The sequence below is a fragment of the Spermophilus citellus genome (assembly GCF_964194105.1).
Source record: "Spermophilus citellus genome assembly, chromosome: 5".
Classification (NCBI taxonomy): Eukaryota; Metazoa; Chordata; class Mammalia; order Rodentia; family Sciuridae; genus Spermophilus; species Spermophilus citellus.
Window position 1 is genome coordinate 66,275,580 of NC_138186.1, and position 72,089 is coordinate 66,347,668.

Consider the following 72,089-nt stretch of genomic DNA (forward strand, 5'->3'; position numbering starts at 1 on the left):
TCTGAAAATTCACAAATATAGCATTGATTAATGTTATGATTAAAATATAAAATTTTTCTATTTGGTATTGGCCTCAATCTATATAATCATGAAGAATTAATCTAGAGATATTTTTACCTGTAATTGATTTATTAAATACTGTTATGCAAGTATTAATTGCTCCTATATTTGTTTTGAAAATCACTCAAACCTATTAGTATCAGAGCCCTATAGAGCTGAGGGCAAGGTGCTTGTCATTTCACCCACTCAACAGCAAGTTTTTTAAACTGATGTTAAAATACATAACAGGGCTGGAGATGTGGCTCAAGTGGTAGCACGCTCGCCTGACATGCGTGCGGCCCGGGTTCGATCCTCAGCACCACAAACCAAGATATTGTGACCGCCAAAAACTAAAAAATAATAAATATTAAAATTCTCTCTCTCTCTTAAATATATATATATCAGCCAGGCATGATGGCGCACACTTGTAAACCCAGTGGCCTGGGAGGCTGAGGCAGAAGGATCACAAGTTTGAGGCCAGCCTCAGCAACTTAGCAAGCCTTAAGCAACCTAGTAAGGCCCTGTCTCAAAATTAAAAAAATAAATTAAAAGGGCTGGAAATGTGGCTCAATGGTTAAGCACCTTTGAGTTCAACCTCTGATATATATATACCACATATACATATACATACACACATGCACACACACACATATATATTTGTTTTATATATATAAAATACTATATATATATAAACAAAGATTCTGTCACAATAAAAATTAGAGTAGTAACATCGTATTGACCAATCCTACAAACATTAATGCTTCTGATGGGTAAGGGCAGAACAATATTGGAGTTAAATTGGAATGAGTCAGTGCTTTTTTTCTTCCTTTTTTTTTTTTTCTTTTTGCCTATTTATAAGTCCAGGGCAAAAAATGACCCTGAAAAACCTTAATAATCTAAAATTACTGTTTTCCTAACTTCAGAAGGAAGGAACAAAGGCAGCATCATGATACTGTGGGAAAACTACTGAGTATCTATTTAGAAGACCTAAGTTGGGGCTCCTAACCTCCAGTTTCTAGCCAGAAACAAATGCAAGTTCCTAGCCTAGAAACCTCCACTTTCCTGAAACCCAACTCAGTGTTTTGATAAGATGTTGTTTATAAAGCTGTTTCTTTCACGAGTGTTATTTTAATCACAATCCTTCCTATTTCATAGATCAGTACACTGAGTTTCAGTCTATTAAATAAATTTTCCCATTATCTAGGATGAAAAGAGTCAGGGCCCAAGTTAGTACTTCTAAGTCGTAGCTTTTCTTACTTTGTTATCTTTGTGTTTGGGAAGATGGAAAAGGGAAACCTGGGGAGACTATGCAATAGAGAAAAAGAAAAAATGGTCCATCCGCATGTACAAAGGGAAATGGTCATAGATGCCAAGACAAGAAGAGTGAACGGAAATTAAAGAGATTCAAATAATTCATAATTATATTTTTAAAAGAAAAAAGGAATGAAAGTGCTAAAAGTTAACTGCGATTTAATGTAATCATATTTTTGCTAACCTTATAGAAAATCATAAGCCGACTCCGAAAGCTGCCAGCAGAGGGCTCCATGCTAGGTGGGTTTGCTTTCGCTTTTTGGTTCCTACATTTATTGGACAATATTCCGTCTGAGATTGAATTTTAAAAAAGGAGGGTATTATTAACTCTCTGCTGTTATAAACGAAAATAAATATGGATGAAAGGGGTAAATACAGTTATAACTATCTAAGATGTCTCAAGCGCTCTTCCGCCAGGAGAGCGAGCCTGTGCGTGCCCTGAAAAAGAAATTGGAGCGTAAGGCAAGGAGAAATCGTGGTAAAAATGCATATCGTCGTCTTTAACTTCCTTTCGAACTCCAGAGTTGCTTTGCCTTTGCGATTGCATTTACTGTGAACTTGCGGGAATCTTTTTCTACGTCACGTGAATGCATGTTAATAGCGAAATGTAATAGAATGGCACAGCAAGAGAGACCTGTCCAAGTTAGGAGAAATTATCTCAGTAGAGATTGAGCTTTTATTTGTAAATTTTTTAGATATTTGAATTTTTCACATGTTGAAACATGTGAAAATTAGTAGATGCAATAATAAATGAACGTTTGACATACTCGTGGTAATAACGGGTTTAAAAGCCGGAAAAAAAAAAAATCACCGAAAAAGAAATGAGCGACCTTTCAGAGTTTGCGTCTATAAAATCCCGACAGAGGGCGATGTTGCCCGTTCAATGACTTAGGGAACGCACCCGGGGAATGGTTTTCCTTGAAATTTCTAGGATTTTTCGAATAATGCCCACGTCCAAAAATTAACTAGGACTTTTATTATCGATATGTATTTCTTTGAGTGATTCTACATATATGTGCATGACTGCATATAATTTTAGGTTTGTGTTTCATTCTTAATAAAATCGGATTTATTCTTTTTAATTGCCTGAAGATTTAAAATAAATGTTAGTCAAATGTTTCAAGATTTTTTTACATTTTTAAAAACATACAAAAATTTAAAATTATACATACATAAGGTTATAAATAGTCATACTAACACAATACATTATATTTTAAATTTTTATATATAAAATTATCTCTAGAGGTTGTTTTGTTTTATTAAACTTTACCATTTATTTCAGATTAATCAATGACATAAAAAGTGATTAAAATGTGTTAAAGGTATTTAGAAAGATTTAAGATTTTTTCCAAATACTTTTTTTTTATTTGAGCTGAGATGATCTTTAGATAATATAAAGGATTTGTTGGTTTGAAAGGGAGAAGACATTTTTTTCCCCATTAATGAGTTTGTGACTGGTGGATTGGAATTTTCAAGTCTATAGCGTTTGTGTTTCAATATATTGATCTGGGACTGACTTCAGTTCTAGAAAGGTGTGTGGAACTCATTTTAAGTCCCATCACATAATGAAATTAGGAAGAATGTTTTTCCATCTCCTAACTAGCTCTCCAAGCAAAAAGGAAAGTCTTTGCTTGTGTTCCTAGTGGAAAACCTGTGCAGATTCTGTGTACTTTAACATGTTAATATTTAAAGAAGAAGGAAGGAAGGAGAAAAGAAAGAAGGCATGAAGGAAAGAAAAGAAGGGAGGCAGAAAGAAGGAGAGAGAGAAAAAAGAAAAAATGAAGAAAGGAAAGAAGGATGTATAGCAGGACAGAGGAAAGAAAGAAATAAGAGAGAAGAAGGAAGAAAAGATAAAACATAAAAATTAGAACTGGAAAAGTAGAAAAAGGTTTATTAAGTTCCCGTTGAAGCACCTTTATGTTTCTCTCCTTTGACTTATGGCAAAAATAATCAAAATCTGCAGAATTGTTCATTTTGTCCTACATGAAGCATCTCCTCCGTTTTTATTGAATCCGTATTCACTGTGGTTGTCAGGAGCCCTCTGTTTGAGAAGTGTCTGTCTGTGCTGGACCAAGGCAGCGCCCAGCAATTGCAGATTTAAAGACAATCACCCTTTGCAGATTCACTCTTATCAGGTTTAATAACTTCCACCTCAAATTGCCCCAACACTCCTTCCCTCCTGCCATTTATTTTCTGCCCCAGGGGCAAAGATCTTCCCCAGTGCCACCCTTCTGGCTGTAGGGAGTCTTCCTGCCGCACCCTGGAAGGCAGTAGAAAAACAGGGGGTGGGAAAAAAAGGGATAAGTGAGTATCTATTTCCTGATAAATTAGAAACCAAGTATCTGAAAGAGCACCAATTTATGAGGTTTGGTTAACTTTGTTCTTGTTGTTATTTATGCTTTCCTTTACAAAATATATGAGCCACTTTATTAAGAAAAATATCTTTAAAAAAAATATACCAAAACCTCTTGACAGCCTAAATTTTTTTTCATTATATCCTTGAAGAACATACAGCCTAAATCTTCTCAAAGATGTATATGACGATTTCTTGACTCTTCATGATTAAAACCACTTACAAAGTGATAGACAAGAGATGTAAATATAAAATGTCCTACGCTTCTGTGAAGAAGACTCAAAATTAACATTATATGAGCATGTGGATTTGTTGCTTCTAACATCTGAAAACAAAAAGTTCATAAAATGGAGACTCCAGCCAAAAAGAATGATGCATGAAATACGTTGAAAATACATACTACAAACTCTGAATCAACAAGCAGTATAGACTAAGGTATTCAGAAAATTGCTAAAGTTTCCAAATATGTTAAGCAAAATGACAAAAAATACTTGAAATGGTCCCTGTGTAGTTAGCTTTTTTGTTCCATAGTGACAAAGTTAAAAAAAAAAAAAAAGAAGTTGTATAATCATCAATACAGAGAACCTTTTTAAAAATCACCAAATCCAGTTTTCAAATACTCTCCTCCTGTACACACAAAGATAAGAGATTTGTGTTTAAAAAGCTCAGTAATGCCCCCCCTCCCTTAAAAATCTACATAGAAAATTAGAGGACTGATGGCCTCTGGTTTCTCATTATGAATTGTTGAAGATTTTAGTCAGTGGCTACAATGATTCATCATTTTTAATATAGAGGTTTTAAAATGTATTTATCAATCACTCTGAATAACTATTTCTCTTTTAAATGCACATTTAGTGTCTGTAGACTCTGTGTGACCCATAGGTGCTTATATAACTAAATGTGGGTATCTGAGTGTAAATGCGTGTTTATGATTTTTTATAATATATATGTCTGTGGGTTGCATCTAACTCCTGTGTGTGCAATAGTGTTTTTCTTTCTGCTGAGGCTTACTTCTTCAGCCTATTGTTTGAGACAACAGATATAAGTTGCGATGGGAGAGGAGCGTCGGATTTGGTGTGTATCCCCCATTTCCAATTATAGATGGATCATTACAGACAGCGGAGTCCTGAGAAGCCAGACATCTGCTCCTCACATGAATGCACTCACCTCCTAGAGACCAGGCTGCCATCATGCTCTGGAAGCTCGTGGAGAATGTCAAGTACGAGGATATCTATGAGGTGAGCCGACACCCCCAGATGCATTTTAGAGCTTTGCAGACAGAGAATTTGAGCTTCTTGACACCCCAACTGATATATATTTTTAAGCGATTTACTCGTAGATTTCCGGTTGCTTTTCTCAGCGTTCTTTAACTTTTAGAAAGACTGACTCTGGGAGACTTCGCTATTCTGAAAAAGAACTTTTAAGTTTGAAATCTGGCAACTTTAATTTAGGAGCTATATTTTTTTCTTTTCTTTTTCTCTCTTCTCCTCCTCCCCCTAGGTTATGATGGGGAATGTGGTGCTACTTGATGTGGGTAAACTGTCAGAGAAAAACAGATTCAGGTGAAGGCAGGCGCTCTTCTCGTTTTGAGTATGGGAGAGAATTGGGTTTTCAAGCCTCTTTCATAACAGACTCAGGCTTTTAATTTTTATTTTCAATAAAATTTCTGAAATTGTAACAAGCAGATGCAAGTGCAGGACTGAAAATTAGAGGGGCAGAGATAAAACAGACGGATACATGGATGGATAGATCACAGTATAAGGAGCCGTAGCCGACAATTTATTATTATTATGTTTTGTTTTGTTTTCTTGTGTTTTGCTTATTTGCTGGTCAGTGGATCCAAAGAGAGATCGCAGATTCACTATGTTTGGGCACTTTTAATGAAATCTTCTGGCCAGGTTCTGTGCACTCGATTATCTCCTCCGAGGCTAGCGCAACGCCTCTCGGGCTGGAGAAGTTGCGCGCCGCAGAGCCGGAGCCTGATGCCTCCGCGGGGCCCGACCGCGCTCACCCATGCCCTTTTCCATCTCGGGCTAGGATTGACGCGGTGACCGCGAAGCTCCAAGGCTAACGGGAGAGGCGGGCGTCCGGGCGGGACGCAGGGCGCGAGGCGGGACGGGGAGGGACGGCAGGCCGGGCCCGCGGAACCTTGTTCGGGGGAGGAATAGCCTGGGAGACCTCCAGTTGGGAGCGAGGGAAAAGGCCGAAGCGAAAGCTCGGAGGAGACGTCGAATGAGGGAAGAAGCAAGGCAGTAAAGCCTCCAAAAGGGCGTTTAGGAAACGGCCAACCGGAGTTAGGGAAGGGTGGGGGAGGTCGAAGCGGACGAGCGAGGCAGTGGAGATTTTAAAGAGGAAAAAGTTGGAGAGAAGAGGGCAGAAGAGAAGCACATTCCCAGGCAACAGGAACTGGGCAAAGCTCGGTTGGACCAAGCGTTTGTGTCAGGACGCAGAGGCTCCTAAAGGGCCGGGCAAGAAACCTGCAGCTCCAGCTTGACTCTTGAAAGACCGGCCGGGAATCGCCTTGCGGATGTTAAAAGTGGGCGACTCGTCCAAGCCGTCGGCCGGCTTCTTTCCGAAGCCCCTTGCCCAGGGCTAACAAGAAGACTGGGGCTCCGACGAGCGTCCCGTGAGCAGAGCCCAGCGCCCGCGCCCAGTGTCCCTCAGTTCCTGCCATCCCTAAATCCTAATTTGGGTTGTGTTGTGAGAGACAGAGCGAGGGAGAAGAGAGAGAAAGAAAGAGATTCTTCTTTCTGTTGAATGATGATTGGGTTTTCCCTTTCCTCGTTATGATTGTGTATTGACTGTAGCGAAGAGACGCGCCTCTGCGCCTGGTGGGGTTTGTTTCGGTTCTGCCTCCTTTTCTTTCCTTAACAGGCGGGATAATAGTAAAGTCGAGGGCATTAGAACCATGAACACCCAAAGTAGACGTGATATTGGCAGGGCTGGGGCCACCGTGTAAATAGCTCTGGGTATAGGCAGAGGGATTAAAGTAATCAGAGTAACACTCGTTCTTTGATTATGAAAAATAAAAGGCTAAATGGGAAAGGAGGGAGGGAGAGAAGAAAAAGGGAGGGAGAGAGGAAGAGGGAGGGGTGACATGAAGGGGGGAAAGAGAAGAGAGAAAGGGGGAGGGAGAAAAGAGAGGAGGAGAGAAAGAATATCGAAGGTGTTCCTGGGTGCCTAAATTTTATACTCAAAAACCAGGAGAACCCTCCGTTTGTTGGAAGGAGCCTATTTAAGTCTGGACTAGGGTTGAACTTTAACAGAAATGGCAGTCAGGCCAGTTGAACGGGTTCTTGAAACATCCAAAAAGGTTTTCTGTTGCCCCTGGCTTTGCCTGGAAAGGATAAGTTTAGTATACTTGAAGATTGATCGTGTATATTTTAAATGGAGGTAAAAATTGCAGGCTATCCGAACACTAAAGAGGAAAAGTCTGCCCAAGGATTAAAAGCCTCCATCCTTACCTCTGTTAAAAAAAAAAAAAAAAAAAAAAAAAAAAAACTCAGCATAATCTTTCACATTCAGTGAAAGTCTGCAAATGTCACCGTAAATAACTGTGCCCACCAATTTACTTTTATCTTCCCTCCAAATGAGGATTCGATGCTTTTTTATTTTGGTTTTTAATCTGCTTCACACAAAGCATCCAGGGCGATCACTTCTTCCCATTAGGAAAGTCTCTCTCCTTATACAAGGATACCTACATTCTGAACAAGCCCTCAGTGCTGCTTTCCCTCACTGGCTTGTCCAAAGGAGCAGAGGCTGCCTTACGCGTGTCCCGGCTCAGTTAATTGAAGTTCTGCCTCTTTCCTGCTAAACTTTTTCCCCAGTCTGCCTTTGCCAGCCCCCTCGTCTGATTACATCTAGTAATTCTCCACTGAATGAACGTCATTTACAATAGTAGGGGAGCTCTGCGCTCGCTGCTGCTTCACGCTCCATTTGTCCTCCATTCTCCCTTTAAAGTACTCGTGTAATATTAATAGTCATGAATATCAATTATTATGAGGCGGTGTAGGCAAGCGGAGGGAGGAAGGGGCGCCGGAGCAGTCTGAGCCCAGCTTCGGGTGGAAGAGGACTGAATCCCAAGCCCCGAAGAACCGCAGAAGAAAAGAGGCCAAAAACACAGCAAGACTCAGATGAACGATTCTATCTGTGTGTGACAGGCATCGCGAATCTTGTTGGAGGGGGGTATTTTTTTTTTTTTTTTTTTGATGGCTTGTCCTGGAAACACCTCAAGCTCCGCTCTTGTGTCCAGTTTACTTCTCTACCGGACTCCTTGATTTAAAAAAAAAAAAAAATCATTGTTTGATTTTGAGCAGTAACCAGGCTTTTTTTTCCAGATGTTAGTCCACACCTATTCATCCATGGTGAGTTTGGATTCACGTTGTACCAGAATTGCATGCTCTTTCCTCTCACTGTCTCTCTGTCTCTGCATCTCTCTGTGTGTGTGTGTGTGTGTGTGTGTGTGTGTGTGTGTATCACTTTCTATCCCTCTGTCTTCCTTTGAGCGCCTTTGGCTTGGTAATTTAGCACCATAATTGGACGAGGCTGCAGCTGCTTCTCTCTGCATTGTGTGTTCTCGGTCTGAGCTCCATGAGTCAGCTGGGAGGGGGGGAGGCTGAACCAAAAACTTTTTATTTGCCATTGCAGTTTGGAAATTTAGGTGGCCCTTTCTGCAAAAAGAATCATGGGGACTTTACCATGATATTAACACAAAGAAGAGGGAGAATCTTAAAGTGCCCCCAATACGCCTCCCCCTTCTCCTTCACTTGGTTTACACTCCAAAAAAAAAAAAAAAAAAAAACCAAAAAACAAGAATAAGTTGTCTGGGTTTTTCCCCCCTCCCAACTTCAGGTTCTTCATTTTAACACCCTGAAGTATAATAATATTCAATATAGAAAAGCAAGCTAAGAAATAACTCCTGCAAACCACAACTCAACTTAATTTAGCATGGGCTTAGGATATGATTTCAAATGAGATCCGTTTCAATCAAACAGTATTTAAGTTATTTAATTCCTCCTGGGGAGGGAGGGGTGATTGAGAACTCAGATCAGGCAGATTCTTCAGAGGTCTTGGAATCACCAGGTTGGGAAAGGGATTCCTGATCAGCCAGCTGCATTGCCAGTGATGGCAGAAGTTGGTTTTTAAACAGGGGAGCAGCACAGACATTTGAATTTCTATTTTGTTATGTTTGGATCTCTGGGAGAGTTAGGAAAAAATAGCTTAAAACATGCAGAAGAGCAAACACTATATATGTAAGTCTCCTACTTTTTAAATTAAGACATTTAACTAATGTTCACACAGTTCCTTTACTCTCACCCCTCTGCCTGCTTTGCACTCCCAAAAGAAGGCTCAAATGTTGGTTAGTGGGTGATCCTCCTTTTCTTTCCTCCCCAAAGCCTCCCATTTGGAATTGCTGAAATCATGTGGCCCAGAGTCAACTTAGGGTCCAAATTTCAGACTCCTGCTTCCCCTGTCCCTGGAAGGCTTACAGGAGTAGCCAGGCTTCTCCATTTGTCCCTTGTATTTTTTTTTTTCTTTCTTTCTCTTTCTCTCTCTCTTCCTCTCTTCGCTCCCAGGACCGGCACGATGGCGTCCCGAGCCACAGCTCGAGGCTCTCTCAGCTGGGCTCGGTGTCCCAAGGACCTTACTCAAGCGCCCCGCCGCTGTCCCACACCCCGTCATCGGACTTCCAGCCGCCCTACTTCCCGCCTCCCTACCAGCCGCTCCCCTACCACCAGAGCCAGGATCCTTACTCCCACGTCAACGACCCCTACTCCCTGAACCCACTGCATCAACCCCAGCAGCACCCCTGGGGGCAACGGCAGCGGCAAGAAGTGGGTTCGGAAGCCGGCTCTCTCCTGCCTCAGCCTCGGGCCGCCTTGCCCCAACTCTCGGGCCTTGATCCTCGGAGGGACTACCACTCGGTCCGCCGGCCGGACGTGCTGCTTCATTCGGCTCACCACGGCCTGGATGCGGGCATGGGTGACAGCCTCTCCTTGCACGGCCTCGGCCATCCGGGTATGGAAGACGTCCAGGTAATTACAAACAAACAAGACAATAATAAATAACGAATGCCTCGGGACGGGGGTAAGAGCAGGGGAGGGGCAGCTTTGTCTCCTTTGAAGGAAGTTGTTTTCATCTTTAGAACAGGACAAGCTGGACAGGACATATATAACCATGCACGTGTATATGTATATACACAGACAGCAGCAGTTTCTGGAGGTCTATTTGTGAAAGCCAGAATCACTTGGAACTTAAATCAGGAAACAGACAAAATATATGAGTTTTTATAGTTTAGGATCATTAAAATAAAAACTAATGTTCTTCTCTTGCCTCAGCTGCCCAACTCCTGCAAATTCTCTTCTTGCTTTGTGTGAGCAAGCTTGGCACACTACTTACCCCACCCCCACTATCACACCACTATGCACACCCCATAGTGGGCCTGTCCACTGACTTAGCAGTGAAGGTGAAGACCTGGCTGCCTAGCATGAAAGTGCAAGGAATCCTTCTCTGTAGGGTCCAGAAGTTCCTGCTGGATTTGCAAAGATTTAACTAAGCATGACAATTCACATTGGAAGAAAGTCAGGAGCTGTTCGGTTAAGCCAGGTCTTGCTTTGAATTTCCCACAAAGTGCAGAGTCCTTTCCCAAGATAAGATTTCAGAGTCCTTATCCAAGGATTGAATATTTGTAGGGGACAGACACAGAAAGCCACAAATTGGTTTGGGAGTCTATGAGGACAGATACCATTTTGGAGATTCTTTTCACTTCTTGGTCCATTAAATGACTGTGACACAATATAATCCACCTTCCTCTTGGGTCCTGTTCTCCCATTAATACTCTTCTCTCCCGAATGCCAATATCCCAGTTGAAAGGGTATCACGTGTTTATTTCTTAAAACAAAAGACTCAAAACACTCCCCCACTCACCATTCCATATGCAACCTACACAATGGAAACTGATTTGCAAATACTTGTTAAACTAAACAAAGAAACATCAAAGAACTGATTCCTAAAAACTGGGTGATTCTGAGAAGGTTCCCCTCCCCCATTTAAATAATCTACAGAAAAGATAAATATAGCTGAAGGGTATTTAATTGACACTTGGATCTCATTGGCATAGTTGTATATATTATACATCATTTTATACTTACATCTGAAGCAGAGCAAAATGAAAAGGGAAAAAGAATAGGGTATACCATTAGTTCTTTGCCTCGTTGAAAACAATACAAAATGTGACAGCAACAAATGCTGTCTCTGTATGGTCTATGATGGCTTATTGTTTTAAAAGAAACTCGGTTATTTATTATTTAAGAAAAAAATTACCTGATTTATGGCTGGATTTACCCACTGTAATAAGAGTGATAGTTTGTTAATTTAACCAAGCTTGACTATCCCTGTTTGGAGATATTGCTCATTTTGGAATATCACATGAGAAAGGAAATATATCATAGTTTTTTTTTTTTTTAATGCATTGGGGTAACGTGTGTCTCAGGGGGAAAAGTTTTTAAATTAACCTTTCTGAGTATGGTTCAAAGTGCTGAATAATGAAAGTGGATCAACTCATCACCATTACTCTTGGTGGTGCTAACACCAGCCATGTTACTTCCACCCTGCTGGCCAAGGGGATTGGGCTCAGGCAACTGAATTTTTTTCCTCTAAAGAGGGAGCAGATTTCTTTGGAGTTACTTTTTTAGGGCCAGAATTGGGAGGTGTTTTGAGTATTTTTCAGAATATAAAGAGTGAGTGCAAAACAGAGTCAGATACATGAGCATTTCAGAAAATATCCTTATCAAAGCATGGGAAAGGATTTAGAGTGTTTGTGTGAACAGATCATTGTTGCTGTCTAGAATGGAGACTGCAGAGGTGGAGAAAGCTTAGAAAAGAGTCCTCTTATGCTCTCTGCTCCACCTGATTCCCTACCTGTTCCTTCTCCAGCTTCATCCCAGTCCATGGCCTGCAAGGTGTCCTGCAGGACCTTCTCAGGACAGCTCTCATTGCAGAGAAATTGCAGGGAATACACCCAGTGCTTGTCCTAAGGAATAAACAATCTGTGCAGGGATGGTCCCTATCTCATTCTCCATGACAGACCTCCTGTCTGAGATTGGCACAACACAGGGAAGGTGAAAAAGACAGAAGAGGCTGGGTACATAGGATCAGACACCCAAATCGAGACTGCAATTTGTCTGCTCCACTTCCAAGTTAGGGATCTGGAGTTTGGGAGCTTAAGTTCCACAGGCCTATTTGGATTTCAATATTCCTTGAAGCTACCTTCAGAATGGGTTGACTGCACCAGTCTGGTCTGTATTCCTCTAGTACTTAAAAGGGACAAGAGAGTTCCTTGGCCTGCACCTCAGAGTCACTTGTTCTATCTCAAAAGCCTGATGTTTATGTGTGTGCATGCCTCTGTGTGTGTGTGTGGGTGGGGGGGAGGGGGTATGGATACTTCCAGCCAAAGACCAGACAGACCTGGAGGGTATTGCCCAGGCCTGTGGGTCCAGGGTTGGGGGATGTTGTGTGACCCAAAGTCACACACGCAGGGCCACCGCCCTGTGAGAGAAGAGAAGGAGAGCTAATTAACCAAATGCTTCTAATATTTTTTTAAATGAAACTATAAAACCCTGTCAATTTCTATTTCAATTTACTCACTGGGGCTATTAAACTAGCAAATCGCTGTTTGGGTTCTGGGTATGCTACATTTCACCCATTGTGTGTGGGGAGGGTAGTGTTAAAAAAAAAACTCAAGAAAAATGGCTACAGAAAGAAAAGGAGCAAGATGACACTTAGTTTTGGATTTGTTCAGTTGCCATGTACGCTCCTTCATCTTCACTTCTTTGCTCTCTACCCTTCAATCACCTCTACCACCCATGAACATAAACATAAAAAGATGTTACGTCAACCCCCAACACACACACACACACACACACACACACACACACACACACCCTTGTGTCTTAAAGCAACCCCTGGTATCACTTTTAACTAAAGAAGTCTAGTAATTACGAGTCTGAGTTGTTTTTCTGCGCTTCCGCATGCAGTCCTAATTAAATCTTTACGATCCTCCCAGTGACGATTAAGCGCCAGCATGCTGCGTGAATATCCTGTACAAAAACCCAGCAGGCGGCCGTAATTAGATAGAAAATCAGACAAGAGCCTTCTCATTAACTACCACAACTACCCCACGTCGCTGATGAGGCGTATATACATATTTACGTACTAACGTGAGGGTGAGGTGTGGGGCTCACAGGTCTAGGCCCGTGTAAACGAGGGTCTGCTCACACACAGAACAGGCGAGCGTTTCTGTCGTGTATGAACCCATCGATAGTGTAGACACTGTGCACATAGTAAGCGGGGAAACGGGTATGGATGCGAGTCAGAGTGGCCAGGTCGCCTGAAGAGCTATGAACAAGTTATGCGAATTTTTTTTTTTTTTTTAACAGCATACTATTTCTTAAGTTGCACATGGTATGTTGCAACACGGAAAACAGTTCTTACAGAAAAATAACAATTTTCCTCACCTTTCTAAAAGCAGAAAGGTGACCATTAAAAATGAAAAGAAATAAATGACCCCCGATGATCAGTCTTTCTTATGGTGAATACACACCCTGTCTGGAGATGCAGGTGGGTGGGAGGTGCTATGAAAAAAAAAAAAAAAAAAAACCACCTCACTCCCAAGCCCTTTTCTTTATACTTCTCTATGAGTGGGTGACAAATTGGTCCAAACTTAGTTGAACATTTCAGAACGATCAAGCATTTATTTTCACTGGTATGCGGTTTGGGAGGAAACCTACTTTTGGACACTGGGATGTACAGCCAGACTCAGTTGCTGTACATCCTGACAGTAAGAAACTTGCTCCAACAACTATTTTTCCTCAGAAGTGCTGCCAATCCTCAGAGTTGGAACTTTCCTTTTCTGGGATAATACTGTGGCACAGAAGATGAATGCTCCTTGTGATTACCTAGGTGCTAACTGGGAGGATCCTGCACTTTATGTGTGTCTGTAGTTACTGTCTTCCTACCAGGTGTGCTACATGCTGGGAAGCAGCATCAGCAGAGTTGGGAGGGGGGAGTACATGGTGCAGGCTCCTTCAGGGATTGTCATTGTGCAGCAAGAATCTTACAGCTCACAGGAACATGTATAGACTGCCGTGGGTGTGCGGTCCTGGAGGCTTCCAAACATGTTCTTATGTGTTACTGTTTGCATTCCATTTCAAATTGCTCAGACTTTAATTAAAATCCCATAATGTAAACTATTATGTATTTGTAAAATACCTCGGGGTTAAGATGCACTGGGATAGAATGGAAAACAGAAATTGCTTTTAACTAATATTGGTGAAAATCTTTCAGCTGTTGCCAAACTTTCACACTTCATAAGAGCAAATAATATAAAGGTTTACATGTCTATGTAATATCTATGTTTTATATAATAACCAATGTTGCATCCCAGATGTCTCTCATAGTCTCCTTTTTCCTTTTCTTCCATTGGAAGAATTTATAATTTGGTGAATTTCATTTCTATGTCGATATGGAGGTAATAATGATAATAATAAAACCTCCCTTTGTGTATTAATATAAATGGAAATATAAAAATTCCAGTTTAGAGTGACATGATTTATGTGTGCAATTCTTTAATATCCAGTCAATTTGAATAGTGATGTTTTTATATTCACAGTCAGTTGAAGATGCCAATAACAGCGGCATGAATCTATTGGACCAGTCTGTCATTAAAAAAGGTATGGAATATTCCTCCCAAAAGTAAGCAAAGTTTTCCTATGCTTTAATGTCTTTATGATGAGCTTTCACTTTGGAGGAACTCAATATTTTATAAAATACAAATGTTTGTTCAGAATTATAGTACAATTTCAGGGAGTCTTCTTCCTTGAAATGTGGCCAGGAGGAGTGAAAACCACAGACACAAACCCCAATGAGAGAAACAGAGGGACATACAATTGCTATTTTTCTCATAATACATACAGTAGCCTTTCTAGATTTATCTTAAATAATTGAACTATCATAGTTTGTGGAATTGGCTAGGAAACACTGGTTTCAAGAATATACTATAATTATTTCATCGAAAACTGGAGTTTGCTGAGCTAAACTCTGCATCATTGAGGCAGCTTCTTTTCTCCTTGTTTTTGTTTTGATTTTTTTTTTTTGTGGTAATTTTGTTCCCAGTTCTCTGTATTTTATTAGTTGTTTCTTCTTATTATTCTTAATTGTGCCAAATGCGTTGCTAAATATGCGCATCCTGAAAAGCTGAGACAGCCTATGCACGTATCTAAATCTTCCTACATATGCACTCATGATTTAGTGTGACTGTGGAATCACCCCATACTGTTAAAGGGCATGTGATATTAACAAATGTTTGCAGTCTCTTGTACAGCTGTAAGCAAAATAATTAACTAATTAAACTAATTAAATGTAATTACAATAACTCATTTCAGGCGTATTGCAGCTGCTTAATTTTTTCCCCTCTTCTCTGACAGTCACTGAGAGAATGCTTGGCGATTAGTGTGGCTGCCGAAAGGCCTGAATGTCACTCACATGCCACAAATTTAGGTTTGAATGTGTAAACAGTGCAATCTTTAATTATCACAGGAACTGGTATTTGGAAACAGTTTTAACTACTGTAACCCTTTCTTATCGATGCTCCAGAAAGCCTGCCTTATGCTTCATGTTAACAGTCCCCAGTTTCAAGTCATTCATGATTTACTTGGAGTCATCTGACATTCACAAAAATAGTTAAAAGGAGAGATGCTCTAGAAAGTAATCAATCCATCCAGTCAAATTGGGAAAATAGAAGGATTGCAGGATAAGGGGGAGGTATTCTATTTTCTTTTACAAAGGTAATAACTATATAGCTCTGAGAGGAAGGCAAAGGAAGCAATATTTGATATGATGCCATTTGGCTTGGGAATGGATATCCTGAAGAATAGTAATATGTGTGTGTGTGTGTGTGTTTTTTTTTTTGGGGGGGGGTAGTGGTGGCTATTTCAGTGTTGCTCCAAGCATCTCTTTATTTGTTGTTTAGATAATATCATTTCAGTTTTTAATGCCAGCTTTTGGGTTCACTACGGTATTCAGCTTTGGTGCTTACACTTGCAACTGTGCTGACAGCTCACTTTTACCATTTCCTCTTGGGTCCTCTCTTTTGGTTAATTGCTGGTTGATTGGGGTGGGTTAAAGGAGGAGTTTTTCCATTGCCTTTTTTTTTAAATTTTCCATTTTGTTTTCTTTTATTTCCCCCCTCCCTTTTCATGGAAAGTTAGAACCACTGAGTTCAGGGTTCTGTATCCTAGCAACATCATTTGGCTGGCAGTGGGACATGCCCAGCATATGACCAATCAGAAATGTTATTAATAATCAGGCCAATAAAAATATTTGAAACATAGCTGCCTAACAAAATGAAGCTGAAAATATTCTAAAATGTATGATGCTTTGGTTGCACACTTGTATATGTTTTTTAGGGAAATGTGAATATTTATGTAGAAGATTATCTACAAAAGAATAAGAAAAGAAAATATTGACTAAAGTTGCTGGTTATGTTTTTGGAAACACTGGAGTACTTTTTATATCCCCCAAAAGATTAAAAAAAGGTACAACTTAAAACATTGAAGTAGCACCCAGTTGTTTTAATTGATTCAGGGGAAATGTTATGAATGTGAATGTTAGGTCAATTCCATTATTTGATATTTGAGATATTTGCTTTATTACTTGAAGAAAATATCCTAATAACTTTTTATCTTTGAAGAGCCATAGGCAAAATAGGAATAAGTGGTTTGTTTATTTTTCTAACTCACCAGAGCCACTTAAAATAAACTTGTGGATTCATTAGCCCCTTCCCTGCCCTCTGGTCTTCTAATATTGCCTACCCTCCTCCTCATACTCACCTGAGTAAGGGATGTCTCTACAAGATTAATTGTATAAAAAAAAGGTGAGGAAGTTTTCTGAACTGAATATTCTAAATTTCAACAACTGGCAGGGGACTTAGTTGTTTAATTTATTTTCTAATGGGCTTTTAGATTTTAAAAAAAAATCTACCTCATTAATAAAAGGGCAGCAACTGGTCTGGGTTTGAGTGTTTCTGCCTGTTTATGAAGCCATAAGACTTGGGCATAAAGGATGTATTTCTCTATTTTTATGTCTCTCTCTCTCATTCCAATTATGGCAAAACACCTACTAAAATTTAAGCAGTCTTTTTTTTTTTTAACCTGTGTTGATATCACCCGGTAGATTATAGGCTCCCTCTCTTGTTATGTTTGCTATCTGGGCTTAGCTGACATTTCTGAAGTAATTTAGTTAAGAGGAAATGAGTTGTTCCCAGTAGAGAGAGCAAACGAGTGGAGTGAAGGTAGCCAGCGTGATAAATGGCTCTTTCATTTGAAGATCTCCAGAGCTCGTTTACGGCTAATTTTCTGTATTGGCCCCCTTTGAGCTATTAATGCAATCGGCAGGGACCGTGGCCCCTCTCCTCTTAGCTGCCCCATTAGAGCTCCCATTAAGCTGCCTAGTCTCAACTCCATGGCAGGAGTTGGGGGGGGGGGGGGAGTAATGAAAGGTGCTTTTTAAACTCTCCTAATCTAAACCGGCAGAGGGTGGTTAATACGATTTGAAGGGGGCTGGTCAATGAGCAATCAATAAAGTAATAATGAGAAGGATTCGCTACATTAACAGTCTAAAAATCCAACGAGACATTAAAAAATCATTCTTAACTCTCAGTTCCATTAAGATTAGGAATGGGTGGGGTACCCAGCTAATATAAATGATCATTGCCACCATAATATAACTTAACTAAAAAAAGACTTACTTACATTTTAAGAAAAAGTTTTAGTAGAGAAACAGAATTTTTTTGACACCTTACACAGCAGAAAATATGCTGGAGATTTCTTGGAAAGGCTAGTGTGGCTGGAGTCCAAGGTTCAAATGCTGTGACTGTGGGGCATTTTTATTGGTCTTAGGGATATCCTGTTTGGTTAGTTTCAGTTCAACCTCCATTCTATCCCATTTTTCCCGTTAGTTCTGGCCCCTTCCCCACATAAACACTTTGATTCCTGTGGATTTTCTTAGGGAGGAGGGACAAGGGAAATTGCCAAATCTGAATTCCAATGGAGTTTTTAGAGATTATTCCTTCTTGCCTAGAAGGTAAAAAATCACAAAAGTCTGTCAGAGTCCCTTAAAGATTTGAATTTTCCCTCAAATAAAGAGGTTTGCATTTCCGGGGCTGACTTTGGATCCCCATAATAGCTGTGTATCAAACAGAGACAATGAGATACATTTCAGTCGCCCAGGGAGGAACAGAGTTCCTAGAATTTCAAAACTGAAAAGGTAAGACACTCTTGTGCTCTCCCTCCAAGTGTGGAAACCCCACAAATACAGAGACAGAAAGAAGAAAAATTACTGTCTAAAGGTTCTACACATCAAGTAAGTGAAGAGACCCAACTCAGTTTTCAGCTTCATAGATTCTGTCCCAAAATGTTGCCAGCACTGGATGTTTGTAGGTTTTTATATTACAGCTTTTTTGGCAGGAGAATTCTTTTCTTTTTCTTTCCATGATTTCAGTGCTCACATTTATACAAGTGCTATACATGTGGAGTAAAATTTAGTGCTCAGGTGATGGGTAGTGATGTAAATGTGAAGAAAGGATTCTCTGCTGGCATGAAGTAATTATTTCACTTTTAGGGGCCATGATAAACCAATGCTAAGCCTCTTGGTTGCTTTCCAATGTAGTTTACATACCTAAGTCAGAGCCCTTTTCAAAGCAAATCAACCCTTCAATCTGTAAAATAGGTTAATTTCTTCTCTTCTTCCCACCAGTGGATCTTGAGAAACAAAGTTCTCAAAGCTATAATTTCATACTTGTTTAAAAACTTGAGATTAAGAGCTAACCCATTGACACTTTAGCTCTGTATAGTCCACTAATGAAGATTATTTCCTCTATAATCATTTTACTTTCCGCTATCTTAAAACTCTGTAGTCACTCTAAGGAAGCACTGAGCTGTTTTTAACCTTATTTTTTTCTTCTTCCCAGCATAATGCAGAGGAAGAAGGAGGGGAATGACTTTTGTGTGTGTAAAATCCAGAAGTTGGCCTTGCCATCCAACTGAGAACTGAAGAGGGAAAAACCCTACTTTTAATGTATGCACAGAAAATTGTAAACATGTAAAGAACCTAAAGCTTCATGCTGAGTTTTGCTATGCTCCATTTCCTTACCATTTCCTGCTGTCGCTTTAAACCTATCTCAGTCATCACTAGGTTCTGTGAGCAGGAACAGTGTGCTCATAATTACTAACAAATCAACCGGGCCCTGTTGCTCTCTGGGTTTATTGATAAGCTGGAGAAAAGCAGAAGAAAAAGAGCAAAAATAATAGAATACTGGGTTAATCAGCTGAGGTACACAGGTGTGAGAGTGGAGAAGAAAGTAGAAAATTGTGGCACTATGGACGTAGATGAAAATTGTGACAAGGAATGTATAGAATCTAGCCCAGAGGAGCAATAGTATGCCAGGATAGGAGAGAGGTTTAGAACCTGAGGATACAGAGTAGAGTGTAGGAATATAATTTGTAAACTTAAATCAGAAAATGGAAATATAATCTAATCATATTTGCTCACATTTTAATTTGTGTGGAGGGGGGCAGGGAGAAGCTCCTCCAAGACTGCAGTATGGTGATAGAAACTGGCTGGATTAGGGGTATTTACCTGATAATATATATGCAGAGAGGTATAGCTCAAGGGAGGGAGTAATATACATTCCCCAAAGGAAATTGGTCTTGTCAGGTTAGTCAGGCAATTAACAATAGTGAAATTAGAGGGCAGGTTATAAAGTGTCTCTAAAGTCTTGGTTTTTCAAGAAATCTGTCATCTGGGGCTTCAAGAAGTAGGTACAGTTCCAGTGTTCAGGAGATATTTGGTTATCCAATGCAGAAGCAGAAATTGCACTGCGTGTTTTCAGTTTAGTGAAGATTTCTTTGTTGTTAAAATATCCTAAGTAATATTTAGGGATGAAAATGTTGCTGAATATCAAAGGTGAGCTTTTTATAAAATTTATTTTTAAAGTTCTCATCATGTTAAAACTACAAAGAATCATATATATTGGGGGGTCAATTTTTTCCAGCTTTAACTTATGTTAATTCCCATAATTGCAATTTTTTCTAGTACCTTTAAATATGAATCCAAAATATAGGAATCATCAATGCTATGAAAAATAAGATTAAAACAGATGTGGATATTGTGTAGAAGAATTAATGGCAGGGTGTTTCCAGCTCAAACATCCATCTATGTTAAACGACTTTAATTTCAGATTTTATTCAAATCTGATAAATACACTTTGACTTTTTGTTGCTTCACTCTCAACCAAGAAGCAGATTCACTAATGAGAACATATGGGAACTCACAAAGAAGAAAGTCCCCTTTGTAGTGTTTCCACTACTCCGTGACAGGGCAGAAGATGCACCCTGGTACCTAACATCATTCATCCATCTGGAACAAGGTTTTGGGCACTGTGGACAGACCAAGAGATCTTATATGTCTGCCAAGAAGTAGCAATTCAGAGCTTTCATCTACCCACCATAGGAAAACTCTTTTCCACAAGGTATTTGTAAAAGGCCAAATGCAATTCATAGTATATAACAGAAATGGAACCTGCCTATTTCTAGGAGTCTCTAAACAATCATGAAGGTCTGAATAGTGGAATCTGTGGTAGAAAGAATACACTGTTACAAAAACACTGTCTTCATTAGTGTATTTCATACAAGGGAAGTTATACATTTTGTTTGATATATGGAGTTCTAGACTGTAGCTGGTATAAAAAATGTATATTTTTACCCTGTCAGAGTTACAGGGTGAGCTTTATCAAAAAGGTAGAGTGGAAACAACTTTTTTTTTTCATACTAGATGCATGTTTCAATACCTTCCCTAAACTAGTGAACCAAAAATATTATGAAGATTTGTATTGTATCTTCCTTTAGGGTTTCACATCCCAATGGAAGAAGCTAAGGTGTAGGGCAGATCAGAAAACCCTTTCCCAGTGGCTCCTGGGGTTCCTAAAAGAAAATGGGCTGGAGTAGTGTAGAAGTCCAAAGGGCAAGACTTTCAGGCAACTGGGAGGTTGGCTATTCACTGCTCCTCATTCCCCACTTTGTAATCCCACTGAGCTCAGCCTCTTCCTGACGTGCAGATGACAATGAAACACAATTAAACAGAAATACAGGCTGGAGAGGCTGAATGCACCAGCGTAGCAGTGGCAACCAGCTGTCAGCTCTTATTAACTTCTGCATAAAACATACCTTGAGTGCGGTTTGTTATCAATTACTTGCCGAAATGAAACAACTGGGGCAAGGCAAGACCGCTGCTCATATGAATTACAGTGATTGGTTGATTGATCAGGGCACCTGTTGTAAATCATAAGTGCCTCAAACAATCACCAGCAGTGCTTTAATTTGTAAACAAAATTCATGTCACTTTGGAATTGCTTTCACTGGAGATGAGCATTTGGGTTCATTTCTAAATGAATCTGTGGCTGTTATTATATAGGAAAAAATGGGGCCCACTTTTGAGATGAGCAGCTCTTTGGGGCCTAACTTCTCAGCTCAGTGGAATTGCCTGTCTTTTCTTGGGGATAGCATCTGACAGATCCATTCTCCTGATTCTACTTGGTTATGACCATTGATTTAGGACCTATAAGAGAGGAGGAAGGAGTTTCCATAAAGACCATTGGTATTACCATTTTATATCATTGAATTGTCATAATACCTTCAGCTTTAGCGCCAAATGAATTAGGCATTATTATTCTCAGGTGACAGATGAGGAAACAGAAGTTTAGTGAGGTGTCCACAGTCACACCACTAGCACTGGACAGAACAGGTTCTGCTTCGTTTCACACCAAATCCAAGCACTGAGTTGAGTATTTTCCCTGACACACGTGGTAAGCGGGGCTATGGTAAGCGAGTCAGGTGTCTACACACTTGGGGGTAAGTTTACAAGGAGAGACGGGCTTTTCTGTTTGTTCCTAGCACACTGAATGCACCGCAGCCCCACTGGAACAAACATTTCCTCCCCCAGAGTTTCACCTGTGTTCTCATGCAGTGTGTTCTCATGCAATGACACATTCTATCAACCGGTCACCAGGATTGAAACCCGGTCACCTTTATGGCATTTTTTTTTCTTTCTTTCTTTCTAGTTCCGGTTCCTCCCAAATCTGTGACTTCTCTAATGATGAATAAAGATGGCTTCTTGGGAGGCATGTCTGTCAACACCGGCGAGGTGTTTTGCTCTGTCCCGGGTCGCTTGTCTCTCCTCAGTTCAACTTCAAAGTACAAAGTAACTGTGGGAGAAGTTCAGAGGCGGCTCTCCCCCCCTGAATGCCTCAATGCATCTCTCCTGGGCGGCGTCCTCAGAAGGTAAAAAAAAAAAAAAAAAAAAATACCAGTGTCTATTGGGGTGTGGGAGAGAAGGCTCATGTGAAACCGCGGGGCAGGCCAACGCGGTTGCCTAGCAACTGGGCGGTCGGAGTGTAGTCCCTGCGTGGAGCGTGCGGAGAGCTCTGGCCGCCACGTGCTCCTAGTTGCGCGCATTCACGCCGCCGCCCTCCCCACCACGCTGCCCCCACCTTCGGGGCGCACCGCGCACGCGCAGCGTCGCTCTCCCGCCGAGTTTTCCGCCCAGGGAACCTTCCACTTTCCCTGCTGGAGCCTGGCTCCGCCCCCTCCTGTCCTAGCCGCTAGGACCTCCAGAGTGCTCTCTATTAGGAGAATGACCCCCCCACACACACACACAGACACAACCTACACAAACACACTGATGTAAAACGGAAGTTTCATAAAGAAACTCTCTTCATACCTTCCCTATACTCTTGATATTTCTGTTTTGTTGTAAAATACAGTTAGCTACCAGCTACGTTTCGTTTTACAGCCCACTAATGCGTTGTGCTCCGCAGATTGAAAAAAAAAAAAAACTCTGAGATTCTTGACTCCTTACTTTAATAACTCCACCGTCAATAATAACCACTTTAGACGTATTCATACTGTAACTTGCGCCATTTAGGGGCTTCCCAATATTCCAACCCATAAACTGAATCCTTCTTGTAGAAATAGAAGAGATAGATGGCTTAAAGATTTAAAGTCTTCCCTAAAGGCCTTGCTAGTGCCTAAACTCTTTGGCACTGTCACCCACTTGAAAGTGACTTTGTATGACACAAAACTTTCGCTATATTGGGGATTGACCCCAGGGGCGCTTATCTGAGCTAGATCCCCACCCTTTTTTATTATTTTATTTTATTTATTTATTGAGACAGGAGCCTGCTAAATTGTTAAGGCCTCACTAAGTTGCTGAAACTGGCCTTTAATTTACCATTTTCCCGCTTCAGCCTCCTGAGTTGCTGGGATTACAGGTATGGGCCACCAAGCCTGCTTAATGAGACAAAACCTTCCTAGTGAGCCCATTTTAGGGGTTGACAGTTCCTTTCTTTTGTAAAGTGACTGTGTGAGTAGTACATCAAGGGGCAGTCCGTGGTGACTGGGGTTTTTCTTTTATTTTTGCCCAGTCTTTAGCACATACAAGCCTCGGGAGACATTAAGGAAGGCCAGAGACCCAAGAACTTTCTTATTTCTTGCTCTGGTTCGATTTTCAAAAATGAGTCCTTTGACCTTCAGACTGGGGAAGTTTTCATCACCCCCAAATGTGTGTATGAAACAGATGCTCAAAGAGACAATATAAAGTGCTTGTCATACAACAAACTCTGAAAAGTGTTACTTTTTCTGTTATAATGATCATCATCATTATTTACATCAGTCTTCCTCCTAAAACAACTTTGTTTTACTGAAACTTTTGACTCTTCCTCAGAGAGCTCACTGTGCCTTCGCCTTCCTGAACCACCTGGCACTTCTCAGGAAGGTTGCTCTTGCTCCTGAACTGCTCTCCTCACTGACTCCTTGACAATAAATGAACCTGTGTGTGTGTGTGTGTGTGCCCCCACGCGCGCGCATGTGCAATTTTTACCTTCTCTGGACCCACAACCTACATCTTAATTATTCCCATCTGGTATCATTTTTTCCTCACAAGATAAAAAAGAGAGAAAAGGGAGTCTTTTTTTTTAATGCTCTGTATTGCAGAAATTAAGCAAACCTCAGCAAACTATCAGCAAATAAGCAAAAGGAAGGGGGTGGGTGCTAACCTCAAGTTAAAACCTCTTCAAGCTCCACTGGGCTTTAGATTGCTAAGTCTAAACTTTGTTTCAGGAACACTCTGAGGTTAATCAGAATGTTAATTCTTGCAATTTCAGAGCCAAATCGAAAAATGGGGGGAGATCTTTGCGAGAAAGGCTAGAAAAAATCGGTTTGAATTTACCCGCGGGCAGGCGCAAAGCAGCAAATGTCACGTTACTCACCTCCCTGGTGGAAGGTAAGCAAGATGTGTGGCCATTTCAAGAAGTGACTGAGCTTAACTGTCGACTGGAGGTTGACATTTTACATGTTTCATGATTAACTGGAAATCATTGCGATCGTTGTGCCCTTATGAGTTGGATGTCAAGCGGCTGCTTGAGAGAAGTTCAAAGGTCCTTTTATTTAGAGGGCACCAGCAGTTGCAGAGAGGCCAAGGGACATATATATATAAAGGTCCCTGTGCTCTTAAGAGTGATCAGATCCAGCCTCCAAGACACCGCAGGAATCTCCTTGGTTGCCACAGGGTCTGAAACACCTTCTGTATGAACTCTTGCAAGAGTAACTCTGAATGCAGCAATCCATAGCCCTTCTTCTTTCCAGATATACCTCTAAATTGTCACTGCTAGAAAACACATTGCATACATGATCCCTAAAGGTTATTTGAAACTTCATGTCACTCCCAAGACTCCATCTCTTGCTTACCACCTGGGACTTACTGAAATATTGATAGCTTAATAAAGCCAATGATGCCCAAGATAAAATTAGGAAGGGGCATTGAGAAAACACAGAGGAGAGTCAGTGTGATCTTCCATGTAGATTTGGTAATTGAGAAGTAAATAGCCAAAAGTGTAGAAGACAACTCTAATTTGCTCATAGGTTTACTTTGGGGATGATATTTATGGTATGATATTATGGTATATGATCATCTACATAGTCTAGAACAAGAATATCTGCATTTGAATTTATGAGATGGAAAACAGGAAATATAGCCAGATGATCTTAACAGAGGAAGAAGTAGACTTTTCTCTAGAATCTAGCTTTTTGGTCATTTTTTCCTCCATTTTTTTATTGATAAAATCTTATGACACTCCTGTAGTGAGTTGATTTTTGGAGGAGAGAATCTTAGAATATTTAAACAGCAACCATAAAGTCATCAAGGCTGTAGGCCTTGCACTTTGCCATCTTTAAGGCAAAGTAGCTTGGCCCAGACTAACCCTCCAGAAGCAGTAGTCACCAAATTTCCAAGCCACACTTATTAGCAGTTGACTCTTAGCCTGGGGGTTTCACATTTTGCCCTTCAGGGAATTGCTAGTATCACTATCTTCATTTTGAAAAACAGTCAAATACCCTTTGTCCAAGACAGAGATTTTCAAGAAGGGAGGAAACTGGAAATCCCATTGAAATTTCAGTACTTGGTTGGCAGTTTTCAGTTTGAATCCTGGTAAGCACCATGCCTGAAGTCCTTTGTTGTTATTATGATAATGATGATTAAAAGTAAGTCGTGCTCCTTAAAAATAATGTAGCTATGGGATCATGTTTGTGATCTTTCCTGCTTAAACCCCTAAGGCTATGATTTAAAGGGTAATAATGCCTTATTCGAAAGGGACTTTCTTACAAGCTCTGGAATACTTTAGATATCCTGGTTTTCTCTATTTGTATCCGTGTGCAATAGAAAGTCTTTAAGCTGGAATATATGATGACGGAAACCTCTGAAGGCAAGAAACCTGAAGGCTATATTCTTTAATATTTGCGAACATTTACACACGTGGATTTGTTTATACATATTAGTTTTTAATAAGGAATTTTCCTAATACAATTATAGGAGATGGTGGTAACTTTAATTTTATTTAAAGTAGGTGTGACTGATGCTTTAGAAAGAAGGCAGGGGAGGGGGATCTGGCTTGTATATTCAACCAATTGTCTATAGATTGAGTTGGAAGGTGGCTCTTGAATTTATTGACATACCTTTCTTTTAAGACTAAATGAGTAGGAGACCCCATAGCTATTCAGGGAATGTCTACCTAGGATTTGGCTCAGGAAAAGCAGGAAAGATTGCCAAGTGTAAAGTTTGTACTCTCAACTTTCATTACAACTGGAGAATCCTCTTTGCTTTGGGCATCTGTCTCTTGATTGCCTTTGCTCCTAACACTTGGCCTCTACTGGCCATACTAACAGTTGACTAGGGTGTGGCTTCTGCCCTTGAGATGTTTAGGAACTGGCTGCTGATTCTCTGCTACTATCTTTTCAGGAGAAGCTGTTCATTTAGCTCGGGATTTTGGGTACATTTGCGAAACAGAGTTTCCTGCTAAAGCTGTCTCTGAGTATTTGAATCGGCAGCACACGGACCCCAGTGACCTGCACTCCCGAAAGAACATGCTGCTGGCCACCAAGTGAGTGTCCCAAAAGCTTTCCATCCTGTTGACTTCTACCCTGCTGGGCCACCGGCTTGGGAAGAGGCAGTAGGAAGCTGCGCAGACCTTTCTCTATGGGGCCATAAAGGAGCTCCTTGGAGGCTGTGGTGAGCTGTAGCTGGCTAGGAAGCTGTCCCAGCCTCCACCAGGTGGACAGAGTTGATGAGTTCTCTCTCCTCAGTCCTCTTCTTTATATCCAAGTCTGGCTTTTAACAGTTCTCTTCTACAAGCCTGGGGATGTCAGGCAGACCTTTGTCAGCTGGGTCTTTTTTCAGTTCTTCCCTGCATCCCTGGGTGCATATTTCTCCCTGGGTTTCACATCTATCTCCCTGTCATACCCGTACAGCCATGTGTGCTTGCTCAGGGTGTCTATGTGTCACCCACGTGTAACCATCTCTACCCACAGCTCTAATTACTACGTTTCCAACGTTGCTGTTTGTCATCTTCCAGACTTGTAAAATTTACTACAACTCCAGAGGGGAAAATAGTAAATCTCTGGCTAAATTTAGGTCTAGAGCTCATTTGAACTTTTACAGTGGGTTTTCTATTTATTTGATTTACTCCTGTCTTTGGCTTCGGTGTCATATTGTCGGTGTTTTATGGCCAGCTCAGGCCTGCAGTGGGCGGCGCTGCGTGCGCCCGAACGTTTCTCTAGCAGGCGCGGCCTAAACAGCGGCGCTCATTTATTTAGTGCTCGAGGACGCGGTTTGTTCCGTTGACAGCGTAATTTAAAGAAATATATGGAAGGCTGAAAAATCATTTGCTCAAATTTGTCCAGATGTTTTTGAGACGTGATTGGAATTTGATTGCCCCTTTCCGCAGGGTCAAAAAATATTAATGTCCCAGAACTTTAATTGCTTACAGACCCTGGTTTGGGGCTTTGAAGATTTAAAATGTTTGACTCTAAGCATTTGTTCTTCCCAGTACAGAATTTCCTTTTTGGCACTTTGGTAATGAGTACAAACTTAAGGAAAGACTTTAACCATCTCTCCCGATGATCAAAACTTGGCACCCACCCTTTTTTTATAAGGTTTTTCTCTGATGTACCAACCAACAGTGTATAGATATTTGCCAGTAGATTGCCCTGCTACCCCTTGCCTGGTGTCTGGTTGTGTGTGTGTGTTTGGGGGGGTGGGGGGAGTTGTTCTTGATTTTTTTTTTTTTTTAAGGAAGGGCACTTTTAGGGGAAAATAAAACTCAAACCAAAATATACAAGTCAGAAAATGGGATTCCACAAAAGACTCTTATTTCCCTAAGGGATGTTTGTGACTCTTCCTCTCTTGAAATCTTGTGGCTTTCTTAGGCCTAGGGTGCTTTTTAACCTGGGGCATCATGGACTCACCTAGGGATCTTTTCCAAGCTATGTATGCATGGACCTATTTCCACCCCCTCCCCCAATTGGAATCACTGGATGGGGACTAGGAGCCTGTAGTTGAACCCCACACGTGATTCCAAGGAATCTCAGGCTTAAGAACTGCTCCACTCCGGAGGGAGGAGTTACCTATTTCTTCCTAGTTATAAGGAGTTATGGGTACATTTCCCATGGAGGCATCAGAGGGTGTTCTCTATCCACCAGCCTAAAACCAGTGTTTTAGCTACTTCCAGTGGATGAGATAGGAGGTCACCTGCAAAAGTGACAACACTCTGGGAAAATGATACCTCAGGATCCTTCAAACCCAATAGCCTGCCCTGTTTACCTACTGTCTAGGTCAGGTGTATCTCTCAGGTCATCCTAGTGGGGGTCTAGGAGTAGATTTGCTGTAGATTTGTTTCTCTTGAGACCCCCACAGACCCATAGGCTGGGTGGAGGCAAGTTGCCAAGAGAAGTCAAGCAATCTGTGAAAGGCTGTGGCCTGTGGGATGCTGTGCTTCTGCCTGCCAGCAGAGCCAAGCCATTTGACTTCAGGGCTAATACCCTCCCTTCCACCTCTTATATTAAAAATTTCTCAAATAAGCTCAATCTATAGTTAGGCACGCAGGATTTCTAAGACTAGGAGACTTTTCAAAATTGTAGGTGCCTTAAGGAAATAAAAACCTTCAACAAATAAAAATCTATTCTCCCTAGTGTCTTAGTCTACCTTTAGGTTTTATTTAAACTATGTGTGAATCCTTTTATATTGACAACAATCCTGTTATACAGAGATTTTTAGTAGCCCACACTTGCAGAAAAGAAAAGGGAACAAACAATTTTTAAAAAGAGGGAAGAAAATATTCTGTTCCTTAAATACTGCAGGTAAACAAGTTTGTGCTTTGAATGAAATCAGCATTCTCTCCTAGAATAAACAGTTTCTTGCCCTGGGCCATGCAAGGCTCTAGCAATCTGCTTCAGTGCCAGGGACAGGCTTGTGGCCAGGGGCCTAAATCTTTCAGGGCTTTTTGTGCCTGATCACCAAGAGGTTGGAGAGGCAGGAGAGAGGAGGGGGAAATGGCTTAAAAGAAATACCAGGTAAAAGCTCAAAAGTATTGAATATTCAAAATCCAAAGCTAAAGCACACAGAATTTCCCACAGCAGAATCTGTGCGGTCCTGGAGTGGAGAAAGACTGAAAAAGTGTGTGTGTGGAGTGGGGGAGGCAAAGCTTGGTGGTGGAAGGGGTGCATTACCTCCTCACCCCCGCTTTCCTTTCAGTCCCAGCTGCTCAACAAGGGAGTGCACTGGAACAGGAAACAGAGCGGAATCGCACACATTAGCCTCGCTCTTTGGTGACTGGACGCCTCTGGGCTTGTGTGAGCGTCTCCTTTCTAATGCCAATGACAACGACACTGAGGGTGATTTTCTGTTCCTCCCCCACCCCTCTGCAGGCAACTTTGTAAAGAATTTACGGATCTGCTGGCACAAGACCGGACGCCGATAGGGAACAGCCGGCCCAGTCCCATCCTGGAACCGGGCATCCAGAGCTGCCTCACGCACTTCAGCCTCATCACGCACGGTTTCGGCGCCCCGGCCATTTGCGCGGCGCTCACCGCCCTTCAGAACTATCTCACCGAGGCGCTCAAAGGCATGGACAAGATGTTCTTGAACAACACCACAACTAACAGGCACACGTCTGGGGAAGGCCCAGGTAGTAAAACTGGCGACAAGGAGGAGAAACACAGGAAATGAAAAAAAAAAAAAATTAAAAAAGAAGGAAAAAATGTTTTAAATACAAAAGGAAAACAAAAAAATTAATTTTAGCTTTAAAATATTGGATTGGCTATGGAAGAATTATATTAGGTAGAATACACATACAATCAAAATTAAAAAAAAGAAAGCTAAATAACTAAAAAAAAAAACTGAGGCGTACAACGGAGCAACAATATCGGTTCTCAGTGTCAATTTCAAGATATACACTTGGAGACAACCGTCCGGATTTTCCACTTCGGTTCTTTCGAGCTTAGTAATACTGATAATAAAACTATGATTTTACACCCCCTCCCTTTGGAAAATAAACATAAGACTAAACACGAGAAACGCTAACTTATTGGAAGAAAATCGGAGAAACGTTGGTGTCAGAGCTTTGAGAGCTGGTTGACTGGGACGCACGAACTTTTTAATTTTTAATTTTTTTTTTTTAAGGAAACTTGCAGTCCCCGCCCTCCATCTCACCTGATCCTTCTCCCAGTCACCCTTTTCTACGTTGCCCTCCCTTCCTCACACTGTTACGGGAATTTTCTGGGATGGAAATGAGTGTGATTAACCCTTTTGCGTTGTTTCAGTCCCTTTAATACCCCAGCCCCACCCCGCGTTCTTAACTCTCGGGTGCCCAACTCCCTGTCGGTTTGCATAACTAGGGAGGGCATGGGCGGGAGGGGCGGGCAGCCTGCCCAGATGCAGGCGGAGGCTGCAGCTTTTGGTACCGGCCGGCAGAGTAGATTTTCCGCGCCTGAGGAAAATCCGGACCAAAAAGTTGATTCAGACTCATCATCAGTTCCTTTCAGAAATGTTACTAGTTCCCAGCCTTGCCAGCATCTGCATACAGAGAGTCTTGCATTTGTTATAATATTTGTGTCATCTACCAATTTTAAGAACTATAGTAAAAAATATGAATACTTTGATTAGTATGTATTTCCTTCGGAGGGGTATGTACCATTTCATTCTCTTCTGTTTTCCAAAGCTTTGCCCGCATGGTTTATGAGCTTCTTCAAAGAGGACTTGGGCTTCCTACACAATCTATAAGGTACTGAGAAAAAAAAAATCCGATCCCTTTTTAATCAAAGCCTGTATGTCAGAATTCTGCACTTCTTTAAAGAAGCTCAAAGGGAATACTTTAGAAAGTGGCCAATATGATGGAAGCAGCTTTGAATCTACTTGTTAACATACCTCAACACTAGAATTCCTGCGCGGGGAGGGGGGTGCAAAACGAATTTTAAGGGAAAAGAGTAAGGGTTCTTGCAAAACCTTATATTCTAACATATTGACCTCACTTAAAATGGATTCGATCTCCCTGGGCTCTTTGGTGATTGCTGTTTTAGTGGGGAAAAGAAATAGCTTTGCACGCAGAGGTGAGAAAGAGGGTGGTACAAGCTCCCGTGTTACTGCAACAATTGCTTTCTTACAAGATGCTTTATGAATGAGGCATTTTCCCTCCCAGACGTGCACTTGTTTTGGCATATGATGATAAAATAATGCAGAATGAAAGGAGATGTATTTCAGCTTCGAATTTTACCGTCTGGATACACTGTGAATATTCCCAGTGGATAAAGTTTCATGCATTTACTGTTTCTCAATTCTAGCAGCCCAGCTCCTTTCTCCAGCTCTATTTTAGTATTATCATGAAATAAAATCTGGAATCCATTGTTGCATCTTCCTAAAAGCAGTGAAAAATCCCCTGGGGATAGTAGTGGATGAGATAGGTCTCTAAATTTAGTGAAGGTACAAGCTCCTCGTTTAAACAAAGTAGTTAGGACCTTTGCAACAGCCCTGGAAGATAAAGATACAGATGTTATTCCGAGGGACTTACAAATAGGATCCATTCAAATCTCTTGGACTCTTCAGTTTTGCAACTCTCTACCCTGCCGTGGGGCCAATGGGAAGGGTTGGGATCTTAGGAACCTGCGGAAAGCTTAGTTCAGAGTGAGGTGGAGATTTAGGGAGCTGGTTTCAGATCTCCAGGAGGGCCCAAGCAACGGGTAAGAACACACCCCAGCTCCTACCCCTTGCTCCTTTTCGGGCCTGTGGGTCTGCAGTGCCCAGTCCTAGACAAAGTTGAAAGGAGCACAAAGGCCGGGAACAAGACCATATGGAAAGTGTAGACACTCATCTTTGCCCTGTTCAGAAGCCCGTGCCTTTGACTGAGAGCCTGGACACTTGCATTAGATGTGTTCTGATTGCACAAGGCCGGGAGAAATCACACTGAAAACCATCGTCTCCTTTCCTTGCAGGGCAACGCGCCCCACGCGTGTGACGTTCGAGAGACGCGATGGATGCGCCTTGCTCTTACTGTGCAGGTCCTGAGAGCATGTGGGCCACTCGCGCCCAGTCGTTTTGAGGACATAGAAATCAGCCGCTGCAGGGGCCGCCGGCAGCAACGGCCCATCTCGCTCTCGGTCTCACCCTAAGGGCTAAGGCGACCGAGAAAGCCCCCGTTCTCCAGTAGGTAAAGAGGCGGCGCCCCGCGGCCTGCAGGGGGAGTGGGGGCCCGGCGCTGCGTAAGCCCTTTGCTACCAGCAGCCACCCTGGGCGCCCACACCCAGAGGGAAGTGGCTTAGAAATGTCCAGGGAATGGAAGCTTCCCTCTCTTCTCCTCTTCCAGGAAGGAAACTCTCCCCACCTCATGCTCCTAAAGGGGGCGGGGGTTGGAATGAGCCCACTACCCCCTCTCCTTCCCTCACTTCTTTCATGTAGGACCCCAGCTCCCGTGCTTTCGTTAGGCAGGCCTGCTACGTTTATCTGATAATTGAGTTATTAAAAGATTTGGTTTCCTTGGGCTTATAAATCAATAAACAGTAGGATTAACGCAAGAGTTTGCCTTTTAAGTCAAGGAAAACGTTTAAGGCAAGACCCTTTGAGCTTTGTTTTTAAAAAAAACAGGTGAGTTGCAGCTCTCTGCCCCACCCCGGCACTCCTTGAACATTTTAGCTCTGCCCGCATGCCCCCTTCTAAATGCTTGGTCCCAAATCAAAATAGGTCAAGATAGAAAGGAGTCAGGATGTGTCAGCGGAGCTCTCTCACTTCCACTCTGCAAGTTCTTTTAGAGGTTCTTAACATCTCCAGATCATTGTCTGCCCAACCCTACCTCCTTCCTATATGTAGTTGGTCTCTGGGGGTCAAGGAAAAGGCTGTTTTGGGTGAGGATTTAATCATGAAAGGTCTCCTTTTTAACTTCTACCCCTAAATGGGAAGTACATCTGTCTCCTTCTCTCCCCACCCCCAAATTAACTTGCCTTTTCTTTCCTTCTTTCTGGCCTCCCCATCCTTAGCTTTCTCCACCCCCACATAAAGAACCGAAGAGGCTTTCAAAGGCCTGATTTGTTTTCTTTGGCCAAGGAAAGCACTTTCTCTCAAGCAATTATATCATATCCTATGAAAACTTGGGTAGAATGGAAAACCCGAAACCCCGAACTCATCAACACACTGTTCTACTGGTACAACGCGTTCCTAGTTAGAGTGTTTATAGAAAATTTGTCATCACATCTGATACCCTGTACGTGTAATACATTATGTGGAAAGGAAATAATAATCTTAAACCATCTGATGTTGCCTCAAGAGCCCAGTGTTCTCCCTCCTTTGCTGATGTATATTAAATTATTGGCATAGAGAAATACTGAAATTTGTTTTTTTTTTTAAACGGAGTGAATACTATCCTTTAAATGCCCAAATCAACTCCTCTTTTGAGTTGGTCTTAATTCGCTATCACTGTTTTTTGCCACACAATCAAGAAATATCAATCTATTGACTCTTCATGAGAAGAGCTCTGGAGGGTATCCATGTTAAGTTTGTATATATTTATTTATGCTTAATTTAATGGGAATGTGTAAATATGGCGAGCAAGTAGTTTGGGATTATTTATCTGTGAATCTATACCTCTGTGAATGGGTGGTTAAAAAAAAAAACCGCTTGATCCTAGGTAGAATCTTATCTGACTTTTTCTGTTCTTTATAGACAAGCTGTTATGGTACTGGGTAGAAATTGATTTATTGTCCAGTGTTGACCTGATTTACATAAATAAAAAGATTGTTGTGTTTTTGTTGTGTTCTCATCTTCAGTTTCTTAAATATAGATATTGTTTAATTCTACAGACTGAAAAGACATATATAGAAAGAAGCTTTCTTTTTGCTCCCCCCTTAATGAAGCACATACAGCATTTTTGCTATAACAGAAATACAATAAATAAATTTTGCTAATCAGAAAAACAAACACTTTTGTTTTCACTAGGTGTTTTTTATTTTTAAAAATTCTAAATTGATACTTCTCTCTCATTATCAACCCCAGATTTGTAATAAAAGCTCACGTTAACTGCATCTTTTGGTTTGTTTTGCCCTCTGATAAATGAAAAGTCAAATTTACTTCCCAGGTAACTGAATAATTCTGGGTTCAAGTTAAAGATGACCTGCCTTCTTCCCTTGGTAGTGGGGTGGCAGATTGGTATAATATTCTTAGAAGATGGTGCAGGAAAGTAATCTCCTAGGTGTGGTGTGGGCTTCTATACCCCACTACCTGGGATCTAGAAGAGTCAGCTGTGCCATTTCAGGACTCAATCTAACCCTGACTTCATCAGCAAAACAAGGCCCTCCAAAAATAAACAAAAAGACTCCCTTCACCAGGAAAAGAGTTGTATATGTCTTAGGAGGTTGTCTCTTACCTTAGGCCCAGAGGCTGCCTAGGGAAGTCAACTTTTCTCATTTGACTTAATGGGCTTCAGTCCAGTTCTGATAAGCCACATGACTAAATATCTCAATCTGTATTTTATCCTAAGGCTGGGATATCTTTCCGGAGGCCAGGAAAGGAGACTCATCCGAGATGTTATGCTGTTTGGGCAAGTCCCTGCTGCTATTAGGGTCTAGTGGTCTTTACCTGTAAAATTTGGGCCTTTTAAGGTTCTTTCCTTCAACATTGCATACTTAATTATAAAAAGCAGAAAGAGCAACATGTATATACACTTAAGGAGAATCGGAAACATTAGATCATGATCTCAAACTATATGACAGTGCTTAGTATATAGCTGGCACTCAATAGTGTATATCCCATACAAATGTTCTGTTTTTCAAGTTGATCTTTTTCATTTGGACTCCCCTATAACAAATCCAGAAGCACAATGGGATCTGTTATGTGAGATTTTCCTCTTCTTAGTAATTTAAAAGGGGGCATTATTATGGCTAGAATTATAAACAATGAAATAAAAGAAAACATGAAAAAGGAAGGAAAATGGAAAGTAGCAAGGAAGCAAAGAAAACCAAGGGAAGTGCAATTATAAGAGTGCATGCAGTTCATTTAGCTTAATAGAAAATATGTATATGCCTTAGTCTATGCTCAATTGTGTTACACTGAGTTTCCTTTTCATTTGCTTTGCAGAGTGTGGGGTTGGATACCACTGGGATTATACAAAGGAAATTGTGGGTAATTTTCATATCCTATGACAGAAGACTAGCAGTAGTCCTAAATAAACAGACAAGTAGTTTATTATCCCACAAGTAAACTCCAGACCACCACTCCACTCCCACCACCACTTAGCACTGAGAATGTTCAAGACATTCCTTTAGTAGGTAAAACCCAAGGTCCTGAGGAGGTCGAACTCTAGGAAAAGAACTGGAGGAAAAAAACCTAGAAGGAAAAATTGGAAAAGGGAATAATAAGGGGTTGGAAGTTGGAGACATCCTTGTCCAACAAAAGGGCCCTGGGCTGCATGTCACAGATCTCCAGTCACTCTCTTATGAGGTTATGGAAACAACAAGGAAAGAGATATAGGTAGAAAAGCCAGGCGGCTGACTAGTCCTGCAAGGGGTCTCTAGGTGATCCTTTGGAGCTGTCACGTCACTGCGGCCCCTGTCGGCCAGGAACGTGCCTTCCCAGGTGAGCGGCCTACAGTGCCCCAGAAGAACCACCTGACGCCCAATATTAACAGTTTAAGAGCTTGATTAAAAATAATGCTAAGAAGAAGATTCATTTTTTTATGAGACCACATTATTTTTCCTCATTTGTGAACAGCTCCATGGGTTCTTCCCCCAGAGACCCAGGCGCGAGAGGTAGGAATCACCAGCGAGTTGCTGGCCTGGGGACAGGCTCCTTCTAGAGGACGCTTTTGGCTCCCCAGCGCAAGCTGTCTTCCATGCTTGGACTTTAAGGCGCGGTTGCCTGTCATGTTGAAACCTCAGAAATTAAACGTGCAGCTCACAAGTCCATTAATTTTAGCTTCCCATTAATCTATTTATAAGTGAGCCAGCGCTGGCTCTATAAATACAGTCCTGTAAAACTCAACTCTTTCTCATAAATCTTCCATGTTGTTTATTTATATGTATTCCCCGGTCCTCTAAAGATCCTCGTGCAAACTTAAGGAAGACTCGGGCAAACTCGACCTGTGGCGGGGTGCGCTTATCCCTTCTCTCCCTTCCCACTAAAATTGTGGCCTTCTGAGGAAAGGAAAGAACTGCGCGCAAATGGGAGGATGGGATAGAAAAGGGAAAGTGAAAACTATCTTTTCTTCTTGAGTCTCTGTCTTGTTTTTATTCCAAACCTGCACTCTCCATATTCCCCATCACAAGTTTCACGTTGATTTATACCATCATAAACAGCATTCTTGCGATTGTAGCTTCTCTCATAGCTTGGGGTGAGTTCCCTGGCAGTCCGTACTTTAAAATCAGACCTCATAAATAATCTCATGGGCTTCTTCAAGATGAGATCAAATGTCTTTCCCTGTTCACTTTCCTAGTTTGGGACCCTCCACGTCTTTCCCCGAGGTCCTAGGTTGGCTTTCTCCCAGATTTACAGAAACACCGCCAACGGCAACTTGGGCGCTCCGCAGGAGAGTAGTGACATACCCCGAGGAGCTTCTGTGGGTGCGCGTACCACGTGTGCACCGCCTCAACCTCGGTGGAGCCCACGCACACCACGCTGGCTGCGGCATCTTTGCAGGCTCTGGGGCTTGTCCATCAGGGTGTAGACAATAGCGCACGCGCGGACGCCCACGCACGCGCACACACGCACGCGCCACGGCGCCTCGGGGCGTAACCCCAGCTACCGGGACTGCTCTGGGCGCTGTCGGAGTTTCCAGGGTTTCTGTTGTGCGACCCCGGGGATCAAGGTTAGGGGTCTGCAAATCGCAGTGGCGTGGGCAGCCTCCCCACCCCCCTTTTCCAAAGCTTCTTATGCTCAGCTTGAGGGAGCAGTTTTGTCACAGAAGTTCAACGTTTCATGCTGGGCACAATCCATTAAGGTCAGGTGGCGATTTTTCGCCCACTTGTTGAAAACCTATCGGTTTTTCGCTTTTTATCTTTTCTCTGAGGGGCTGCAGCTTTCTGGAGCAGACTCAGACGAAAGGCATCCAGGCCCAACTAGGGATCACACCTGCTGCCGAGAGAAGCCTTTGCATAAAAATGCTCTTTAAATTTTAAAAAAAGCAGCATAATGGCCGGTGGACTTACCAAAGCATGACTAGCCCACACCGCAAGGAAGGCAGCTATGACAGTCATCTGTAACTCGACCAGTCAACGTTAACATGTCTGTTCGCAAAGATATTAGCAAACGTTTCGAGAAGGTGTCCAATGTCATTAGCCAAAGCATGTTCACCGAACCATTTGCTTTTTTTGTAAGGAGCACATTGTCATGGGATGTATGCATGGACTATTTTGGGGTGCATGTGTCAGGGTTTGTCTCCTTTCACGGCCAAATGTTCCAAGTTGTACAGACACTTATAAAAGGGCTAGCAAAAATAAGCTGACGCATGAGCAGTGGCATACGGAGACGTGGGAAGAGGAGGTTTCCTGGGACTGAGAGTGTACATGCAAGTCAAGTTAGTCTTCTATAGGGTGGAAATTTCCCAATTCTTAGGGTTCTATTATGGTGACTGGTATGACGATCTAGCCCACCCAAGGAGCCCTTGCGCTCACTGAGTGAACCCTGGGGTCCTGAGGTCTGGAATTCAGAGCCTCAATTAGAGGCCAGACACACCTGATTGAGCAGAAGAGCTGGTGGCTGTTGGTTGGGGCAAAGAAAGAGGGATGTGTAAGTCGAGTTTCTGAGGAAATGGGATTTTAGTTAGTTTCTGCACAGTGATAGATTTCACTTCTAAGCTGTCGACTGCTTATTCTAGATTTGGAAAGGGGCAAGAAGAGTAGAATGAAGTAGATGGAAAAATCCAAGCCTAAGCCAAGAAAACAAGCATAAAACCAAACCAAACCCATTTCTCCATTGGATAGTTCTCATTGAACAAACAAAGAATAAACACATACAAAAAAATGTCAGTGTTTTGACATTTTGAGATGAAAGCATCTTTGTTTTGGACCCAGATGAGTTTTGTGTGAATGTAACCATCTTTGATTTTGTCAAGTAATTAGGTGAAAGACCTTTTTGGGTGATTGTAGTTAGGATAGCTTACTGCCCAAGCAACACACATACACAACACACACACATACACACACACACACAATGGAACTCACCACTATTCAGACTAAACAAAAAACAGCCACAGTAAAGCAGTGTTTACCAATATGAATTTTCTTTGGCTGGGGAGTCCCATGTGTTAAGAAGGAATTTTTTCTTCATTTCTTCATTTCTTAGATGTTAAGGGTCTTTCCTTCTATATAGAATTCTTTTGGCTAGATATTCTTAAAAATAGGAATTACCAAGATTTGAGGCAACACTTATTCTTTCTTGTAGGTTGTTACACACTATCTCTTATCCTGATTTTAGGAACTCAGTAGAAGGGGCCTGCATTAAACCTGTCAACCAAATGGGTCCCGTAAATGATACATTCACTTTTACATTCAATATGAATATTCTTTTCTTCTTCAATGATAAGGCCCAGTCAAGACAATGGGGCCAAATAATCCAGAGAAGGATCAAACTGATCTGGGTACTTGTGACCTTTTACCCTTCCTTTAATTCCTTTTACCCTTCCAGTGAACATCTGTGTTTGGTGGCCAATGTCTGAAAGTAATAAAGACAATTAGAGCATTTTATTTTTTCTTGAAGGGGGTTGGGTGTGAGTGCAGAGAGGTTAAATCTCTGTTGATGACACTGCTTTGCAAGATGAAACTGAGGAATAACTTCCACTAAGCCTTGCATTTCACAAGGAGTAGAGTGTAGTAAGTGTGTACACTGAAGCTCCAGATAATCCATATTGCTCCTTTCTTCCTCATCTTTATTTGTCTGTGGGCATTTTTTTTTCATTTGTTACCTTTATACTAGGAAAAGAGGGTGAAGTCCACTTCTCTCTAGAATATTCTGGGTTTTCTTCTAGCTATAAAGACTGCTGAGTTAGGTTCTTCAATATTTTATCACTCTCCCATCAATTTTGTGAAGACCCTCTCTCTCTCTCCCATCGGAAACAAACCTCAAATCAAACAAAATCCAAACAACTGAATAAAACACAAACACCCACAACATATTAATTTATTGAAAAGTACTTCAGCCTTCAGTGTGTAAAACTGCAAAATCAACTATCTTGAGTCCAGTTGAAAGGGTCAAAGATCTGAAAGAATAAGATATTCCAGAGATAACCAACTAGAGAAATTTATGTCCAAAACAAATGTCAGAAGAGGAGTGAAATGACACTTTTTCTCAGTACGTGTTGTCCCTGTGGCCTCTGCTGAGGGGTTTTGATGATCCAGGGATTGCTTCTTATAAAGGACACACCTCTAATTCTAAGTGAGCAAAGTTATCACATATGCATGCATGAAACTATATAATGATTTGAAACTCTTGGGTGAAATTAAAGGTTGAAAAGTGACAAAATATCTCAAGCACTGTATCTCTATTGTCACCTCCTAGAATCTCACTCCTAGTGAGTGTTTTTTTTTTTTTTTTCCTAATGAAGATTATTTGGGAAAGCCATCTTATTTTTAATGTTCTAGAACTTGTAGATAGGGCCGTATCTAAGAAGCAGAGCATGAAAACAGAGCATGAAACCTTAAGTAGAGTTTTCCTGTCACTTGGATACCGGATGGCTTCCCTGTATGTCATCACTTTAATGTGTACACAGAAACATGAGTTTGCAGCTGAATGGTTCTACATTTAATCACATATGTGCACAAGCACATGCAGATGACTGTTTTCACTCATCATTTCTCCCTGATGTTAAACATGTGTTGGGAATTTTGGAACTCTGACTTCTCCAGATCATATTTGTGACTTTGTTCTTACACATGCAGTTTAGAAACCTACAAGGTGATAACTAGGTTATTCTTCCCCCCCCCTTTTGCTGTTAATAACTCTGTCCTTCTTTCCTCTTCCCCACTGACTCCCCCCTCCCCAGCATTCTGTCAAGCAATAGGCTGTAAAATAGTTATCCAGACCAGCAGCCAGGCAAGTGCCATTTGAGAGTAATTTCTGCCCCAAGCATTTAGCCCAGGGCAAAGCAAGCGTGCTCTCTAACTGATCAACCTGGATATTTCATTATTCATTAATTTACTGTTTAACCAAATCCCACTCATTATCAGAGGCAACGCTTGGCAGAGCCCAGCGAACAGTAGCAGTTGGTGTCAGGCGTGGAGAATTGGCCCATTTGATCCTGGGCTGTTTTATTATTCAACACCACTGACTGAGAAAAAGGTCCATGAATAATAAAGAGCCAAAGCGTGTTTGAACTGAGAAGCATGACACAGCCTTACAAAACAGCAGTTAGAAAATTAAAGGCAAGGTGGCCCAGACTTTGCATTTTTTATCTTGGCTGTGGGCACAGACATTTATATCCCTACATTGTTTTCAATGATTTTTTTTTTTTAAGTCCTTAAGACAGAGGCATTTGTTTCAGTGGCACTCTTTCAAAAACAGGCCATTGAAGAACTCAGGAGCAAACTTACACAGCAAGAAACAAACATGCCTCCAGATGGGAACTTGAAAACATAATTTCTAACCTTATAATCAGTTAGGTCCTTTGTGGCCCTTCTCAGCTAAGGAGAAGATGTGGGTGATTTTAATTCTTTGGACCTGCCATCATCTATACCCTATTTTGTTTAATAATATAATTTAGGATGCCAATCAAACACATGTTATATTTCTTTTCTGTTTCTTGACAAATCTTTGGATCCAAAAGCACCTGGCCACAAAGGGCATAAACAAGAGTTTATGGGCCATGTAGATAATATTTAAAATCTTATTAACTTCAGAGAAGGAATTATGAAATACATATGGATGGAGGGACAATTTACACTACTTCAGTAGCAACTTTTCTGAGTTTACACAGGTAATAATGGTCATAAATTCTCTCATGCTTCCTTTAAGTTTATAAGTAGGCAATTGAATTGAATATACCTGTTAGATTCCTTGATGGTGGGCTTCAAAGTACCCTGTCTTTAGAACCAAACTGTTTTGTCAATTTACCCATGCATTTTTTTAATCCTCTGATTTATAGTACTTGAATAAGTATGATGGGACCTACAACAGCAATAATATGGTATCTTTTGTATGTTGCTTTCTACTGCCTAGTAGCCTATCTATTTTATGCACATGCAGCTTTATTTAGGCAGAGGTATAGCATGAGCTGTGGCCTTTTCATTCAAATAAAAAATAGTTATAGAGGAAAGAAGTTTAGGGATCAATAAAATCTATGTTGACTGCCTATACTCATCAAAATTTTGTATATATATATATATATATATATATATATATATACAAATATATATATATATACATATGTGTGTGTATAACTCTTATATATATGTATATATAAATAATTTTTGTATATATACATATGCATATATATACATATATATACATATGTGTGTGTGTGTGTGTGTGTGTGTGTGTGTATGAAACTTTTTTTTCAGGATTATTTGTAACTTATCCAGGTAGAACTTCCTCATTGCTAATATATTTAGAGTGACATGTGAAAAGGTGGTATAGGAAGATTGAACTTGAAATGATTTTTATATATTAATTTTTTGTGGCACTGAGGATCAAACCCAGGGCCTTGTACATACTAGGCATTAACTATATCACTGATCTACATACCCAGTCTCACCTCAAGTGATTTTTAATGTTAGCATTGGTAAACGTAGTTTGGAAATACCAGGTAGATGCTTAGTGTTGTCTTACCTCATGACATTCTCTGGCTTGCTTTGGATGCATTGGGAAACTATTGCTAATATGCTGAATTTATTGTTAGCGTGGAAAGCATTTTTTTTAACATTACCATTCCAACCTCTTCATCTTAAAGTAACTTAGAGAATTTCATATCCAACTTCATGTCTGTACCTCCTGACAGAACTGCAATTAGAACTCTGAATCTGAAGTGCCCTTTCCCCTTAGAGCTTCAGTTTTTATTTTAGATAACAGTGTCAATTTTTCTACATATGTTTCTGTAGTTTTGAAGAAAGAAAGCTTAAAAGTATTCAGATCTCATAGGACTGAAATTCAGTATTTTAAAAACAGATATTGGTATCACAATTTTTGGCGTACTAAGGAGAGGATGAAAATAGTTTTTCTAATTTGGTTGGGATTGTAAGGTCAGGGTAATAAGATAATAACCCCATGGTTTCCCTTTCCAATATGGTAGACCAGGATGTCCACTTATTATTATAAATTAAAGTAAACATAAGTTACTGTAACTGTGAATGTGGTTGAAAATTACGACCAATAAATATAATGTTTTTACTTTTAGGATCATGCTATCCTTCATAGAATCATGAGAACTCCACTTTTAAGTATGGCCATATATGAACAATTCCCAAAGTGAATATTATTGAATAATATCAAGCAATCCATTCACTTGAGAACCACATGGTCCCCGTTCTTTCTCTCCTAGCCTTGTTTCAGATTGAGATATTAATTTTTTCTCCAAGTGCGGTGAGATATGGGACTCTCAAATTCTTTGATACCATTTTCAGTTCTTGGGATTTAGAACTTCAAATGGTTGGGAAGAGCAGTGCATGAGAAGAACTCATCTTCATAGACACTGAAAAACAGACACACTTGGAAAGTTGGATGGGGGAAAAAAATAGCGTTTTTCTAGGGACAAACAGGCCCAGTGTAAATGTCATATCACCCGAGAAAACTTTCCTTTCTAACTTCTTTACCTCCTATTATTATTATTTATTTTTAATTTCCTGCCCATGGTTTTTGATCCTGACTATGTATTAGAATAATCTAGGGAGAGTTTATAAAAACATCAGTGTTGAGGTCCCATCCACTGATTTATTTGATCTGAGACATGGATATTGCTTCAAAAGAATCCCAGGTGATTCTGATGTGCAACTGAGATAGTTTTCATGTTCTCAGAGCTTATTGCATAACGTGGCACTTGTTCATTTGTTCTATAGTGTTATAATGTCTCTGGCCACTTTGTATTATAAATTTCAAATTTAAAAACTACATCTTAACCAACTTACATAAAACATGACATATAGTAGTTGCTTATTCATTCAACAGATTCTTCTCTCTCCCCAACATAGTTTTACCTAGCAGTCTCTAAATTCTAGAATCTAAAGATATATCTATAAACAGGATGGACCTGGTTTTTACCTTGTAAAATTTACAGTATTTTTGTCCTTAAGGACAAGGATGTTGTTTGTGCATTTGCAAGTCTACCTAAGGTTAGCTGATTGTTCACCAAGAGGCATAATAGCACAACAAATAATTCTTGGGTACCACCTCTGTGTCATTCAACAGACTAGGCTTTGGCTACATTTAGGGAGATGAACCAGGTAGCAGGGGTGTTGGTTTGGGAATATTGTTTCTGTTCTTAGGACTGGCCCATGGCATGTTTCCTAAATCCTGTACAGTTGTGAAAGTTTCATTAAACTTCACTTACTGATACACACATACACATACCACAAAGGTTTGTAAATCTAAAAGATTTCTAAAATACGGTTTCAAATCCTAACTCAGTACTCTTGATAAGCAGGCATTTATAGATTCCTTTATTTTACTTAGCTTGGTTTCCTAGGACACAATATATTTTTCAGGTAATGATTATTCAAGTTGATTAACTTGAAACCTGGATGTTTTAGTATAGTATGCCTCATTAACATTTCCTTTCAAATCAAAGGTAAGTATGCATTATATAGAGAAGATAATTATAAAAAATTTGCATTTCATTTTATGAAGTACTTCCTTTAGCTTAAAAAAAAACATCATCTGTTTTGATTCTTGCAACAAGTCTGAGATGGAAAATCACCTCCTTTGATTTTACAGAGGAAGAAGTCTAAGCTCAAGTTGAAAGTCAACCTCAACTTTTAGGATATGGCAGAGCTGATAAGATCCTTAGTTCTCCTATCATTTCAAATTTCTGTAATTACAATTTAAATGTAGGCATGTGTCTATACACTTCATGTGAGTATAAAGTACTAAGTTTTTCAAAGTACTTGAAAGGCAAAAACAACAAAGACAGCATAAATGATAAACAGCTTATTAATTTACCTTACCTAAACAAAGATGTGCATACATTTGTGAAAGTTTGAACTATAGAATATTAAAAATGATGCAGCCTTTCCCTTTTCAAGTATAAAAATAAATGGGCCTGCAATAATTAAAGATTCCTTTCAGAGGATTTTATTTTATTTTATTTCATTTCTTTCTTTTCTTTTTTTGAAAGGAACGAACTTGACTTTAATATATTTTCAGCGGATTTTAGAGTGCCTACTTTGATTAATATATAAGAATGCTGTTAAGTATACTTACAATTATCCATGTATAAAGGGTGCTCCCCACGTGCTTGAGGATACTAAAAACAGTGTGTTCTCTTTAAGAGTTTATACATTCTCTCTATAATCTTTATTTGTACTACTGATTTTTCAGTAAGTTTTTTCTACATTGATATGATAAAGGCAAGCTTCTGCTTAGTCAGACTTTTAGTAGATCAGAAATTCCAGTGTGAGTGAATGTAAATTAACAAGATTTTATATTATTTGCAAATTAATAGGTTTTACACCATATATCTGCCCTTACATACATGCATAACCTTTTTAATATATATGTTTTATACATTTAAAAGTATCTGTAGAGCTACTGATTTATCAATGAACCTAAGATGTTTCAAATTATTTTATAGCTTCTTAGCATAGATTTGCCTTAGTCCATCTGTAGCAGGGGAAGAAAAATTCTGTTTCCTTAAGTCCTTTTATGAGGGTGCCAAAAGGTATGAAAATATGAAGCCATTTTAATAGCCAGGCTCTTTGAAACTACCAAGCACACACAGTGTGCATGCTAAGTTCAATCACACTGATGGATTTACATGTAATGTCTCAATTCCAGACTCCCTCATTAGTGCAGTCAATCTTGAAGTTCTCCCCGGTGAGAAGGGTGAAGTTGACTTCAACACCCGTGAGAGGATGGCTGGATATTGCCAACACCCAGAAAAAGACAGTGGGAAAAAGCTCTACCATATGAGGCTATAATCCTAGCTGTGGTCAATGTGTTGAAAGCTTTATATTTCCTGACCACAGGATCTTTCTATAAAATGAACAGGGAGGAGGGATATTCCCAGGATTAGCCAGCTGGCTATTTCTATATGCTTATTAAAATTTCTGGAAGAAATAGTGGGGCCTTTAAAACCCTTTTATTTATTTATTTATTTTTTTAATTTTATTTTTTTATTGGTTGTTCACAACATTACAAAGCTCTTGACATATCATATTTCATACATTAGATTGAAGTGGGTTATGAACTCCCAATTTTACCCCAAATGCAGATTGCAGAATCACGTCGGTTACACATCCACAATTTTAAAATAAGATGACTATATCCATTTGAGAAATCACAAGCTTCCTCCTTTCCTGAACTATTTATCACAAAAAGGCAGGATAAATATTTTCAAACTTAAATTTTGACAGTTGCAGCAAAGAAATGGGAATATAGAAAATAGTGGTAAAAACAGCAGTAGTAGCAGAAGCAAGGAGAGAATCCAGATGTCACCTTCACAGGAAATCTTTTTCTCCTTTGAGGACCCGCAGGTCAGGCTTTTTAATTTTGGACAAAACACAGTTTCATTCCATCCCATGCAGAGTGTGGAGACAGCCTTGTCTTTCAGATGCTGCATTTGGAAACTGCTGCCTCTTTGTGTTCAATACCCACACGCTATTTCCCTAGCTTGCTGAGTGAATTCATGCACAATAGTGGCATTAAAGAAAACAAAGCACAGGCGTTGCATTCGGGCTCTTTGTTTAGGGAAGAAAAACAAGCACCTAAACACCTAATATTGGTCAAAAGACAGTGGGTCATCAGAAATACTGTAGAAGTAGCATTAAAGTTGGTCCCTCAGGATGAAAAATCTTCAGAGTTCTTCATTAGAACTATAAGATCTAAGAGTATATCTGGCTTTTCATAGTCCTCCTCTTCTTCATACAGAGACTTAAGTGAAAATCAATCTGTCTCTCTCTCCTTTCTCTCTCTCTCTCTCTCTCTCTCTCTCTCTCTCTCTCTCTCTCTCTCTCTCATTCTCTCTCCATGTTCTCTTTTCCCCTTTATATAGATCCCTGAGCCAATCACATCTTCATTTACAGATTAGGACTTCCAGGAAATACATAGAGGAAATCTAATATACTTTTGGTATCACAAAATTCTACTTTAGATATTGTCCTTCTAATTGGTATTTTCAGAACTAGTGCATAAGTGAACTTGAAGAATTTTTTTAAAATATTTAATTTTTAGTTTTAGGTGGATACAATATCTTTATTTTATTTTTATGTGGTGCTGAGGATGGAATCCAGTACCTCAAACGTGCTAAGCGAGCACTCTACCACTTGAAAAAATTTTTTGGTCAGAAAGTATAATAAGGGCTGGGGATGTAGCTCAAGCCGTAGCACGCTCGCCTGGCATGTGTGGGGCGCTAAGTTCGATCCTCAGCACCACATAAAAATAAAATAAAGATGTTGTGTCCACCAAAAACTAAAAAAATAAATATTAAAAAATTCTCTATCTCTCTCTCTCTCAAAAAAAGTATAATAAATGAAGGGAGGAACAAAGGATAGAAAAAAGAGGGATGACATTGACCAAATTATACTATGAAACATGTTCAAATACACCACAGTGAATTCTACCTTTCTATTTACCTATAAATCAAAAATTAAAAAATAACAAAAGGAAGACCAGTCGAGTGGAGCCAGGAGAGCAGGGGGGAAGGTGAGGGTGATGGAAGTACTAGGGATTGCAATGGAGCAAATTATATTATGTGCATGTGTGAATATGTCAAAGTGAACCCTGCTATTGCTTATAAATATAATTCCCTAATAAAACATTAAAAAGTATAATAAAACAATGGTTTGTATTTGCTTAGCTTTTAATAGCTTATAGTGTGCCTTCACATATTTTGATTCATTTATTCCCTACAATGAATTCTGTGGACTATTATGGACTGGGTTTAGTTGAGCAAAGGGAAGTTAAGGAAAGTGCAGTGTCAAGCAATTAAAAAGAGATTTTAAACTGATTCTTTTTTTTTTAAGAGAGAGTGAGAGAGGAGAGAGAGGGGAGAGAGGGGAGAGAGGGGAGAGAGAGAGAATTTTTAATATTTATTTTTTAGTTTTCAGCGGACACAACATCTTTGTTGGTATGTGGTGCTGAGGATCGAACCCGGGCCGCACGCATGCCAGTCGAGCGCGCTACCGCTTGAGCCACATCCCCAGCCCCTTAAACTGATTCTTTGGAAGTCTTTTAATTACTAGTGAACATTTTGCCATATCAAAGTCTTCTAAATTATAATAGAAAATGCACTTACTAATTTGGCTCCAATAATTGAGATAGATAATAAGATAAAGAATTAGATTATTTTTAAAGGTGTGTGTGTGTGTTTCAACTCTTCTGGTACCTAAGGGACAATTACATATCCAGACGGAGAGGGCACTGAGCTTTTTTTTTTTTTTTTTTTTTTTTTTTTTTTTTTTTTTTAAATCTCTGCTTTCTAATATTTGATATCAAGATTTAGAACATAGAAGATAGAGATGTTAAATCATTGCCAAAAAAAGATATTAATTAAGAAAATATAAAGGTGTAAAGGACAGCAAGAATAAAGAACAGAATGAGAAAATAGGGAAGAGTGATCTGAAGAGTTTGCCATTAAGTAAAATAGTTGGTAATACCTCTTTCTGATTGAAAATGTGATGTTTGAGGCCCTAAATAATTATATTTAAATTAAATCATCCAGATATTTAATAAGATTTTTTTTTAAAAAGAAAGACTACTTTCTCCTAAGATATCTCTTCTACTTGATTTCCTTGACATGATATGATTCTCAGTTTTCTATTATAATTTAAAGATATTTTTAAAATCCAAATATACAGGTAAAATAAGCATATTAGTATGGATGATTTTCAGTTGTTGTCTAATTGATAATTGCAGCTTATTTTCTGTTTAGCTATAAGGGTAGTATTCATAATAAAATATTCCTTGTGCTTTGGATGATGGAGTGGAATTACTACCAAAGTGAAAGTGGGTGTAGAAAAATCATTGGAGTTTAAAGATACTGTTTACTGATTTCACAATTCACATCAGGTTACTTATATACCTGCAATTACTTATGGACACGCAGTATACTCTTAGATCTTAGTGAATGTGACATATGACAAACTCTACTCTCAAGTAGCCTTCTGATTTCTCTCAGAGGTATAAATGAGTTAAGAAGGCAATGGTTTCCCTAAACAAAAGGAAATTCCAAAGCAAGAAGAAAGATTCCGAAAACTTTATATCTAGCTGATGAATATTTTTATTAGCCTGAGGGAATTACTCAATAAATTTCAACACAGTTAAGAAACTCTGTTATATAGGGGGCAATGTACTACCTGCTATAGAGGATATCAAAAGTGAAAAGACATACCTTCAAGGAACATAGAAGTGAACTAGGGAAAGTGATACCATTTCTTTTCTTTTTTTTTTTTTTTTTTTTTTTTTTGGTGGTGCTGTGGATTGAACCCAGGGCTTTGTGCATGGGAAGCAAGCACTCTAAGTGATACAATTTCTTAAGCTGGATGATTTAATGAGAAACAAAATACAATAATTATTTAATACTAAGTTGGATTCCCTTCTTTTCCTCTCTTTCCATTTATTCATCTTTTTGTTGTTGTTGTATATTTATTTCCTTGGGTATCAGTTTTGTTTCTACTCTGAAGCAAGTCAGAAACTCTGGCAAACCTCAGTTTTTAGAGTTGATACTTAGTTCCAGAAAGAATGGTCAAATCAGAAAACAAAGGCCTCAATGGTAGGTTGATGCATTTGTCAACATACCCAAGTAGAATAGGCCAAAGGCATAAAATGTTGAAGTACAAAGGACTAGGTAATGATTTGAAATCCAATTATTAAAAAATATTTGGCTTTAATCGACTATATATGTACTCATTTATAAAATGGACATTATCATTTTATATTTTCATTCTAGAATTGCAATGATGGTCAATAAAGTTAATAAATAGAAAAGTTTTCAGTGGTAGTGCTATCTACACTAGAGTACTAGAAATCTGGATTTTTTCACTTATTTATTTATTTATTAATACTTATTTTTAGTTTTCGGTGGACACAGCATCTTTATTTGTATGTGGTGCTGAGGATCGAACCCAGTGCCTTGCGCATGCCAAGCAATCGAGCTACCGCTTGAGCCACATCCCCAACCCATGGATTTTTTCATTTATTAACATAGCAAGCACTTTCTGTGAAATGAAAAATAAGTAAATAGCAATCAATTTTATATTTTACATATAAAAGAAGAACAATATAAATTTAATTGGCTAAGATTATACATAAAGCCATAAACAGGAAGACAAATGGCCTTTACATGTTTTATTGTCCTGGCTGGAGTGGATTGAATGTGTCCCCAAAAGATGAGTTTAGTCCTAATCCATTCTACCCATAAATGTAATTCAATACAGAGAAAAGATTGTTGCATTTGTAGTTTAGATAAGGATCTTGAGATGAGATTATTTTAAATTAGGGTGGATCTTAAATTCATTAGTGGGAACCTGAAAATGTAGTTCATTTGTAGCATGTCCCTAGTGCCTGTGTGCGTGTGTGCGTGCACACACACACACACACACACACACACACACAAATCAAAGATGATTTCCTTATCAGAGATGGAAGACAATGCACAGAGATACAGACAGAGTAATCCATGTCAAGACAGAGGCAGGGATTAAACCAATTGTTTTCAACCCAAAATATGCCAGGGATTGCTGAACAGAATTTAGGAGAAAGACATAGAGTGTTTTCTCCACCAGAACCTTCAGAAAGATCCACCCTGTTAACATCTCATTTTTGTGGAGCTGGGGATGATATCGGGGATTAAACTCAGGGGGCGCTCAACCACTCAGCCACATTTCCAGCCCTTTTTGTATTTTATTTAGGGACAGGGTCTCACTGAGTTGCTTAGCAAGCCTTGCTTTTGCTGAAGCTGGTTTTGAACTTGTGACCTTCCTACCTCAGCCTCCTGAGCCACTGGGATTACCATCTCATTTTCAGACTTCTGAACTCCAGTGCTGTGAGAGAATATATTTCTGGTGTTTTAAACCACCCAATTTTTGGTCATTTGTTATTGCAGCTCAAGAAACTATAATACACCCAACTTAGGTGGCAGAATATTGTTTCTCTCCAGGTGTGGTGACATATGCCTGAAACCCAGCATCTGAGGCAGGAAGATTGGGAGTTCAAAGCCAGTCTCAGCAACTTAGCTAAGCCCTAAACAACTTATTTAAACCCCGTCTCAAAATAAAAAAAAAAAAAAAAAAATAGAAAAGGCTGAGATGTGGCTCAGTGGTTAAGGGCCAATGGGTTCAATATCTGGTACCAAAGAGAGAGAGAGACAGAGAGAGAGAGAGAGAGAGAGAGAGAGAGAGAGAGAGAGAGAATATTGTTTTTCAGTGGGTGGCCAAGAACCACCTGAATTAGAATAAACTGGGTTTTATGTTAAAAATGCAGTTTTTCTGAACCTTGTTCTAAGTTCACAGACTTAGAGTCTCTGGAGGTGAAGCATGTGAATGAAGCTCAGGAAAGGCCCCAGGAGATTCTGATTCATACTGAAGGTCCAACTCACTGCCCCAGCATGAGGGAAATAAATTTACCAAACTAGAGTTCATTGTTCCTACTTAATATCTAGCTGGTATTTTATAGAAAAATCTCATCTTACCTGTAGGCATGATTGATGTCAATTCTGCTTAGGATAATGCTAAGAAAAGTTTAATGACAATATTTTTTCTGAGATATTAACCTTAGAAATCAGAGAATTATATGCATAAAATAATAAGTAGATGCTAGAAGTGGTTTCTGGATTGAGACTGCCTGTCTAACAAAACACATTAGATTTAGGTGAAAATTCATTGTTTTTTGCTTATTCTCTAAACCAGAATTTGAGTTAAGTTGGAAATAAGACATTCTTTTCAGATTCAATGACTTTATCATGAATAAAAAGTGTTCTGAAGAATCTGCACCTCCAGATGCACTGGTGGAAAAAGTTTCCTGGAAACCACTAATGGGATATTCTTCTTTTAGAAGTTCAGCATACATATTAGCATATTAAGTGTTTTGAAAAATGCTTCCATTAAGAAGCTTATTTATCTTTGTTTATCCAAGAATTACTCAAAATGGCAACATTTTCCCCCTTCACATATGGCAGGAATAGCTCATACACAAAATTAGTGTTACACAGAACACTGAATTTTTAAAAAACATAGTTTTAGAATTTTGCCTACTTAAGAACGGGTGAAAAGAGACAATTGAAGTGCTCCTGTTGACCAAATTTGAGATAACTTTTTTACCAAAATGAGTCAGGAGTGTAAGAGGTTATAATCCATGGAAATACAAGAATTGATGAATTCATACAAATAATCAATTAATTAATAAATGCCAGAGAGATAGAGAGAGCAGAAGGCTCTTCTGACTAGTAGGATGGCAATGAATAAATGTAAGAGGAATGATAGAGTTTTAAAAATATTACTAATTTCCAAACATTATTATAATAATTATTTGGCAAAGGGTCATCAGTGAAGCCTAAAACTAATGGGTACCATTTGAGGAAGGTCAGGCTACTTACACAGACTTAAGGTATGAATTCACTAATTGCTTATTAACTACAAAAGAAAATCTCTTATGAATTGTAAAAGGGCATGTATCTCCTAATATGGTAGCTAGAGAGTAAAATAATGCTAATTTATCACTATGCTGTTTGGCAGTTTGTGAAAAATATATAAGCTGATTTTGATCACAAATTTAAGTACATTGTAAAAACAAGTGGTGTGAACTCTTCAAAAATATCAATGCCATGAAAAATAAAGAATGATCAAGGAATTGTTTCAAATTGAAGAAGACTAAAGAGACATGCAATTAAATGCAACTCATGACCAAAGAAGAAGTGGCTGTAAAGCATGGTGGCACATACCTGTAATCCCAGCAACTTGGGAGGCTGAAGCAGGAGGATCACAAGTTCAAAACCAGCCTCAGCAATTTAGCAATGCCCTAAGCAATTTAGCAATATTGGTTGAGAAATAAAATACAAAAAGGGCTAGGGATGTGGCTCAGTAGTTAAGTGCCCCTGGGTGCAATGCCTGCTACTCCCCTGCCCCCAAAGAAATTGTTTAAAGGAATTTTTTGGGGGAAATTGCTAAATTTAAATATGGTCAATATATTAGAAAATAATATTGCATCGATGTTAAGCTTTCTGATTTTAATAATTGTACAATGATGAAAAAGGTGTGTTCAGCTTATTTTTTGTTTATATTACTTTTGATTGACAAATCATAATTGTGCTCATTTGTGGGTACCATGTGATATCTTGATATGTGAATAAAATATGAAGTTTATTAAATATTTTAGGAAGGAGTGAGAGAGGAAAGAGATAAAGGAAGAAAGGTAACAAATGAGGTAAAATGGTGAATCTGGCTGAACACCAGGGTTCTTTGTTCTCTTCTTTCGACACTTAAGTTTGTAATATCTGGACATAAAAAGTTTTCTTAAAACTGGAAGAAGCATTTTTTTCCAGAGAGAATTATTTCCTATTGAAAAGAGCAAAATTGAATCATGCATTTCATCTGTGTTTCTATAACTAATAAATTTCTAGCTCTCACTGGTGAATAAGAGTAACAGATGTACATAACGTCATATTTATTTACTTTAAATGCATAATCAAGTCAGTTTTAAGGTTCAGTTTGATCATATAGAATAGCTCACATGGTTGTAATACATGGGATGATATTATTCTTTGTATTAAAATATGATGTAAGATATATCTATGAAGGGCTAGGCTTCGGTCAGACAAAATTTTGCTTAATATGTTATATAGAAACAAATATCTTGATTGAAAAACATAATTTTGGAAGTTTTGGTAGAGTTTTCTCTTTTGAGGGGAGGGGGACACCAGGGATTTTACCCAGGGGTGCTTAACTACTGAGCCACAACCCCAGCCCCTTTTTAAAAAAATATATATAGATTTTTTATTTTGAAATAGAGTCTTGCTAAGTTGTTAAGGCCTTTGCTAAGTTGCTGAGGCTGGCTTTGATCCTGCAATAATCCTGCTTCAGCCTCCTGAGAGTTTCCTCTTTATAAAAATAATTAAATGGAACAATTTAAAATAATTATAAAGACTCCTTATAAAACGCAAAAAAAAAATAAGAACAATGAGGTGAAATAGGTTTGTTTACTAAATCATGAAATTAAACATGGCTGTAGATAAACTCTAAGTAATATTTGGAAACAGTGATCATATAGTTTTGTGTTATCCTCAGTTTCTTCTCACCAAATCCAGCAAAAGCAGCAGGTGGGAGAATGTCTCCATCATGGGTTAGGTCCAGACATTTATTTTCTATTACCCCCTGGTATGCACACCAGCCTGTGCCCATGCTATGTATTCTGTCCTACATTGGCCCATATGGGCTACATTTCTTCTATCTGTCATACTTACATTGTGAATTAGGTAGAATTCTTTTTCTCTCGGTCACAACGAAGTTCATCATTTGAAATCCATACCTACTGGTCTTCATGATTTCAGCCATTTGTTTCACATTTCCTACAATAAGAATTCGTGCATGGAAATGTGGCTAGATTTCCATTTTGGACTTGATTGTTCTATAGTTGCCTAGAAATAAATGTCTTTCCTTTTCTGTAGCAATGGAGAGGTTTGGAAGGTTTTCCTGGATTATAGGCGTGGGAAATAGCACAAGTTTCAGGCTGAGCACTAGTTAAAAAAAATGTCTCCCCCACTAGTCAAAAGTAATTTACTTTATTGTTACTTCCTGTGTTTTGCTATCAACAACCCCCCATGACATCAGCAGCCCTTGGTTAAAAGCTGCTCACTGGATGCCTTGACAGCCTTTTGTTGTTTAACTGTTTCATGCCCACATGTATATCTTATATACACACCTCTTATGATTTCACTGGACTTTCCCATGATAAATATCCAAGATCCAAATTTCAATCTTTAAAGACAAACTTTGTTCTTAAAATCAGCATCTGTAGAATTGAGCTATATATAGATAAATGATGGCAAAAGCACAGAATCCACAGGGTTTTCTTGATATTCTTTAATGTCAAACTTCCATCATCACAGGATGCTGCTGGAGTACAATGGTAGTGAGAAATCTGGCATTCAGAAGAAGGAAATGGGTTTTTTCTGCCTCTGTATAAACATTCTGTTCCATACTTAATTCCCTGACAACTACAAATTGCACAACTGGCCAAGTCTCAACTAAGATATGATTTTTGCTGTATCTGAATTAGCTGTACCAGCGTTAGGCAGAAAACAGCTATTCACAGGAGCTGTCACAAATGTGAGGACAGGAACACAGTCAAGGGGACTCTAGCTTCAGCAGCATCAGTTCCTTGGGGTCTCTACGAACATAGCCTTCTATCAGGTTGGCTTACAGATGGCCCAGAGTGTTTGTCCTGAAAATGAGATGTCATGTGAGGGGGATCCTGGGATGCAGCTCTGGGAATGAATTTAATATGAAAAATTAAACTGATGTGGGATCTTAGTACAACTCAGAAACCTATGCAGAATTGTAGATGAAAGAAAGTACTGTAAATTATGTTATCACAGATGGGGAACATTTATATCAATCATTAGGACTGGAGGATGAATTTATATAGAGGTAATTGATGAGACACATTAAAAAATAGCTAATGTAGATAATAGCTGAGTAAAGAATAAATAATACCCCTGGTGTTTGGGCCTGTAGCTATCCTCTGGGTCAAGGTAGCTAAGGGCCAGGAAATTATTTTTAACTGTATATGTAAGGAAATGCTGATACCTTTTCCATTATAATCCCTGAACATCCTAAGTTATTACAGGTGCTAAAGCCATGCACGGACTTTAAAGCACTACTTACCAACTCCAGAAGAGAAGACCTGTGTGGTCTGTTTTACTACAAGCACAGTAAAAATTAGAGGGCCCTATTTATTCATTACTAATGTGGTGGCAAAGATGTATCTCGACTCCTGATGGGTTTTACATGCACTCCTATTATTTGTTGGGAAAATTTTCCTTTTTTTGTTCTATTAAATTCTTATCCCAGGAGTTGTGTTTATTTGGCACTAAGTTAAAAGGAGAGGATGTTGTTAAAAGAAGGGACTACTTTACTGTTCCTATTAACACAGCATCTCAGTACCTAGTGCTCCTAAAATCCAATTGATTCAGTCTCTGAAGTCTGTCATCAAAGGGCAATTCAGAAACTATTGGAATTTGCAAACATCATGTTTTTAATCTAAAAATGTATATCAGGGTAAAATGACTGAAATTTTGTATGATACATTTACTTTTCCTAGGTTTTGGTAATGTAATATTTGGTAATACCATATTGTAATTTTATTATTTTCTGTGGCATTCATAGAATACTTCAGACTTTCTGTCCCAGAGGCACAAATGCATTTTAAAAAGGGAAAAAAAAATATACCAATAATGGATCTTTCTACAATGACATGTACAAATAAGAACATTTTAAATTGGAGCAGATGATGGATAATGTCTGAAATGTCAGAAGACTGAACTGGTTAATGCATCCATGCTTTAAAACTGAATTGCAGAGAATAAACAGAAAATTTGATGAGATCCAAAGAGATACTAAATAGTATGTTCTCTTTCTCAAGAGTGATAATTTAGTTTCTAAAATTTCCTCTTTTTTTAATAAAGAACTCAAGGAAATAATATGGTAAAATTCATTTGAATGAATCTTTATACTTCATATTGTATAGGCAAAATCAAGTGAATGCTCCCCTTTCCTTTTAAACCTGGATCTCACATGGACATTCCCTTCTAGGGCAAATGTACCTTAGGACATCATATCTAATGTGCCCTTACCAACTCCCCTGTTCCTTCAGGGGATTCAGAAAGACTGTTATTGGTATTAGACTTATTTTGATCTCAGGTTAAGTTTCAGAAGTTCTAAGAATATTGTAATATAAAACTGGAACTATTTTAGAGAGTACTCTGGTGGGCTGGCTTCCTCTTCTTATTGTAGGCATTCTGGAGTGGAGAGTAATGACCACTCAACATTCCCTGGGCAACTCTGGAGAGTTGAATAGGAGTTTTTCTTCTGTTCTAGCCTACATTTTGGTTTTATTCCTGGTTTGTCTGAGTTGGAGTCTCCAACTGGGGACTTGATAAAGGGACTGCTGACCTCACAGTTACTTTAAAGACTTTTGTGGACTTGAATTTACTTTTTCCCATCTATTTTAATTTTCCAATATTCCAGAATGTTCAAATGTTCTTGGATTCAAGGCTTTCTTTTATTCCCTATTAAGTAAATCTTGCATAAGAATTTCATCTATTTCAACGGAAAAGAATGAGTGCTGCAGGTCAAAGACGGTTCCTGTAAGTGAGGACATGGTCAAAAGGGAGGAGGAGCATGCTGCAGCCTAAGAGAAACCAGAGAACACCGTGAAGCAGTGTACGCCAGGTGCTGTTACTGTCCACTGTGAAGTTTCATTTCATAATTCGAGAAATTTTAAAGAGAGTTGAATAGACGAGATCTTATAATTATGCTGCCAGCATTTCCTCATTAAGAAAATGGGACCACAGAATTTATATTTTAGTGGCTTTAGAGTTGCTTCCATAGATATGTGAAAAAAACAATGGTATGTGATGATGAAGCATAATTAAGCGTTAAAAAATAAAACAAAGTACTGTTAAGTTTGTAAACTATCAAAATAATCAATTTATCAAAGGTTAACATATTTGAGATTATTCTTTCAGTGTGAAAAGAATCTTGATTCAGTGGTCCAAAATCTTGTATTCTAGTGCTGGCTCTGGAACTAAGTAGTGATATGACTTAGTTATGTAGTTAGTTAGCATGCCTAGCCTCCTTGGTCCTTCCTTCTTTTCCTCACCAGTAAAATGAGGGAGTTGGGATACATCAGTGGGCTTACAGCAAGCTTTGAAACTCCATGCCTGAAGGCATTTTAAGAAATAATAATCTAGCCTTCTTTGTTGTTTTCTATTCTCCTGTTGGAATTTGTACTCAGGTGACAGATGGGGGCTCTGTTCAGTCAATGTATTAATGAAAATATTACTGAGTTTGTTCAGAAGATCTACGGCTATGCTAATTGGCAGCTGCTTCGTTCTTCTCAGGGAGCAATTCCAAGTGAAATATTTGGAATTGGGTTTGAAATACTTCTTCCTTATTCCTGCCTGGAGGATTTATGTAAAAGAATAAAAATTCTACCCTAAGTCAGAAGATTTTCTGGTCTGATCCACCTCTTCTAGGACTTTATGAGCAGGAAGGAAAGTTATGGCAGTTTTTCATTTTCTATGAGAATGTCAGAGCTTGGAACAATAATGGAGTCTGGAATTGCTCTTCATAAAAGTGTATGAAATTATCAGCAGAATGGAAGGGAAATGCAGCAGGTGAGATCAGAGATATAAAAATAATTTTCCTATTACAAAGTAGTTTTCTTTCTTTAAATGACATGCAGGCCTAATCCACCCTGATATCCATGCTGGGTATTTATCTTGTAATATATTTCTTTGCAAATAATTTCATACTATATATCAGTGTGATAAATTCTCCTCTATCTGGAGCTTTCCTGAGTGGTGTGACACCCTAAGCAAAGCTGCTGCTGTCAGCAATGAAGGTGGCCATGCACAGTCTTTGAAAGTACAGACCAAGGATGAGGCACTCCATGAAACATGACATCCAAATGGCTAATAGAAATCATGAGCTTTGAAAGTCTTGACAAAGTGTGCAAGGGAAATAGGGATAAGGCAACTCCAGGGTCCTAGGACAAGCCAACTACAGTGGTTCTAAGAAACTGGCACTCATATAACCCCAAGAATGCAAATTGAATAATAATTTGGTAGACTTTAAAGCCACAGCAGATGCCTGAGGTCAATATTTAAAGCAGGGGGAAAAAGATGCTATGCTCAAAATTCTGTTATAAAAACCTGAAGACTTTGTCAGATTTCCAAGGTTTTCTTTATGTGGAAAAAAACATAGTCTGTTGAGCACATGCATGATACATTATACATGCAGACATTTTAGGGGCTGGTGGGTGGTGGTGGAGGGAGTAATTATGGACTGCTGTTCAGAGGAAAGGCAAGAGGAAAGGCACAATTGCATTTTAATGTTACAAATATTTCAAAGACAAGCTGAGGCATTTTTAGAAAGGGAACGGGCTGAGTAGGAAGGAAGATGCAGAGCCGTCTCCAAAGAGATTTGCTCAGAGCAGAGAGGCCTCCAGATCATTCTCTGGAGAATTGTCTTAAAGTTTAGAAAGAATCATTGAAGACCCGGAGCTTAAATTTCATTCTCTGCTCAGTGTGTGTGGAAATGTCACTTCTCTTTTCTGTGTTTGCTTTTTCTCTCTTTTTAAGGACAGATATCCGCCCTAGCTATTTATTCCTTCTCAATGTTTCCTTAATTTGTAATGTTCACCAAAATTATTTGTTTTCAAAAATTGTAAACAAAGTCTATTTCAGTCCATTTTATGTAATCAGCTCTCTCTCTCTCTCTTTTTTTAAAGCAGGCGTCAATACAGGAACAAGTAAATATTGCTCTTCTTGTTACTAAGAGAGCTAGATGCTTTTAACAGTCTAACGTCTTTGTAGAGAACACATATTACTTTTCCATGGATGAGAGCTGTGATATTAATGGTTTGTAATAATTTGCCCTGATTGAAACAAAAAGAAAGATGAACAGCTTTGTATGTAAGATGAGCACTATCCTGGGAATTAGACAAGTCTGGATCTATCTCTTACTAATTCTTGGGTCTTGGGAAAGATGCTTAAAATCCAAGCTTCAATTTTTCATCTGAAAAATAGGTTCATAGTATTCATTTTATAGAAATGTTCAAAATGTATAAATGAGCATGGAGTGTAAATTACCTAGTGCAAAGCCTAGTAAATTACAGAATTCAAATCAATATCATATTAGCAAATCCCCCTTGCTTCAACCCTCACCACCCCACCAATAAAAAGGACAATCATGATAAAAGGAACATATCCAGGAGTTTTGTCTCTCAGCAGTTATTGAATGAGACAGTATATTAGCAATGCAGACATATTGGGCCTCGAAGTTTGGTGCTCCTGTGTTTGGGGAGGACAAGACTCCAAATAATCCTACTCTTTTGTTTCTTATCTACACCTGCCTCTTCTACTTCTCATGCATCAGGGCCACAGATCTCTTCCTGAGTAGTGATAAACTAATTCTATTTCATTTGTTTGTGGCTTATAAAGAATCATGAGCTATTCTTTCCAAGTGACTTTCAATTAGTAATTCAGAGGAGTAACTTGGACCCCACTACCTGCTAAACTGTAATCATTATCTCTTCATACCTATTATTTGTTTTGTTTTTAAAGTTTTTTAAGTATTTTTTTTAAATTAGAGCTTTATGGTTATACATAGTAGTTGGTTCACCCTGACAAACTCATACTCTTCATTACTTTTTCCTGTATTTAAACTTCAATTTAACGTCCCACTTTGTATTGTCTAAAATCATGTAGACATTTTATTAGTTTTTTTTTACACTTTAGGTAATTATAAATGTATACAACTATTCATAAGTTCTAATATCTGTAGAATTACCTTAGTAATAATTCTTTTGCATAGTTATATATCTTATTTCCCTTGTTTAAATATAGGTCCCTGGTTAGGGATTTGATTTGGTAATAGGTTGATGGCATACTATCTTACTGAGGTTGAGGGTCTTCTAAACTAACACTACCTATGAGACTTATTTTATTTAGAACAATAGATTGCCTCTAAAATAGTGAAAGATTGGAGACCTTCAATATAAGTTTGACTGAGATAACTTTATTATACTTGAACACAGTACTTTCAGTTTGGTGTCAATGTGGTATATGAAAAGTAAGAGTGGTGATTTTGTTGTTGTTGTTTTGTTTTGCTTTGTATGAATAGTACTGAGGATTGAATTCAGGGCTTCACACCTGCAAGGCAAATGCTTTACCACTGAGTTACACCCCCAGCTCCCCCTTTATTTTTAAAGAGAGAGAGAGAGAGAGAGAGAGAGAAAATTTTTTAATATTTATTTTTTAGTTTTCGGTGGACACAACTTCTTTATTTTATTTTTATGCAGTGCTTAGGATCACCCTGTGCATGCCAGGCGAGTGCGCTACTGCTTGAGCCACATCCCCAGCCCCAACCCCCAGCCCTTTTATTTTTTTTAATTTTGAGACAGGGCTTCACTAAGTTGCACAGGTTATCCTTGAATTTTTGCTCCTCTTGCTTCAGCCTCCTAAATAGGTGCAATTATAGGTGTGCTCCCCCATTCCCCATCAAGTGATGGCTTTTTCCTATATTTTTAAAAAATGGTGACATTTTGTGATCTTGGTCAGTTCAAGCCTTGGGGCTTTGGTCTTTTGTGAGAAGAATTCGGGCTCATCCAACTGACCATCAGGACAATCTCTGGGACAGCCTGGCCATGCCTTGCCCCCAGGGTGTGTTTGTTGCACCCTGTAGTCTGCTGGCAGACATTTTCTTAGCCTAGGTCCCCCTAAAGAAAGAGGCTGAGATAAGCACTTGATGTAGGGTATTCGTTTTGGGAAGTAAACACCATGAGCAGGAGGCAACGACCAGGAAGAGCAAGACCAAGAAGGAAAAATTAATCAAAAAGTTTGTTATAGGGCTGGGGTTATAGTTCAGTGGTAGAGCACTTGCCTAGCATGTGTGAGGCACTGGGTTTGATCCTCAACATCACATAAAAATACATAAATAAAATAAAGGTACTGTGTCCATCTACAGCTAAAAAAAAAGTTTGTTATACAAGTGATGGAGACTCTGTATGATCTGGGTCAAAGAAATGTGGATGTATTATCCAGCTCCCAATTTTGTCAGTAGAGCATTGCTTGTGGAGCATTTTCTTCTAGCTTTTTATTTACAAGTGTGTTCATGTATGCAGTTGGCTATGAGCTTTCTCAGCATCTTTGCTGTGGACCAGGCATAAAGAGCCAATGGATAGTGGTGCAGCTGGGAGAGCTCCTTCTGACTGCTTCTACAACATTTGGAGGAAACAAAATGTCCCCAAATTCATAAGAAGCATATTTAATACAGAAGCTCATTCCTTTTCAGTCAGTTGAAGAACCCAGGTTTCTTGGAGAACTTTGACTCCCTTCCCTAATGTCTATAGGTCTCAACTACCTTAGCCTGTTGTGCTGTCTTGTGAGGATTCCCCTGAGAGAAAAGCCTAGAAAAAAAATGTTTGGATGGAGATTATTTATTTTGGGTATATCTGTCCTAAGGAGGTGAAGTTCAGGAGAGGGGTTTGATATAAGGACCAAAGGAGAGGGAATAACGCAATGTGATACAGTATTGATCTTGTCACCCCAAGGGCAACTGGGGCTTGATCCTGTCAGGATTTTTGGGGAAACTTATGAAATATGCTTTTTTTTCATCATCAACCAATAAGTTAAGTGCACTTCTCTAGGTCATAGGGCTAATAAGTGGAGAATAACAGATTTTTAATCTGGGCCTGTGTAACTCCCAGAGCCTTCTGTTTAATTACTAGGCTATAATGTTTGCCTCTGTTGCACATTTGCTCCGATAGTAATCTCATGCCTATTCAAAACCCATCAATCTAAGGAGAGAAGGCAAATAAAGAGAAAATTTATCACAATTCTTCATTATCAGGCATAATTTCATCTCCTGTGGACTCTTGTAAAGATCACCATATCATTATGCCATTCAATTCGATGTCTATCATTAGACTGTTACCAGAATTTGAGACAATAACAAATAGATTTACCCATTACTGTTTAATTCTTTGACTAGTAGACATCAAATACACCCTTGTTTAGGTCTCTTGAAGGACAGCACTGTCATTGTTTTTGTTTGGTTGTTTACATGGCAGAACACCTAAGTATTCTTAATGTGAACTTAATGTGTATGGTTATATGTGCCACTATAATGATTTTTTTATATTTTAGTTTTTAGGTGTAGATGGACACAACACAATGCCTTTGTTTTTATGTGGTGCTGAGAATCGAACCTGGGTCCTGCCCATGCTAGGTGAGCATTCTACTGCTGAGCTACAACCCCAGCCCCACTATAATGATTTTTTTTTTTTAGAGAGAGTGAGAGAGGAGAGAGAGAGAGAGAGAGAGAGAGAGAGAGAGAGAGAGAGAGAGAATTTTTTTTTAATATTTATTTTTAGTTCTCGGCAGACACAACATCTTTGTTGGTATGTGGTGCTGAGGATCGAACCCGGGCCGCACGCATGCCAGGCGCGAGCGCGCTACCGCTTGAGCCACATCCCCAGCCCCACTATAATGATTTTAAAATAGAAGAGATTTATGCACTATAGACATTTTTTCTGTGATAAAAATAAATAGAGATATCAAGACAATATCATGATTAATCATAATATTGATAATTTTTTGAAAATGTCTGGGAGTATGTTTGTGGCTTCATTGCTTATGTTGGAGGTAGGCTTAGAAACATGTGGATGGTATCTTTTGAGGTTAGTGGGGAAATTGTTTATCTGTCTCCATAATTGCTTAGGGCCCACTTAACCAAAATTACAAAGGAGCAATGCTTTTCTTCAGCATCATAAACTTCTCTTTGGTCTTGGTTTTTCCTTCCCACACTTTTAGATGCCAAGTGAATCTATTCTATCAAGAGAAGATTTGATGTCTCTCATATTTATAGTTCATATGGACTTAAACCCTTGCCACTTGTAGTTAGTGTTCCTTGCCCCTCCTTGTCTCACTCCTTGTGCTGCAGCAACCCTTGCTTATCTAGAGGAGCCTACACCTGGCATGGCTCTGCTTTTCCCTCTTCCCAGTGCAACTCTCTGTCTGCTGGACTCTTTTCCCATCTCTTTGCTTGGTTGTCTCTTTCTCCTCTTTTGAGACTCAGTTTAGGGATGACCACTTCCAGAAGCTGCGCTCACACTCTGGTCTTTCCCAGAACTCAGGAGACCCTCTTTTCTGTTCCCACAGGGCTCCGTGTGGATCTCTGCTATTACACACATCACGTTGTGTCATAGCTGTGGTTGCCATTACAGTGATCGTCTTGAGGGCAACAAACCTGTTTTATTCACTTTTGTCAACTCAGCACCTAATAAAGAATAGACACATCATATATGTCTGCCAAATTGAATATGAACTCAATTTAGTATTTTGGAGGCAGGAATTCTTTCTCTAGCTTCTAAAATATAATAAAAGGCTGTTTCTTCCAGTTGCTCTAGTGGAATATCAATATTTCCATTCTATAATATCTTGCATTCAAGGATAATAACTTGGTGAAAAGTTAAGCTTGATCTACATAGTTTCATTTGATCAAAATGATTTTACAGAATAGTTGGTGGGGGGAAGATTGTTGGCATGGAATAGAAAATGTGTTTTCTGAATTTTAACTGACACAAGAAACTAATTTCCAAACCTAAACCATATCTTTTGGTTTTAGTGACATTATGTGCCAATTCTGAGTCATTGCATAGCTAACTAGAAGTTTTAGAATATTTTAAAAAAATGCATTCTGTATGGATTTTAGGGTGTCCAGAAAGTTGTAACCTTGAACTCCTGTACTCACTACTCCAATTGCCTGCTCTTTGCAATTCCTTCATATTTGGGATGATTACCATATATATGTAATCGTTTATATTTGAACATTAGAATCCAGAGCTTAGGCAACCTACATAATTCTAAATTTTAAAGACTGCATAAATACATGCTCATGGATATTAAGGGAATTTTCAATTCCCTCTTCATACATAATCATGTCATGCATTCTAAAAGCAGTGTTGGGGAAAAATCTTAAATCAAAGTCATTTATATCTAATGCCATTAGTGAGAAAACCTTAATATTAAAATGGTAAACATCAATTATTGCTATCACTGTGACAGGTTGGTAGAATGAGCTAAAACATTGAGAACTACACAGTAAAAATACATGTTTTGTCACATTTTAATTATTTGGATAATTATATCTTGAAAAAATTGTTCAAACAAATATAGCTATACATATAGTTCACTATTTGTTTGTACTGCTCTTCAAATTTTCTCATTGTTTTCTCTACTGGTCTACATTCAAATCTTGGTTGATGATTTAATTTCATTTTTTTTCTTTTAGAAGACTGCTATGATTTATAGTTGCCTACTCTAATATTTTTTCCTATTACCTAGCATTTGCTTCTCCTTATTCTGCATATTTTACTTGAAAAAATTTTTCCATTGGGTAATACTTTGTCAAAATTGTAATGTCTTAAATTTATTTAATGGTGCCCAATTGTGAACTTGTGTATGTATGTCTTATGTATGGTGGTAATTTAAAAAACAAGAGATTATTTTTTTTTCACTTATGATACCTGTCAGGGTTCAACTAAAGAAACAGTAGGCTGGATATACAGTTGTTCCTCTGTATTCACATGTTCCACTTCCTTAAATTCAACCATGAACAGGTAGAAAATATTTGAGAAAAAGCCTCCATCTCTGTACTGGACACAGATGTGGTCTTGTCCATATCATTATTGTCATTATTCCCTAAACAATGTAGTAAAACAATGATTTACATAGCACTCTCATTATATTAGTTTATATTGCATAGGTTATATGCAAATGCAGTGGCATTTTATACAGGGGACATAACGGTCCTTGGATTTTGGTATCTGTGAGGTTCATAAAATCAATCCTCCAAGGATACTGAGGGATCACTGTGTGTGTGTGTGAGAGAGACATTGGGAGGGAGAGAGAAAAGAGAGAAAGCAGCTAGTCCAATTATAAGAGCTTGTGAAACAAGCTCAAAATCCACAGGTCAAGCCATCAAAAAGGAAAAACTACAGGCAGGATTGAATTCAAGGGGCCCAGGCAGAAACTGTAGTCAGAGGCAGAAGCCATCTCTTTCTCTGTTCCCACATTAGTCCCCTCGCCCTTTCTCTGATGTCTCAGCTCTATTTCAAGGACTCCAGCAAGTTAATTCTGGTCATTCAGATTATCCAGGATACTTTCCTTTCCTTAAACTCAATAAATTAGTACACCCAAACATCAGTAAAATCCCTTTTCATTGAATAATTGGGGACTTAGACTACCAAGGGACACATCAACATGCCATCATACTCTAAAGAACAGGGAGATTATCTGAACTCCAAGATGAACACCTAGAATTTATTTCTGTTGTCAGTGTTTCCACAGATTTCTTGGAAGGCTATACTTTAGCTATATAATACCACATTAAGCTAAGAAGATCTTAACAAAAAGACAACAGATAGACAAATAAATAAATAAATGTGTGTTAATGAAGCAAATGAGAAAGATAATAATACAAAACTGTACATATGCTGTTGAAACTCAAGGGATTTTAAAGTTTGCCAAGTATAAAGGTTAACCAGAGGTGAAATTTGGAGGCAGTATTAGGGAAACTGAAGTCAAGATGAGGAAAAATAGGATTTTAAGCAATGTACTTAGATTATTCAAATAAATCTAAATTTAAGAAATCATCACAAGTCTTCCATTGGTGATTACAAACATACTATTATAAATAGTACTGCAAGGAACATGGGAGCGTAGACATTTCTTTAATATATTGACTTTATTTCCTCTGGATAGCTGACCAAGAGTGGGCTTACTGTATCATAAGACAGTTCTGTTTTTAGATTTTTGAGTAACATCCATCAAGTGTTTTTTTCAAAATCATTCTTCATATATATTTGTGTGTGCGTGTGCGTGTGTGTGTGTTGTGTGTGAGTGTGTGTGTGTGTGTTAGTTATTGATGGACTTTCATTTTATTTATTTATATGCAGTATTGAGAATTGAACCCAATGCCTTACAAATGCTAGGCAAGTGTTCTATCATGGAGCTACAATCTCAGCTCCCCAAACATTCTTAATTTATTAATCATTATAGGATTTCTGGACACTCACTGTAACAATGACTACTTGTATCTTTACATTCACTTGTAAATTGGTCATCTGCCAAAGCTGGCATGGTTGTGGAAGTCTGTAATCCCAGTAACTCAGGAGGCTGAGGCAGGAGGATTGCAAGTTCAAGGTCAGCCTCAACAACTTGGCGAGGCCCTAAGCAATTTAGCAAGATCCTGTCTCAGAATAAAAAAAATCAAAAAGGGCTGAGGATGTGGCTCAGTGGTTAAGCTTCCATGGGTTCAATTCCTGGTTAAAAAAATAATAATAATCTACTTTTTATTTGCCAGAATATTTTAGACCTCTTAGACCGATGGATTTAAAATCTATAGACTAAAAATTTTTTAGGGCTTAGCATAATTATTCATTAAATATTGATTAAATTGAATTTAGTTGAGTTTGGAAGTGAGAAGATTTAAGAGCTCCACTTTGGGAAAGAAGCATCAGGAAAGTAGTTATGAGATGTCAAAGAAAAAGTAGGCCAACAAGAGTAATACATGAACCATTTTAATTTCATATTAAATAGTGCAAAATTCTTCAAAGAATTATAAAAGTTCATAGAATAAATTAAAAATATCTATTTCCTTATAAACAGTTCTATAAATTGGAACAAGAAACACTCTGTAAACCTTAGAATATCTTAGGTAAAACAGGACCAATAATTTCTTTTTTTAAAAAAAGAGTATTCTAGATAATTTCTTAAGACCCACACTCTAAAATCTAGGATTTTCTGATTTTTTTAATGCTTTCCTCTGTATTAAATATAAATCAAATTTTATTTATTTATTTGTGTGTGTGTGTGTGTGTGTGTGTTGTCTTCTTGTTAAGATCTTCTTAGCTTAAAGTGAGATTGTACAGTCAAAGTGTAACCCTCAAGGAATCTGGAAATACAGATAGATTTAGCAGCAGGAATAAATTCTGGGGGTTCATCTTGGAGTTCAGATGAAGATATTGGAAACCCTGGGGCAATTCTGAGAGAGATTATATTATTAAAGGAATTTGGATAGAATATAAAGTATTGCAAAGCAGTATCTGCCTATGCAGAGGGACTGTTATCAAAGATATGCTGAGGAGTGTTCATTAGTGGGCATGACACTGGGGAGTGCTCTTTGACAGGAAATTTGGACATACCAGTGTAGAACCATAAACCAGGTAGCTCAGGTGTGCAATGGTCCTTAATTGTGTACCTTCTTGATTTTTTTTTTAGAGAAGCTACAAAAATTTTATCTTCTAATTGGAACATAGGATTTATTTGTGGTTCTGTAGTGGTATTCTCCACAGTACTCAGCACTGAGCACACATTTGGTGCCCAATGGCTATTGGTGCAGTGTTGATGTGTAAGACAACTGGGAATTTACCAAAGGGGTCATATCTCTTGACTGGTGGCAGTTGGAAATAAAAGAGAAGTAGAAAAACAGTGAGAAGAACGGCTGAGCTATTAGTGTCAGACCCTGTGAACAGGCATAGTGACTGTGAACCAAAGAATTATGTTAGTGAACAACCAGACTGAAAAGAATCAACATATGTCTCTGCTCCACACCTAATATAGGTGGAGCTGCCTCCCACCTGAAGGGCAAATCAGAGAGCTACAAAGAAATAGTTTAAGTCTGAGTTCATTTGTTTTATTCTTCTTTGTGGTACAGAAAATTCATTAGAGGTTTATCAGAAACTCAAGTAACAAACCTGGGTAACTTTTAAAAAGAAGATAAATCTTGAATGTCTTGCCAAAATAGACCAAATCTGAACATCACTGTCTTAATGCCAGTGATTAAATTAGACATTGTTATCTGGAACATTGAAATTGGAAACATTGAAACAAGTACCTCTGAGACTTTTCTTTTGTGGTGTTGAGGATTGAAGCAGGACCTTGTGAACTCCAAGCAAATGCTCTACAACTCAGCTCCATCCACAGACCTGCCACAGGACATTTTAGTCTTATGAAAATCTATTCTAGTGCATTTGAAATATCATAAAGTCTGGAACATAACAAATACTTGATGAATATCTTTAAATTATTTGTTAATTACATAAAATTATCTTTCTAAAACTAAAACCTTTTTGAAAAAAGAAAATCTCCAATACAAACAAACCTCAAAATTTTATTTGTTTTTTGTTCTTGGAATGAAAATAGATGGACTCATACTTCCAATGAAGAAGACTCCATACATTTTCCATTTAAAAGAATTAAAATATTTGCTTATCTCTGTGTTTTATTGTTCATGTGCCTGAGAAAAATTGGAATGGAGAGAATTTATTCTTTTGAAATTGTTCATTGCTCAACTATGTCTACTTGCAGACAAGCATCACAGCAACCAGGACGAAGCTTTAATCTTACTGAGTACAGATGATGAGGTGGGGATTTGGCAAGATCAAAGGCATAGGGAAGCACTGAATCACAAAACACAAAAAACAGTCTCTGAGGTTTGAACGCATTACAAAATGGTTACCTTTGACATAAATGACATGATAATTGCCAATGAAAATATGTTTTTTTAAAAAATTGAACTTCTGTGTGCTGGGTAGTCACCTTTTTCAGATGACTGGCTTCCAGGTTGGAGAAAGGTGACTGAGTTGATACTGGGCAGGATATCCCAATTAACCCTCCTCACCTCTGTATGCACAGACTACGCTGAATCTATGCAGCATCTGTACCTATTGCATGTTAATATTGATTATATAAAACTTAGAAAACGTGCAAGGGACAGGATGGAGGTGAGGTGCATGGAAACAGTGATGAATTACCTGTGTTACGCCTCTAAAATCGATGGTCCTAAATTCTGCGATCATGAGTTCTTGTCATTTAAAACAATCTGACCATTGTAAGTGTTCTTTTAAGGATGGGTAATACTTTAATTTGAGATTGCACATATTCATCTTTGGGAAGGCATGTAAATGCTTTGTCGATCAACTATTTCAGGGAAACTTCCAAGCACACAAAGTAAATGGTGATGTCTGGATATTTATCATGCAGAAGGGAAGAGACTATGGAGCTTCCTCAGGTATAGCTCTCCTGCCTGACAGTGGTTACCATCACTATCAAACACAGAGAAACTGGAGAACAGGTCTGTGCTTTCTGTGAGATCCATTTGGAGCTCTGATGAACAACTGACTCCTTTAATTATGAATTTTGGGCAACAAAACTACTTTGTTGGAGACAGATTAGTGTTTTATCACGTCATAATAGAGGTCAGATTATTAGCTCAGAGGAAATTGTGAAAAAACATTTAATGTATTTTTCTATAAATATTTTGGTTTCTTGTTTAAAATGTGAGAAGACAAAGCTTTGGTTTCCTATATCTTTTTTTTAAGAGAGAGAGAATTTTTTAATATTTATTTTTTGGTTTTCGGCAGACACAACATCTTTGTTTGATGTGGTGCTGAGGATCGAACTCGGGCCCCACAAATGCCAGGCGAGCGCGCTACCGCTTGAGCCACATCCCCAGCCCCATGGTTTCTTGAATGAGTTATTGCGCATTGTTGGAAGTAACAAAATTTCTCTGAGATTCAGAATTTTTATTTCAGAAAAATGAAGAGTATGTCATTTCTTGGCTTATTTTCACACTACAGAATGATATGGGAAGATTTATCAACAAATGCTCTTTAAGGATTTTGGATACAAGAAGGATTTGAATAATAACATAACAAAAATTTCATCTAGTTTATTTTAAAATGCATCCATAAAATGTTGGAATTGACATTAATGTTAGAAATCTTATAGTCCATCCTTCTTCCATTTAAAGATAAGGGAATTTTGTCTCAGAGGGACTTATTACTTGCCTTGGATTGGGAGCAGAAGCAAAACTAGAACACAGAGCTCCTGAATGAACCATACATAGCTGTAATTGTGCTTCATAAAGGGCAGCATTGCTTAAAATATTTGATTTCAGCTTTAAATATGTCATGGTGGAATCTGGAAGCAAGCCAGTTGCTTTATGATTTTTACCCTTTTTGGTTTGAATTATTTCTAATTCTGCACAGGTCACTGTGTTATTATGGAAGGGGACCACTGGAAGACAGCAAGATTCATGGGTTTTATATCTCATGCTACAATAAAGCAATGCAAAAAGAGGAGGGGGCTTTGGGGACATGTGATGGCAAATGTAATACATCACAACACAAACCCCTGGTAACCCTAGCAGCAAAATGTGAGATTACCAATGTCTCTGAAATTACGAGAGATAGTGTCTGCTATGAAGCTTCTTACAGCGAAGAGTGGTCTAGCTTTAGCCAGCTTCCAATTTTCTTGCAATATTAATCCTGAGTGTTTAAGGAATGTCGTAACATAATGTTATGGACAAAACAACAATAACAAGATCAATCTTCATGAGAGTGAGACAATAAAGAATTTGCAGCTTGGCAACAAATGTAAAAGCTCTTTCAAGAAAATGTTTAGATTTTAGGCAGGCATGGAGGCACACATCTATAGTCCCAGTAATTTCGAAGGCTGAGGCAGGAGTATCCCAAGATCTAGGTCAGCCTTGACAACTTAGAGATGCCCTGTCTCAAAATACAAATTAAAAAGCGCTGGAAGCTGGGCATCATGGTGTATGCCTGTAATCCTAGTGACTTGGGAGGCTAAGGCAGAAGGATTGCAAGTTCAAAGCCAGGCTTAACAATTTAACTTAGTGAGGCTCTAAGAAATTTAATGAGATCCTTTCTCAAAATAAAAAGGGGCTGGGGATGTATCTCAGTGGTAGAGACACCTGGGTTCAATCTCCAGTACAACATCCTCCCAAAAGAAGATTTTATTATTATTACTAATTATTACTGTTTTCATTATTATTAATTATTTGGTGGCACTACATCCCCAGTCCTTTTTAGTTTTTGAGACAGGGTCTTGCAAAGTTGCCCAATCTGGTCTGGAATTTGCAAACCTCCCTCCTCAGCCTCCAGAGTAGCTGAGATTACAAATTTGTGACACCTGGCTGATAATTAGATTTTATACTTTTTTTTTTTTTTTGCATTCTTTACTTTTCATTCCCATAGAACTTCATACTACTCCATAGCATGATCACAATATATGGGAATTGTTTGTCTAATTGTCTATCTTCAGCATTAGACTTTAAGTTCAGTGCAAAAAGAGGACCCTGATTTCTTCTGGTGCCAGCACATAGCAGGTGCTTGATAAATATTTGCTGAAATAATGAATGATTGGATGAACCCTCCTTTCCCCAGGCACTAGTTTAATAATGGCACCAAGGGTAAGATAGAGACAAAATACTGATGTGGTGATATAGAATATAAAGAATTATCAATTAATTAAACAAACAGTATTTTTGAGCCTCTGATAGAGTAATGTTAAGCAATTTCTTTTTTTTTTTTTTACAGAGAGAGTGAGAGAGGAGAGAGAGAGAGAGAGAATTTTTAATATTTATTTATTTATTTTTTTAGTTCTCGGCGGACACAACATCTTTGTTGGTATGTGGTGCTGAGGATCGAACCCCGGGCCGCACGCATGCCAGGCGAGCTTGCTACTGCTTGAGCCACATCCCCAGCCCCAGCAATTTCTGTGTTACAGTTTTTGGCAATGTTTTGGAGGTTCCCCATCCATTCACTCTCTTTTCCAAAATTTATAGGTGCTTATATTACTACAGAGAAGATAGAAGCTGCTCTATAATTTTAATAGGGGATTGATGTTTCCAAAATTTAAGACAGTGAATCATGGCCCCAAATTGAATTTTTCCCAGTTAGGTTTGTTTGATCTCAGGAACGATAATGACTGCACACAATGAAGGGCGAATGAAGAGCCATCCCTGGGTGATGACAGAGAAGACTGACATCATGGAATAAAATGAGGATGCTCAGCTTGCCAAAACAAATTATCATAGGACTCTGGTAAATCAGAAGGGTGAAGTCAGTGGTGGTTTGAAGTGGGTTGGGGCAAAATTCAGGTGATGATCCCAAGAAATTAAACACCTAAAACAATTTCCATGAATGTCCAACCCTTCATAATAGCTAACCGGTCAAAGAATGAAGTCCTTTTCACTTACTAGAATAAGGCAATCCTCCTCATTCTCTTACCCCAAGGAACAGGCCAGTAAATTAAAATATAAATGGTTTGCAACTTTCTTCCATTCTGAGACATAAGTGTCTTTACAGTAATTTAAATAGGAATCAAACAGGAAGGTAGTAGCAGAGAAGATAGATCGTATCATACCAACTCTATTATTTTTAACACCACACAGATCGTTTGTAGCATGCTGTGATGCAGCTTACAAGTTTTTCAATTGCATTTAATTTTTACTACCTCTCCCTTTGGGTTACATACATATCAAATGGATGATCTGAATATATATTTCTAAATCTACTCTCTTTCCCCTCTTTAATACTGCAGCTAATGAGGCAAAGGGCAATCCTACCCATCTAATGTGGCCGTTTGGCAACTTTCTTTTTCCTAGTTGAGCCAATTTTGTTACTCTCATACTTTTTCGTAATTGCTAGTTTTCAGCTATCAAGTGAGCACAGGTAGAAGAAATGCTAATTT

The 72,089-nt window shown here is 38.9% G+C and overlaps 1 protein-coding gene across 1 annotated transcript; it reads left to right on the forward strand.

Annotated features, from left to right (window-relative positions):
- Positions 1–4,778: 4,778 nt before the first annotated feature.
- TFAP2B (transcription factor AP-2 beta) lies at positions 4,779–30,196 on the forward strand. The gene is made up of 8 exons (XM_081296491.1): positions 4,779–4,941; positions 8,041–8,067; positions 9,280–9,738; positions 14,373–14,433; positions 21,876–22,095; positions 23,976–24,094; positions 26,105–26,246; positions 29,068–30,196. Exons 1-8 carry the CDS (start codon positions 4,861–4,863, stop codon positions 29,366–29,368), a joined length of 1,410 nt encoding a protein of 469 aa, XP_081152617.1. The 5' UTR covers positions 4,779–4,860; the 3' UTR covers positions 29,369–30,196.
- The last annotated feature ends 41,893 nt before the right edge of the window (positions 30,197–72,089 follow it).

Excerpts from the sequence above, each read along its gene's own strand:
- TFAP2B (XM_081296491.1), top strand. The coding sequence starts at position 4,861 with ATGCACTCACCTCCTAGAGACCAGGCTGCCATCATGCTCTGGAAGCTC. Across the intron at positions 4,942-8,040 it reads AGTACGAGGATATCTATGAG|ATGTTAGTCCACACCTATTC; the intron begins GTGAGCCGACAC and ends TTTTTTTTCCAG. Across the intron at positions 22,096-23,975 it reads CTGGGCGGCGTCCTCAGAAG|AGCCAAATCGAAAAATGGGG; the intron begins GTAAAAAAAAAA and ends TTGCAATTTCAG.